Raw genomic sequence first — 51,197 nt, 5'->3', positions numbered from 1 at the left:
CAATTTACTCTGTCCCATGTTATATTGTTCTTACTAGGTTTAAGTCTATAGTATCAGTGAACTCAGAGTCAATTAGCTGGAACCATTGTCTCTGCACAATGGATATCTCTGTTTTCTCTTCTTTCAAATATGTGTGGGACTGTTTTCCCTCTATGATCTCTGAAAATAAGTAATTACAGGGATAACAACAAACTTATTACAATCCCCCTTCACTAATATTAATAAATTTTCAAGGTTCACTATTATCCCTGGCTGCACTTTGATTATTATCCACCTAAGGTGGGAGTGTTGCTATTGTCTGTTCAAATTTCAAAGATTTGGGACGCCATTGAATGGAATACTAATCTCTCTCCAGTCTATTTATTTCTACACCAGTTTCATTAGTTTCAGCCACTGCCCCTGAGGGTCGGATCCCTCCCTTAAATATTGCCTACGTGGCAGTTCCTGTATATTCACCGCAGGGCTATGGCTGAAACAAAAGTGGGTTCGTCATCTTCCTCTGAAATGTTACCTTTTATACCACTCAATATGAGTTATAAGTTACATTTGTTATTTTTATTAGTTTGGTATCGGTTATACTTTCTTCCACCTCTGCCGTTCGCTTCTCTTTCTTTTGCATTTCTACCTTCTGCCGCGCATGCTCTCTCATGCAAAACATTCTTTTCCTATTGCCACGGTTATATTTACCTCTGACCTGCGCCTTGTCTCGTCTCTGGTAACCACCTCTCACTCCTGTCTACAAAACCTCTCCTGTGCTGCTCCCCACTTATGAAATTCCCTACCACGCTCAATTAGAGTTTCCCACAGCCTTCAAATGTTTAAAAGCTTTCTGAAAACCCATCTCTTTATTAGAGCTTACCTTACTCCCGCCAATACTACCCACACTAATGCACCCTCACAACTGTCCCAATCTACTGTCCCAATCTTCACTCTGAGCCCCACACGCTCCGTTGGTTTCAGCTGTGCCCTCTTCCAATTAATGTAAGCTCTCTCATGAGCAGGACCCTCTGTACGTTATTTTCAAGTCTGCATTTATTTTGTCTTCCTTGTATGTCCTATTTTCCCTACTGCTTTGCACTGCGGAGCAATGTAACATCTTAAAAATCGGCAATAATAACAATTGTACCTTGTCCACCTGATTGTAGCTTTTCCTGAACTAAGATCGCAAAACAGAAACCGCATGTACACAGCAGTACTATACATTTTCTTATAGGTTGCATGCACTTTTTTGTAGGACTTAATCTTAGTGATGCAGTCAGCAGTTTTCAGGCTGGAGGGGGTTAAAATAACATCTCACACCTCTTTAATAATGCAGGCTTGCTGAGTCGTTGCTTTCTGGCTCAGCGGAAAACAGATGAAAGGACGATCAAAAGATTAACCCTTTCAAAGCAAACCCAGTATCGCAGAGATATATTCTGAGTGGAGTTTATTGGGCCTATTTATTAATTAACAGCTTTTGCCTCCTTAATTATCATCTGTCATCACAACAATGACTGACGATTTTATTAATGTATTAATCCTGGGATCATGCATTCGATAGGAGGCTGCCCCGGCGATAACTTACTTATTACTTACTTTAAAACCGCGCTAGTCTGTCTTTCCTCTCTGGTTACTGTCGCAAAGTGGCTTTGAGGAGAGAGCAGGTAAGCTGTGGTGAGGGATCCCTCTACTGCAACGCTTTCCCCACAGAGAGCAACTGAGCCAATCTTTAGATGCCATTAGCCAACAGGCTCAAGCTTAGGTGTTTTTGGAGCTTGTTAAAAAGCCTCCGACCATTGAGCATTATGGGGACTGTGGTTTAATGCGGTAATTTGCCTAATGCGGAAGATATCTCTTGATTTTTTTTATTTTTTTCAATGAAGATTTTATTTAAAAATTCTGAAACCACACTGGGAAAAAGCCGTTTCCGCATAGTTTAGGCCCCTATAGCTTTTAAGCTCACAGTGCACAGAAGAGAGTTCCTGAAAGAGGACAACTGTGAAGCCAGGCCTTTGCAATGTCTTTTTTAAATCGGGCCTTGTGTTATTGGGAAAAAAAAAAAAAGCATTAGATTATATGGGACGAGTTATAGAAAATTTTATTTGGGAAAGTACAGGATTGCTGAAGTGGCTTCCATCATCATTTATTTATTTAGTGTCACTAATTCCACAGCGCTGAACAGAGAACTCGCTCACATCAGTCCCTGCCCCATTGGGGCTTACAGTCTAAATTCCCTAACATACACACAGACAGAGAGAGAGAGACTAGGGTCAATTTGATAGCAGCCAATTAACCTACCAGTATGTTTTTGGAGTGTGGAAAGAACCCGTAGCACCGGGAGGAAACCCACGCAAACACCGGGAGAACATACAAACTCCTCACAGATAAGCCCATGGTCGGGAATCAAACTCATGACCCCAGTGCTGTGAGGCAGAAGTGCTAACCACTAAGCCACCGTGCTGCCCAATGCTTCCACATGACGATATAGATTTAATCAAACATTAAGTTAATTTTGGCCCCTCCCCCATGGAGCAATGGCATAATTGCGTCATTTCACAACAGGTGGAAGGGCCAAGAAAAAATGATTTGTGGCTACTCCCCCTGCATTTGCAAGTATCACGTGATAAAACAGCATTGTAACGTCCATAAGGTAAGTGCAATCCTGTAGCACAAATGCTGCTTTGAGACGTCACGCACCTACCGCTACCGCACCCATTTTTAAGGGGGAGGTGCATGGATTGGCGGTCCAAGATTGTGGCATCTGCAGTGAAGAAATGTTTGTAACGTCATCTGTGATTTTTAATCTCATTCCTACAGCAGCAGTCTTTTTTTCCCTATGTCTCACTCTCCCTCTTGCTACATTTTTCTTTGTTTTTTTTCTTCCGAGAGCTGTGCCCTGGAGGAATTATTACTCACCGGCCTATTAAACACGCTTTCCATTAGGAGCTTAGATTGAATCATTTGCAGATCGACACCTGACGCCCAACAGCAGGCTGACCTGAAACACGACTGCAGAGCATTATCACATTTAGGTGCCCACGTCTAGGACTTGGCTCAGAGATTTGGGCCTTAATATAGTTAAAACGAGCAAAACAGTTCAGCACGTTTTGTTGCTAATCCGATTTGGGCTGTGTGTAGCAGAAGCAGGCAACCTCTGACTCGCTAGCTGTAGGAGGACTACAAGTCCCAGCCAGACACATAAACGTAGCTAAAGAAGGGAAATGCGGGATTATCTTGTACGCTTTATTTACCATTGAAAGGCATTGTATAAAAGCCAAAGTCTAGGTGTAGAAGGATAAATAGCATGTTTACACATAAAGGGTACCTCCACCCAAAATATATACTTTGATAATTAGAGATGTTCAGGCTCTGTTTCCTGAGAACCGAACATACCCAAACTTAGCAGATCCGAGTACCAAGCCGAGCCGGCTCAGTACTTCCGCGCTTTTTCGGATTTGAAAGCGAGGCAAAACGTCATTGTTATGTCGTCGGATCTCGTATCTCGTGATTTTTGGATTCCTTTTTAAGATCCAACATAACAGTGGGTGGGTGGGAGGTTTGGGAGGGCCTAAGGACACCGCCCCATCTTGCACCATTTTTCTTTTCTGCCACTGCTGTGTGCCAATGTGTCCTAGATGTGCTAGGAACTGCCATGTGTTTGTGTCATTGCTCTGTCTCTTACCATCCAGCCAGGTCGCTGCAGCATTTGTCCGAACGTGTATGAAAATAATAGTGTGACCTGTGAGGTGGTCAAAATTGACTGCAAATGACTTGAAATTCGTGTTATTGATATTAATAATAATGTAGAAGCTAAAAAAAGAGCAAAATGATGTGATTTTAGCATATTTTAGTATTTTTCTAAAAAATCCCAAACCAAAACAAAAACACACAATGCTTTTTAAGTGCCCCCAGCTTAATGGCTTCGCTTAACATTAGTATCATTTGTTGTGTGCTCTCCCCTAGTCACAGTGCACATACATGTCATGCACACAGCTCTGATGCTCTGGGATGAGTTGAATATATATTGGTGAACATTACAAAACTCCAATCGGATCAACTTTTGTTTTTGGGATAGCGGTGAGCTTATTGCAAAAAACCCCAAACTTACCAAAACCAAATATGCCGTATGAATATATCCGCATATGGATAAATATTATAATTAACTAAAGTAATGTTAAGCGAAGCCATTAAGCTGAGGGCACTTAAAAAGCATTGGTTTATGTGTTTCAGGCACTTACCCATTCGGGGTTAAAGTTTTGCTGATATCCAGCCAATAGGAGCCATGGGGAGTGGCATAGTCTCTTCAGTATTAACTCCCATGGATTGCTGGGTCTTTTCTTCCCGCACTTTCACGGAAGCCTTCCCTCCCGCCCAGCTAGTTGTTTTGGTTTGTTTTAACAATTTTTATTTACAGAGGCGGCGCAGTTGGTGGGAGAGTAGTGCAGTCAGTGACTAGTCACAACGGTGGTTATGATATTTGGCCGCACGTCACTGCCCCTTTCAAGTAACATCACTCTTGATTCTTCTGAGTGGAGGATCCCTTGGCGGGCTTTACGTGGCCGTCAATGATGAGTCCAGGAGGGAGCAGTCATGCCGACACCTGTTTTTAACACCGGCCAATGTTAAGGGATTATTCCTTGGTTAGTTTGAATGCCATCTTGGCATTGCAATATTTGGTTAGATAATTGGTTGTTTAGTTGACTGCATTTTGCTCTCGCCACCACCAGGTGAATTTCATTGAATTGGTTTATTATTAATAAAACTGCGACCTTTTTGCCAAAGAAGCTATACGAGTCCGTGTCTATATTTGGTTTAGTTTAAGTCACTTATAAGGTACGAAGGTTGGTAAGGTGCGTGAAGGAAAGGACATTAACCATATGCATTTTATAGAAAATGATTAAACTATCTATGTGCTAAGCTGAGTATGTTTATCAACTAATTGCAGTTATGACAACCTATCATTTCTAATATCGAGGGATTAGGTGCAAGAATTTGTTTTCCATATAAATTTGACTCTACTGATGTCAGACATTGGCCTTCGGGCACTTCATGGTCCATACACGGTCCCCATTTTTATTTTGATGCAAAGAGTTAAGCTCTTTAGACATTCCTTGTAGTCGAAGACTGGAGACCAGCTGGGCCCAGCTATAATCCAGACATTTGGTGGCAGAGCCGCTGGTGTTTGCTGCAGCCCGCACTAATGCAGCCCAATGCTCAATTCATGTGTGTTATCAAACTAGATTACATTTGATGAAAGCTGACATGTTTTATTCTGTGCAGACCGGCTAGAAATTCCCTTAGTCTTTACATCCCTCTGGCATGATGAAGGAGAGGCGTAACTTGTCCACTCATGTGAGTGGGTGAGGACAGGGCTGCATGTGACAGGGGCAGTGACATGATGTGAGGAGGGGAATGGAAGCAGCAGGTAGTCACAGATAGAGTTATATAGTGGAAGGAGCAGGGTCCCCAGCAGCACAGAGTATATCAGGAGATGAGTGATGTGTCAGTGAGGACAGGGCTGCAGATGACAGAGGCATAATGTTTTTGTTTGTGTTTTAGATGATAAGCCTTAAATGGGTTCTAGATTTGGTAGTGAAAAAGGCTTTATAATTTCCTGCCGTCGGCCTGGACCAGTATGAAATACAAATGATTGAAGGTGCAGCAATATTTAGTGCAAATCCAGCTGTGCAACAGAACAGGCCATTTAGCGGAAGTGCAAAGTTCCGTTGAAATAATCTTCGAGTTCCACTTTTGTGTCGTCGTTCCATGAAATTCTATTCTGCACTACGTTTGTAGACTTTGAATAGAGGTTGTAAGACGATGGTCAAATCATTCTGCTGTGCGGTGGGGAATGGAGGCAAATGGAAACCCGAAGACAAAAACTCAACACACAACTGTCCTAATATTGCAGCATGGGAGGGCCCTAAAACCACATTGATGCCCAATAGTAATCCAATCAAAATTGATTGGGTCGTTGTTCTCTTGGGAGCTGAAGAACATGAACGTAATGATAATTCAATGCTCTGCACTGTGCTGCAGACTGTTACCTCTCTCCCTGCCTAACTACATGTATATTTGGGATAACTTGTTTCTTATCTCTAAGAAGGAGAAGGCTGGTAGACGTGTGTGTGATTTAATAATGTGAAACTCTCAAGAAGTTTCCCTGTAATAGGAGTATTTTATAATTAGTTGCTAAACACTGTCATTCGGAGAAGACGTAGTTGGTTTGCTGCGCAGGAAGTCGCTCTGACATCACAAGTTAGAAGACGCTTTATGTCTCTTCTTAGTGCTCTGCATGCAATTAAAAATAAACATCTTTGAGCATCCTTAAAACTGGAATGTCATCATGACAGTGCAACGCTTGCAGACAGGAGGAGGTCTCTTTAGCCCCTAAAACCACGGACACAAACCCAGCCAGATAGGCAGCACAGACAACTATGTCCCGAGTGGGGTAGGAAGTAGGTTGGCATCCTTGAAACTAGGGTTGCAACTAGAGCTGTGCGAGAGCGGCACCCACCCTGGGCGTAATGCTGAGTGGGGAGCCCAATTTATGAATATTTTAGGTTCATTTGGTGACGATTGAGCGCTAGGGATGTTTTTCTTCTTGTCCCAGGCGCTAAAATTTTAAGCTATGTCTCTGCTTGAAGCAAGCAGGCAGTTATGGTAGTACAGGAGTTTGCTTTACCCCATGATACACTCTGGCCGTGGACCTCACTTTGATATGAACTGCGTAGCTTCCACACCCAGACCTAAGTGCTAGGGGACTTCTGACTAAACTAAGCTAGTGCGATGCTACAGTTTTACTGTAATTACCATAGGCAAACCAAGGGGGGGGGGGATCCTAGTGCCTGGAAACCCCCCATCCCAGCCTGGGGTACTGTATGCTTGAGGTGGCTGGACCCTGCCCCAGGACCAGCCACTTTGCAGCTTGAGTGTAGATCGTTTCTGTCTGCACTGTTCACAGCCATCTCTCCCCAACAAGTAGTGAAAGCAGCAAGAACAGGTAGGAGAGAGCAGGACAGTCTGCCATTTGTTCTGACACACTCAGTCAGGACTTTGTCCTGATTGTAGGGACAGTTGGGAGGTATTTCCCGCTTCACACAGCTCTGCTCGAAAAGGGAGAGCTGTGTGCCCCTAACAGTACTGCACGCGGCATTGCCTGTGTATATGATGGGGCAGGGGCGGATCTAGACTTTATGTTTAGGGGGGGGCAATTTTGCATAATCACGCCCCTCCTTTGCTCTGATTGGCTGGCCCCGTTAAACCCTGCCTTCCGCCCGCGATTGGCCCCGCCCCCTCCCGTTGTGATCGCCGGCTGGGACCACTCTGATTGGCTGGCCCACCTTTGGCCCCGCCCCACGCTCGTGCTTAGCCCCGCCCCTCCCGTTTTGATTGGCGGCTGGGACCTAGCTTTTTGCTGCTAGGGGGGGCGAATGCCCCGATCGCCCCCCCCCCTGGATCCGCCACTGTGATGGGGATAGGAAGAGTTAAAGAGCAGCCAAGTACTGTCTAAAATTATAGCCACACCCCGATGCATGCTGGTCACACCCACTGGGGGTGTGGCGTGGAAACCACTCTCTTCAATCCTGCGTTTGCCCCTGATTACCTCTCCCAAAGTTAATAATCAAAGGCAAAATATAGCATTAACTAAGCCGCCCCAAGATCAACGACATGAAATCGTGGCTATTTATGAGGCAATCTTAATGCCTTTTTTCCAGGCCTAGTTAATTGCACATAAACTACATCCACACAACAGGAAAAAGAGGAGCAAGTTGCTGATTTGTGCCGTTACTCTATGTACTACACTAAAATAATCCTCTGGGACCTCAGATTCGGACACAGATAAATACATTGTAAGTCATCCATGAATCTCAGCAAGGACCTGAGAAAGGTTTTATCAGTTAGCTGCAGCCGTACTAGACAGACAGGAAGCCGTAAACCCAGCTCTGTGTTTGCTCTGCAACCGGCACAAAACAAACTATAAACCAAGACAACGAATCGGAACAGGCCGCCAGGCACCTGTAATCACTGTGGTAAAACCATCCATTAGCTAATGTCTACAGACACAAATAAATAGTTCTGACTACTAAAAAATCTATACAAGATTTTGGGAAAAATTCTTTATTCCATTTTTTTCAATGGTCAATTTTTTTATTTTTTTTTTACATATTTTGATCTAATTTTTATTTTTAAAATTTTATTTGTTTGTTCACTAAGCCCAAATCTGAACTTACAGTTCCACAGTGCATGCATGTACGGGCTAGCTGGGTCACATGTGTGCATATCCCCCTTACCAGTATGGTATGCCTCAGCGAGATTTTAATAGTAAATTGCTGCGCTAGGTGATTTTATATCTGTGGTATAGATTATAAAATCAACCTTACTGCCGCATTTTAATATACAGACCCCGCGCTGTTGAGGTGCCAAGGGCTGCTCTGTTTTCTGAGGACAGTAAAAGCCCAGCAGGATGCATTATATAGGGGGTATAGCAACAAGTCCTTCAGTAAGGGTGGCACAGGGGTTAGCATTGCTGCCTCACATCGCTGGGGTCCGTAGGCCACATGGCAGAGCATTGATTTGTTAAGGCCTGAAGGTGGCTCAGTCTCTTAACTACACCAGTGAAAGCAGATCAGACTCCTGACACTGAAACAAGAGCCTGTGGTACCCAAGGCCGGATTAACCTGAGGTCTAACTGGGCTACAGCCCAGGTGCCTCAGGCTTCCAGGGGGCCCTTGAAAGTGCTCAGCAGCATATTTGATCGGTGCAGGGGTGCCCCCGACCCGATCAATGGTGCTGAGCCTGACACTGTAGTCCTTCCCTGGCGCATACTGAGGAGATTACTGAGCGCCGCGGAATGACTACAGTGACAGGAAAATAGAGAGGTAACCACTTGGGGGGGGGGGGGCTCATGGGGGAATGGAGGCCCCCTTAGCCCAGGGGCCTCCATTCCCTTAATACGGCCCTGGTGGTACCCAACCAGGCAATTGGGGCGGCAGATGGGTGTGGTCACATGTTGGGGGCGTGGTCAACACAGGGCGTGGCTGCACTTCTTTAGATACAATATATTGAGGGAGATTCAATTGCTGGCGATGTGGGCGAGGGTTAATCTGAAACAAATAATATGAGGGGTGGTACTGAGAAGAGCTCTAGTTGTCAATCTGAGACCCTGGCCCAGAGCTGGATTAAGGCTCTGGGGGGCCTGGGGCACTTTAGACAGGGGGCCTCTATAACATGGTTATCATTTTAGACAAATACACAGACAATACTGGGTGCACTGTTAAGTGCACGCAGTTCTGGGTGATGAAGGCACAGTTTGGTGATGAAGAAGAGGGGGAAAGCAGCATGGCACAGGGTGATGGTCAACTGAAGGGGGGAAAAGCAGCATGGAAGGCGCAGTGTGATCATAAGGGGGCACAGCGTGGTGATGATGAAGGGACACAATAATGTGTGCGTGATGTCACAGGGAGCTTTTGGCAATGTAGTGTGTGTGAGGTAGGTGGTGGCTAATTAATGGGTGATATTTTGTTTGTGGGGTGATGGTGGGGCAATGCAATAGTGGGGACTATTAATTTAAGATAGGGTAGTTTGGGGGCTATTGAATCTGGGGGTGAGTTTGGGGAGAATGAGGTCTCTTTATTAAATGTGAGTATGAATTATAAAATACTATTTACTGCTGGGACTGTATGTAAGGAGGGAAATGGGTGTATTTATTAAATGGGAATACTATTATTTTAATGTTGGGGCTGGAGGAAGGCCTAATTATTACTCATGGGTGCTAATCATTTATCGCCGGGGCTGTTTGGAATTTTCTAAATGTACCCATTTTTTTTTCCAAATAGGGCCCCCAACATTCCAGGACCCAGACAAGCAGCAACTTAAGAAACCTGCAGCCACAGGTGGTGAAAGTGAGAAGAACAGGTAGGAGAGAGCAGGAGAGTCTGTGAAATGTTGTTATTCTAGAAGGGACAATCCCAATTTTTGGTGAGTGTTCTGCCCAATGTAAGGTGCAGGCAAAGACTGTGTACTCATTCTGTGCACACTGCATTCTTTATATACTACACTGTGGAGCTAGATGTCCTGAGATATGTCACACTCTGGCGAATTCAGGGCCTAGCGATTTTGACCTGCTAACTATGCCCCAATGATCATAGCCACGCCCCCAATTGTTTGACCACACCCACTATCAATTTTTAACATGCTCAACTATAAGGGGGCCCCATGAAGTTGTTGTACTGGGGCCCTGAATTCCTCTTGGCAGCCCTGTTTACGAACTGTATACACGGTGAAGCAGGACATACCTGTCAACTGTCCTTGCAGTCAGACCAAATCCTGACTAAGCGAGACAGTCGCTTAAATTCGGGACTGTCCCATCAGATTCAGGACAGTTGGCAGTCTGTCCTGCCTTGTCCTACCTGTCTTGTCCAGCAGCCACCAGTGGCTGCTGGTTTCTTTAGCTCAGTTCCTGCTTGTCTGGATATCATGCATTTTCAGATCCTTCCCCATATACTCAATCTAAAGAAAAAACAGCCAAAAGTTGCAGCGCGCTGTGGGCCTGATTCATTAAGGATCTTAAATGAAGAGGATCCTTATTTCAGTCTCCTGGACAAAACCATGTTACAATGCAAGGGGTGCATACTTGATAGCTTATTTGTATTTAAAGTTGATATTTGTGTGCTACATGAAAACACAGTCAGTATTTAACTTATGTGCAAAACAGAAAACTAGTTTGCACCCTTTGCATTGTAACATGGTTTTGTCCAGGAGACTGAAATAAGGATCCTCTTCATTTAAGATCCTTAATGAATCAGGCCCTGTGTTCTTAAATCGGGGCAAAAGAGAAAAATAGTCGGAAATAAAACAGTCTGTGTTCATTGTTGCTTCCATTATTATTATTATTATTATTATTATTATTATTATTATCATTTATTTGTTAGGCGCCACAAGGTATCCGCAGCGCCGCACACAGTGCTAACAGTAGACTATACATACAGGGTGAAACCATACAGAACAATGAACAAAAAGTACCAATACTTCAGAAACTCCGGCCAGTCATATGCAGTAAAGACGGAGCAGAAGAACAGGTGAGGAGACAGGAGGGGAGGGGGCCCTGCTCATACGAGCTTACATCCTAAGGGAGGGTAAACAGACCAGGCACAAGAGGAACCAGTTGAGGCAAGAGGAGAGAAGGGAGGACGAGCAAACGGAGGAGATGGGGGTTAAGCGGATGGTTGGTAGGCTTTGAGGAAGAGGTGAGTTTTGAGTGCACGTTTGAAGGAGCACAGAGTAGGAGAGAGACGGATGGAACGAGGGAGGTCGTTCCAGAGAAGGGAGGCTGCACGGGAAAAGTCTTGGATTCTGGAGTGGGAAGAGGTGATAAGGGTGGAGGAGAGGCGGCGGTCGTTGGCCGAGCGCAGGGAGCGGGCAGGAGTGTGAATGGAGAGGAGGTTAGAGATAAAAGGGGCAGTAGAGTTAGAGAGAGCCTTGTAAGTGGTATAGAATAACATTTTCTGCACACAGGTCCATAGAGAGTATAGGTAAAAGCTTTTATCTTCTCTCTAAGATGCATAAGGCCGCTACATGTGCATGATTTAATAATGTGAACCTGTCAGGAAGTTGCTTTTGAGTAGAAGAAGCATTTTATAATTGCTATTTGCTGTCATTCATAGAAGATGCTAAATGTTTTCTTCTCAATAGAAACATGCGCTTTGAGGACCACACCAACAGGACATGTTAATGAATGACGTAGGAAAATTACGGATCTTGTCCTACATATATATACGGTAAATTTCCAACGGTGAATTAACAGGCCCTAGAGATGTACCGAATGGCCAGACCTCATCCAATTCGTTCTTTGCATCCTATTTGTTTTTTAACTGCATTAGATTTTGCCCAATAGGACATGTCATGCTTAAAGTAGAGCTAATTAGGGAACTTGTTAATTATACAGGTGCCACTGCGTGTCACTATGAACCGTTGTTTCAAATCTCATGATGCTGAGGCATCAGATTTGACATGTTAAAGTGCAACATATTCCATTTGTTTTGGGTTTTATTTATAGTGGGCTTTCCACGACTTGTAGGGGCTCACTATTCAGCTGTATCACACCAAAGCTAACGTGATTTACTGTGGGAAGCCGAGAGCTGGTATAACCAGCAAAGCTGTTTTCCAATCTTCCGTGGCCAGGCTGACGTGATCATTTATTTGCTGACTTGTAGATGTCGTCGTTAACTCTGGTGACTTACAGTGCCCATATAATTAACAAGTGCCCTAATTACAAAACAATGATTGGAGTTTCTGTAGAAAATGATGATTTTGTCTTGTCTTGTCATCACCTGAATCAGTGGTCGAATTTGAAATTTAGAAGTGGCGGTATGGAAAATGTAACGGGAATGTAAGTAAATGGAATTGGGTATGGTTTATCAGACAATTAATGAGTGGTAGCAATCTACATTAATACAGCTCTGTGTAAATACATATTTTTAAAGGATAAGTCCATGTTTAGGAGTTACATGTACAGGGTCCATTTTACTAATATAACTCCTATCCCGTTTCTAACAGTTGATTTTATGTGATATCGGGCTTGTAGTGTGGCTATGGGGGCAGGGTGTAGATGCCAAAGCTGCTTCGGAGAAGAAGAATCTGCACTAAAATCTCATTTCACAAACGGTAGAATTATCTTCTTTTTTTCATTTTTTTTTTTTAGCTATATGTCGAACCAATATTAAAAAGCATATTTAAAGTTTTTAAACAGTCACAAACACAATGCAGACTGCAAGATATTTCTCATTGTGGGGGTCATGCAGATTCGGATGCAAAAAGCCCCTTTTCTTACTGCATACCGTGTAAACATTTTTTTTTATTATTTAGTGGTGTTGTTGCTGGCCATTTAAGCACATCTAATGAAAATGTACGCATTTTGCATACTTTTCCATTTTGCACATATCTGTCACTGCATGTGGCTCTGAATATTTACTATTCTGTAGAATAAAGTCGATTTCTGGATCTATTCCATCATTTTTCTTGACAATGAGGCCACTAGAGGGCGCTGCGTCAGCCAAGCAATTGCTATTGCAGCTTCCTCCCATATGCAGACACATAGGATCAATGGTAAACAGATGATGGTTCACCACCTGTTGTGTACTTACCAGACCTGCTTCTGAGATGTCTGGGCATACTTGGACTTGTAGTTCCACAACAGCTGGATTGACACATAGACTAAACCTGCCTCTTATTATCTAAGCAAAATTCCTTACCCCCAAAGCTTTGGATGGATGTTTATAGAAAGACTAAATTCTCTTTTAGAATGACATTAAGCTGCAAATGAATTATATATCTTTTGTATGATTTTTCTTGTAATGCAAAACAATGTTATTTGTACATCTATTTCTAAATGTTCCTGGGTTCAAAAACTACAGTTTGTAAATAGTGTATAGTATTTTTTCATAGTAATTCATCCACTAGGTGTCACTCTCTTACTGCAATCTATTTTACTTTATCTATGCAGTTCCACTGAATCTTAATGGAGATCCAAAGATCAATACGGCCATCTGTACAGAGCTTATGTACACAGGATGATATGAATTATGATTTTAAATGGAGTATAGTCCTAGATCAAAATGACCCATGCAATTCAGTGAAAGTGACCGCTAACCTTGTAACATATATTTATCATCATCAATTCCGCAGCGCTGTACAGAGAACTCACTCACATCAGTCCCTGCCCCATTGGAGCTTACAGTCTAAATTCCCTAATATAGACACACACACAGAGAGGGAGAGACTAGGGTCAATTTTGATAGCAGCCAATTAACCTACCAGTATGTTTTTGGAGTGTGGGAGGAAACCGGAGCACCCGGAGGAAACCCACGCAAACACGGGGAGAACATACAAACTCCTCACAGATAAGCCCATGGTCGGGAATTGAACTCATGACCCCAGTGCTGTGAGGCAGAAGTGCTAACCACTAGGCCACTGTGCTGCCCGATATTATGCTTTTATTCTCTTAAAGCGATGCAAAATGAGTGCAAAGATCCTAGCATTAATTTCTGGTTTATATAACATGGTACAGGATAGTATCCCATAATAGTTTTATGACTCATTACTCATCTAGCTGCTTCAAATCTATGTGTGGTATTTTATTTACAGTATTTAAGCACTGCCCTAAGATAGTGTATGTGATACACAGCTAAACAGACTCTGCTCACACTGTGCAATGTGTGTATGGGTCCAGCAGCTCATTACACGCAGCAACGCACATGAAAGCAGATAACGTATAGATCCGAGCAGGTTGTGTTCTGCAAGCAGTGCAAAGCTAAATCTATGGGGAGAGGGATCATATTACTGGTACCTCCGTCTATGGGTTTGTAACATACGTAAGCTAGCATACAGGACAAGTATACAAGCTGCATAAAACGTACGTAAGCTAGCACTCTATACGCGTGCACTGCAGTGTATAAATATGCCTTGCACTAATACTCCCATCAGGGGTCGTGACACTGAGACGGCAGTGAGGGAGAGAATCATTCAGTACTGCACCCAGTGTGGATGCACTAAACAGATCAGCACCACGGCCAGTACCTGCACTGCATACAAATGTGTAGAGTGCAGCGATGCAAGGAGAGCCCAGCACTCCAACTGCACCCAGCCTGCCACCCCTCTCTCTTTTGTGAGGTATGCTAATTGGGGGACACCATCACCCACACCCCCACTCTATCACCCTGTCTCATCACTGCAGCAGTGAGAGTCAGAGGGGAGGGGCCGAGCACAGTCAGAGAATGGGAGATGTGACAGTGATAAAGCAGAGAAGAGGAGAGAGAAAGTGACAGGGGGAGGGAAGAGAGAGAGAGAGAGAGGCAGGGAAGGAGAGGACCGGACAGGGTGGGAGAAAGGCAAGACAGGCGGATGGGGGGGATGGGAGGGAGAGAACAGGACAACTAGGGATATAGGGAGAGAGACGCATGCAGGGCTGTTGTCTCCCAGGGAAATAGCAGGGATTACTCCGCAGTGCGTTGCCTGGACAAATCACAGCTACCCTAGGAAATCCCTTCCTGAGAGACGGTTACCTGGCACAGGTCCCTGGCTGCCAGTCGTCTGCACCTGAGATCACCCAGCATCACTAGACCGGCAGTCTGCAGAGACCGGAGAGGAGGCAAGTATCACCTATCCTTAAATCCTGCGATGATCCACAGTCTGCCGCATACACCGAGGATGAGAGGGGGAGATACTGCAGAGACACAGAGAAGGGGGGTGGATGAGAGGCCAGAGAGAAGCAGATCTAGACACAGGGATGTGGGGAAGTGATGCAGAGAGGACAGAAGGATGGGATGATGGAGAGATGGTAATGGCTGTGTCAGCAGCAGCGTAATCCTATTGTGGTCCACTGTAAGTGCCATAGGAGAGTGGGAGAAGGAGGTCACAGGTCACCGGCCAAGTCACAAGGTCATCGAAGCGGCTTGGCAGACGCTTTCGCTGATCGATATGTGCAGGTTGGATAAGTGTCTCAGTACAGCGGCCAACTGCAGTGCTCAGGAAGTAACCTCAGCGTCTGTGAATAAAACGCAACTCTGATTAGTAGATAGTGTAAGACGATCCCATCCTGGGACACAGCACTCGATTTCCAGCGTTACACACAGACTCAGAATGAAAATGCAGCAGGAATAAACATCTGCAACCAAAAAAACGATAGACATAGAGCAGCGCCAACATAGTCTGCAGCGTTGTATAATAGCAGGGTGGATCGTATATAATACAGATACCTGCAGGAAGCATGCTATGTGCTCTTCTGCCGAGATATGCTATGTATTACATATTGTTACCCACACATTGACTGGGGAACTCTAACCACTAGATGTGAAGAAAGTGTCGCCTTATATAAAAGTTACTGCTAATGTTCGGATATATATTTATAAAAGTTTGAAGGGTCCTTTGAAAGTGAAGATATGTCAGAGCTGTAATCATAGAAGGGGGGTCCTTTCTTATGCAGGAGACTTTCTGTGTTTTAGTCTATTGAAGGGTCCTTATAGAAAACACCTTTAAGGACTTGCACTCACCAATGTTGAGGAGCTCTTGTTTATTGTCTTTTTTAGATCCTTAAGTCTCTTCTGTGCATGCTTCAATTCCCAATAGGCCCCCAATCTTTGCAAAGCCCAGAAAGTGCCTTGGGGTAAAAAAATCTAGGCCTTGGAAAGGAGGAGGGTGAGTCTGTATTGCATAGCTACCCTCACTTTTGGGAGCCTGCTAGTTTTGGATTTCCTCATTTTCCTGTCCAGGAGGCTTAGGGCTAGATTTACTAAACAGTAGGTTTGAAAAAGTGGAGATGTTGCCTATGGCAACCAATCAGATTCTAGCTAGCAATTATTTAGTGCATTCTACAAAATGACAGCTAGAATCTGATTGGTTGCCATAGGCAACATCTCCACTTTTTCAAACCCACAGTTTAGTAAATATACCCCTTAGTGTAGATATAACACAAACTCTTGACATGACAATACATTGTGATAGTTTGGCCAGTGTCACTAGCTTCCTCGCTAGCCATAGACAGTGGTGAGATGTGGTTTACAGTGTATTATCAAGGGGTTATTTCTGTTACCACACCACTCTGGACCAAAGAAACAGGAACAAGACATTGAAATTAAGGAAAACAAGGAAATCTGAAGTTTTGTGACTCTACCCAGTGTTGCCTTTTAAAAGCTTAGACAAAACACTGTACTTTGTCCTCGCTTTTAACAGAGCGTTCAAAGCATGCTCTCGAATCCTCCCTGCAGCCCAGTGTACAATGTAGTTTGAGAGTGCTCCCAAAGAACTATATTATGTTACACATGTGAGCGCTGCAGGCAATGTTTAAACTGAAAGCAAAGAGAGCACTTGGGTGTGTATAAGTTCATTCTCTTACATTGTTTTTATTTTGGGGCGGCTATGAGTGTAAAAACATATTTGCCCATAAATGCCTACTTTACATACCTCCTTTCCGGAGGTGCAGAGGGGAGGTACGTAAAGAAGAGATGGACGTGACTTCATGTTGCCATTTTTGCTATCGAGTGGGCGGGGCGAGGTGTATGATAAAGCGCGCTTGCGGGATAGTGGTCCGCTCCCTTGGAAGTTCTGGGGGTCTCTCCCTCTAATTCAGGAGTGGGGATCAGTGTGTAAGACACAAAATGGAAATGTGGATCAGTGTAAAAGATACAGTTTAGTATTGTGAATCAGTGTATAAGATACAGGATGTAAATGTGGATCAGTGTGTAAGATACAGGATGAAAATGTGGATCAGTGAATAAGATACAGTTTAGTATTGTGAATCAGTGTATAAGATACAGGATGAAAATGTGGATCAGTGTGTAAGATACAGGATGAAAATGTGGATCAGTGAATAAGATACAGTTTAGTATTGTGAATCAGTGTATAAGATACAGGATGTAAATGGGGATCAGTGTATAAAATACAGGATGGAAATGTTGATCAGTGTATAAGATACAGTAAAAGAATGTGTATTAGTGTATAAGATACAATTTATAAATGTGTATAAGATACAATTGAGGAATGTGGATCAGTCAACGCGATCCTGGATGGAAATGTGAATAAGTGTATAATATACTTTTAGGAGTTGTGGCTCAGTGTATAAGACAGAAGGAATTGATATGACTCAGTCTATAAAGTACAGGAAAGGACAATGGATCAGTGTATAAAATACAGAAATCAGTTAAAGTTCAAAAAATATTGTTGCTGAGTGCACAAGACAGAAATGATTGTGGCTCAGTGTGTAAAAACACAGGTGGGCTGACAACATTCAGCGATGAGGACACAATAATTAAAAGTGAGGTTGTTGCTGGAGAGGACTTACTACCAGGACTGAAACGCAGCAGGAGTCTAGTGTGCTAGAGCACTGTCATTAATTAATATTCAGATTCATTATGGAAAAGATGATTAAAGAGTGTGTCTTAATTAGTTGAACTATCCCCAGAGAGAGGGAGAAAGACAGAATAAGTTAAAAATAAAAAGGACCAGCAAACATTGAAAGAGAGTGAGAATTACTTTATCTAACATAAGTCCATTAGATTATATAGAAACTACATTACATGTGCACAAGAGCTTACAATCTCACAAAATATCACCAGGTTATCGTTCAAATCACTTAACGTATTATTTGGGTGCAAACTGTAAATGTATTGAGATACTGATCCAAAGGCTGATGGATAATAACGGTGAAACAAAAGATTGTAGGTGAAACTCCATGGGGCCCTAGGCACTGGTTTGGGGCCCCTTCCCCTCTATCCATTTTTCACAAATATGTTTATTGCTGATGACAGTTAATAGACTGCAGGTTTGTGTATATTCTAATGCTGTGATTGGCTACAGGTTAATTAAGCACCAATAATGTAATGCTGTGATTGGCTACAGGTTCACTAAGCTCCAATAATGTAATGATGTGATTGGCTACCGGTTCACTAAGCTCCATTAATGTAATGCTGTGATTGGCTACAGGTTCACTAAGCTTCAATAATGTAATGCTGTGATTGGCTACCGGTTCACTAAGCTCCAATAATGTAATGCTGTGATTGGCTACCGGTTCACTAAGCTCCAATAATGTAATTCTGTGATTGGCTACAGGTTCACTAAGCTCCAATAATGTAATGCTGTGATTGGCTACAGGTTTGTTAAGCTCCAATAAAGTAATGCTGTGATTGGCTACCGGTTCACTAAGCTCCAATAATGTAATGCTGTGATTGGCTACAGGTTGATCTATCTGTGAACGTTCTAGTTCTCTGATTGACTTCCAGTTCGTCTAGCCATATGTTAGTACTAATAACAGGTTGATTAAGTTTTGAAGCACTGATTGACAGATCGGTTTTAAACCCGCTCACTTCTATTGGTTACATACAGACATCACTGAGGGAAACAGCAAATACGATAGGCAGCCACAATGATGTGAAACGCGCTTGAAAACTAGTACCTGTACCCGTAAGCCAAGGTTCTGGGGCGAAAAGCCAGATATTGACAATTCTGAGGAGATTTACAGAAGACGGGAGCATAAAGACTGAAAAACTTAGTCTGAGCAGGGGAAATCCTTCCCAGTGAGAAATATAAATAGTGATTGCTGCAGACCTTGTGTGCAAAGCTCAGAAACGAGGGGGCGAGTAAATGAAAACACCAGAATGAATATTCGGATAGACAGGACAGCCGTACAAGGCAGTGGCTGGGAACTGATGGAATGAAAATGGCATTAAAAGGAAAACAGTGAACTAATGGTACTTTTAGCAGCGAATATTATGAGAGGCAAATGGCAGTGCGGTGAACATTTCTTAAAACATTATCTGCAAATATAATCTGGTGTTAAAAGCAAATCAAAGAAACATCCCTTAGAGTACCTTTATTGTACACATAAACAGATTCTTCTAATTACCATATTTTTTTGTATTGGAAAGGATAGTCCCTTTCACGTCTGTACAATCTCAGCAGCACTTTAAACACAAACAGTCGCGTTCTATATGGGCAAAATGGGGAGAATTTGTGAATCGGGCAGTTTCTGAGCTGGTAAGAACTTGGCGTTGTTAGATAGGGAGCATCCTTGAAATAATTACACGACCTCTAATGTCCAGATTATTGTGAAGAATGGTGGATTACTTATCCAGCTTAGCAAACAATAACTTTTTCATTAAAATAAAACTCTGTTGAAAACTCTAAAATCATACTTGCCTACTCTTCCGCAATGTGAGTTTGTCTTGCGGATTTTGGGGATTCCTGCCAGATCCCAATTCTCTTTCTTGCTAAGTGGGTGGGGCTTTGATAGAGTGATTTGCGTCTTCTGGCTCCGCCTCAGGTGCCCGTGGGCAGGGCCTGATGGTGCGAAACGCATCATTCACAGTCCCACCCCTGTTGCACCATGGCGCGTTTCTCAATATTAGGCAACGGGGCGAGGTTGTGATGATTTCCAATGCAGGTCCAAAAGCTAGACAAGTATATCTAAAATAAACACATTGAAAGTAGTTTGCAAAGCTCTAAAAATGTGCTCATTAGTGCAAACAATGTTTTGTGATGTCACACTCCTAAGTTTATATTGTGTTGTCTGGATGACCGCTACATCTGAACAAATGACCTTCAATTATTTTTTCATGCAGATATCCACTACCTCTAAATTACTTTACATCCACCCAGTTGAAAACTGCATCGTGCGCTAGCAAAAGGAATTTTCAGCTAGTTAAACCAGATACTTCTCTGGGCAGAAGGTCATTTCCATCACAGCCGCATAGCACAGGGATATGACTGTGACTCCAGTAAGATATAAGTCATCTCGGTGACAGAATGACTTTGCTAAGCTTGTTCCTTGGCTCTAACTGCTGCAGTGTCCTTTTTGGCTAGTCTTTCAAATTCAATTAAAATGTGTTTTCTTTTTTCTCTTTCTTTACAGATTACTGCCTCTAATTAAAAAGAAGAACCTCGATTACCCCCTGCCCCCTCCTGATTGCTGATATATTCAGCTGAGCAACGTGTTGGGAAGGGTGCGTGGGGGGGGGGTGTCTGCATCCATCTCAATCTAAAATTAGCCCCCCTGGAATGGTCAGCTAGGGGATCGAGTAACATCTTCTAGAAGAGCAATAAGAGAAGGGGGAAGGGGGGGCTGGAAGGAGACCAGGACACAACAGGGGAGCAAAGAACATTAGGGGGGAGAGTAACCAGGGACGGTGTGTAGAGGAACAGAAGCAGGAGAGTCACTTTTATAGACATTACTCCTAAAGAGACTCAGAAAAGAAAGAAAAGATCATAAAAAGAAGATTGGAAATGTGATTCTAGAAGGCTGGCAAGAAAAGGGAGTGAAAAATAAAACCCATTACGTGACCTTATAAACTGGGAGAGAATTTGGAGTCTCTCGTGGGTGCTCGAGACTTTTTTGTTGGCTCAGAGACTAATACCCATGGACTACTGGTTGACGATGTTTCTCTGCCTCTTGGCAGGTAAGTGACGTAACAAAGAGAAATACATTAATCTAGTGAGAAAAGTTATAGAGTAAAATACACACGTAGAAAACAGGGGAGGTCTTTAGGACCCCCCTTTTTTTTTTAATAGTTACTCAATGGAAGTGGCAGCAGGTGAGAAACTGGACCCCCTTTAGGATGTTTTAAATTGTATTCACTTCTGTTGCCTAGGTGATTGTTATTGTCCTCTGTCTTCTTACTGAGGTGATCCATACGATGAGGGGTGGTAAACTAGAGGCGATAGTGGTAGTATTATAGAATATGGAATATTATCTCCACTGTTCTAGAATTCCCAGGTGTTAGGCTCAACGATGCTTCCTGACTGTCGTTAGTTGGCCACATATGTTGTTTTAGATCAGCATTGTCCAAAAATGTCTCCGCTCACGATTGTTGCCCAAATAAAATATAAACCGAGGGGTTGGATAGATTACAGAACTGACTATAAATACAACCCAACAACCATTGCCGCTGAATGTGGATGGTAGAGTCGTTAAAGATCACTGCATGATTGTTACTCGGCCATCAGACCACTGATTGGGCACGTACATGGTGGCATGTTTGCCCAACAGGATGTGCCCAGGATAGTCAGCAATATAGATACATATAGAGAAGTGGAAGCTGCTCAATCAATTTATAGGCTATAGCAGGTGATTGAAAGGGTGGGGGGGGGGGGGGGGGGGGGGGGGGGTTATCCTAAAAGGAACAAACAGACAGAAATTTTCCCCCAGCACACTGCTATAACCAGCAACAGATCTGCCATTTCTACTGTAGATAAAAATGCAAAAGTCTTAGTTGCACACATTTGCAAATGTATGTTAAAGCCGCCCGCCACTCCACTGCGCTTTTGCTAATAGGGTGGTCCTAACTCTAAACAATGAGAGTCACTGAATACAGATACATGGTCTGATATAGAGATTGTACAAGGTTTTCATTTCAACACGTTTGTAATAACATCGTTGCATAAATGTTTCTTAATATTATTATGAGCTTTTTTATGTAGACAAACTTTAGTATTTTAGACCTTATGGGCCTTTGGAGGGTTTATCCACCATCAGCCGGCTTTATAGTTATTTGATGACCTCTTGCAACCATTGCTAAAGGTCTTTCTAGATTCCTTCTGTGGTTTTCAGCCATCTCTTTGCATCATCAAGTCGTTTGATTGAAGAGACGACAGAAAGATGCTGTTTGGATACGATGGTAGGCAGTGAGATCACAGTGGGTCTGTGCCATGTCTGGGACGAACAAAATAAACAGATCTGCCTGATTATATAAATGCATGCCTGAAAAGCACAGAACCGGGGAAGAGAGCTAAAGCAAAGGATTTAGTTGCAGGGAGGCACGTATAAACAAATACATGATAGGGATCTGGAGGTGGAAAGGATCTTTAAACATGAGTTTGGGAAGAATGTGGATATATAAGAAGAATCCAAACTTCCAGCACTGCACATATGATGGGATATCCTGGTATATTGTATAAAGCTAGTATGGAGGGTGTGTATCTGTGTGAGCGCTACATAGAGACCAGGGGGTAAATGTATCAAGGTGAGAGTTTTCCGATGGGCTTGATAAACCAATCAGATTCTAGCTATCATTTCTTTAGTACATTCTACAAAATGATAGCTAGAATCTGATTGGTTGCTATAGGCAACATCTCCAGTTTTCAAACCCGCTGAAAAACTCTCAGCTTGATACATTTACCCCCAGGATGTTTCATTTCTTTCAGCAGGTTCATCTTATATTCAGTTGACAGGTGCTCCAATCGTTTGTATTCTTCCTTTTGGCCGACAGAGTTCTCTGCAGGGAGGAAGAAAATATTAAGTTACATTGGATTACTGAGTGGGAGGGTGTCCCAATACGGTACACAACTCTGTGGCATTTCGGAATGTCTGGGAAAGTGAATATAAACACGTAGAGATTTTACTACAGTTAGTAATGGGAGCAGTTTTTATGCTTGTTATATTGGGGTGTAAGAGTCCAAGGGCTAGATTTACTAAACTGCAGGTTTGGAAAAGTGGAGATGTTGCCTATAGCAACCAATCAGATTATAGCTTTCCTTTATTTAGCGCATTTTACAAAATGACAGCTAGAATCTGATTGGTTGCTAGAGGCAATATCTCCACTTTTCCAAACCCTCAGTTTAACAAATATACTCCCAACGGTTAAAACATGTGAAAAGGGACAAAAATGTGATTATCATGATATCAGCAAGACCTGGGAGTTTGGGCGTAGCAGCTGACCAGGCCTGCCAGGGGCCCTCAGCGGCCCCCATGTTGCTCCAGGCTTAATGAGCTCCCTGCTGTGGTACCGCTGACACCACAAGGCATTTGAAGGCCCAGAATGCAGTACGCAGTGCATCCCACCATAGAAACTTTGTGGGTCCCTTTAAAATTTTGCAGTGGAGCCCACAAAATTCTAGTTACGTCTTTTATTGGGAGTTACGTCCGTTCTGACCATCGGGTGCGCCCCTGATTGGTGGGACTCGGGTATCAGAATGTTGAGAATGGCCAGTTGAGTTGTGAGTGAGGAGACAGTCAGGGTAGGATGCTACTTACTTGTCCTGCATGAGTGGAGTGTGAGTGCTCTCTCTGAGGCTTCTGGTAGGTTCCAAACTGCACTCACTGGAGTATATTAATATACGTGTTGAAAAATTCACTGGTGTGATTTGTCCAATGTGGGTGTGGTTTGTTCAGTGTGGGTGTGGATGAAAGATGTGTAATATGATGTGTAATATTATGTCAAAGAGCTAATAATCAGTAGTATTCAATGTAGAGGGTAATCAAGGGATCTATATATGTAGTACAATACAGAGAGCACCCTAGTGACATACAGTATATACAATATAGAGAGCATCCTAGTGACCGATGTACAAGACAGAGCGCATTCTAGTGACCACTATACAATATAGAGAGCATTCTAGTGACCAATATACAATACAGAGCACATTATAGTGACCACTATACAATACAGAGAGCATTCTCATGACCAATATAGAATATAAAGAGCATCCTAGTCACTGAGATACAATACAGAGAGCATCCTAGTTACCATTATACGATACAGAGGACATTCTAGTGACCAATATACATTAGAGAGAGCATTTTAGGGACCACTATACGATACAGAGAACATCCTAATAATTTATTTACAATAGAGAAAACATTTTAGTGACCTTTATATCATAAAAAGTAGGGGAGGCACAAGCTCCAGGGGCACCCTTACCAGAACCCCTTCACTTGGAAGTGGTGCCCCTCACCTTGGGTGTTGGTCTCTTTCCTCCTCTGCTTCTTAGCAGGCAGAAGGTGGGACCGGCATCTTAGTGACCGATATACAATACAGAGAGCATTCTTGTTAGCATTAGGCAAAACATAATGTATACTAGTGACCACTATACAATATATAGAGCATTCTAGTGACCACTATACAATATAGAGAGCATTCTAGTGACCAATATACATTACAGAGAGCATTTTAGGGACCACAATACAATACAGAGAACATCCTATGCATAAGGTATACTAGTGACTACTATTCACTAGTGACTACTAACTTGTTCTAGAGATCAATATAAGAGGCAGACCCCCAAATATGTTGTTGCTTTACCACGCAAGCCCCCCAAATCTCTAATTGTGTTACAGTGCAGACCTCTACAATCTCTGTTGGATGAATAATGCAAACCACCCCAAATCTCTGTAGGCATTACTGTACATACACCCACCAATCATGCTTGGAGACCTCCAGACACTCTGATTGGTGAACGGGTGTGGAGCATCCTCTGCCTGCCAGAAATGGTATCAAACTCTTTCAAGCCTCCTCGTACCCGCAGGAATATCAACGCTATTGATTTTCAACAGTTTTCCACCTCTCTCCAACACCTTCTCTCCCCAATTTCTACATTCTCCTCCCCTGATCGGGCAGTACCCCATTTTCATCAAACCCTAGCAACTGCTCTGGATCAAGTGGCTCCAGCGACACTACATACTTTGCGTAGAATTCGTTGCCAACCATGGAACACTACAGTAACACGAACTCTACAAAAACTTTCTCGTAAAGCAGAACGTCAATGGCGCAAATCTTGTGCCTCTAATGATTTCATTGCATATACTGATATCTACCACTCCTACAGAAATGCTCTGGACACTGCTAAACAAGCATACTACCAATCTCTCATCTATGCTCAGGCTTCTAACCCCCAAACACCTCTTTAACACATTTAACTCTCTTCTGAATCCTCCTGCCCCAAATCCTCCAACTAACATCAGTGCACAGGATCTTGCTTTCTATTTCAAGGACAAAATTGATAAGATCAGGCTTGAAATGGTATCTCCCTTGACAAGCAATCTGCTCAATTCCTTTGTAGCACCCTCTGACACTCTCTCTTAATTTGATCCCACAAATGAAGAGGAAGTTTCTACTCTCTTCTCATCTTCCTACTCTACCTCCTGTCCTCTTGATCCCATTCCCTCACAAATTGGTATGTCCCTGTCTCCTGTGCTCATTCCCCCTCTAACTAAAATCTGTAATCTATCTCTTTCTACTGGTATTTTTCCATCACTATTCAAGCATGCAGTGATTACTCCCATTTTAAAAAAACAGAATTCTGACCCTAACTCTCTCATAAATTACCGCCCCATCTCCCAGCTCCCATGCCCCTCCAAGCTTCTCGAGAGAATTGCCTACACACGCCTCACACACTTTCTTACAGCAAACAACCTATTGGATCCTCTTCAGTCAGGCTTTCGCTCTCAACACTCCACAGAGACTGCGCTGACCAAAGTTGTCAATGATTTGATCACAGCAAAAAATAATAACCAATACTCTCTTCTAATTCTCCTGGATCTCTCTGCTGCATTTGACACTGTTGACCACTCTCTCCTCATACAAACGCTACAATCCCTAGGTTTTGAAGGCACTGTCCTATCCTGGTTCTCATCCTACCTATCTAATCGCTCTTTCAGTGTTAATTTCTCTGGATCCACCTCTGCTCCGCTTCCTTTATCAGTTGGAGTACCACAAGGCTCAGTCCTAGGTCCTCTGCTATTCTCTATCTACACCACTTCTCTTGGAAAACTAATAAGCTCCTTTGGATTTCAGTATCATCTCTATGCGGATGATACACAAATTTATTTATCCTCTCCTGATCTTTCACCATCTGTGTTGTCTCGCGTTACTGACTGTATTTCTGCCATTTCATCTTGGATGTCTTCTCGCCAACTCAAACTCAATCTTTCAAAAACTGAATTAATAATATTCCCACCCAAAAACAGAAGCTTCCTGCCTGACATTTCTATTTCTGTTGATAACATGACCATAAATCCCACCCCGCAAGCACGTTGCCTAGGTGTAATCCTTGATTCACAACTGTCGTTTATTCCCCACATCAACTCTATATCTAAATCATGTTACATACACCTAAAGAACATTTCCAGAATACGCACATATCTGACACAAGACACCGCAAAAACATTAATTCATGCACTCATCATCTCCCGCATCGACTATTGCAATTCCCTTCTTACTGGTCTTCCCAAAGTCAGATTTGAACCCCTACAATCTATTTTGCACGCAGCGGCTAGATTGATTTTCCTTGCAAACCATTATTCCTCTGCTGAGCCACTCTGTCAGTCTCTACATTGGCTGCCTGTATTTCAACGAATCCAAAATAAAATTCTTCTACTAATATACAAGGCCATCAACAAAATTGCACCGACATACATTTCCTCACTTGTCTCGAAATATCTCTCTACTCGACACCTCCGTTCTGCACAAGATCTACGTCTCTCCTCCACTCTCATCACATCCTCCCATTCTCGGTTACAGGATTTTTTCCGGGCTGCACCTACTTTGTGGAATTCCCTCCCACGCACAGTAAGACATTCCTCTAGTCTTCAAACCTTCAAGCGTTCACTGAAAACCCACCTCTTCAGACAAGGTTATGATATTCCTCAACCATTATCTTAATTTCCCTAGATTACCCTATTACCACCCTCTACACAGCTAACGCAAGACAACAACCCTCTGACCAACATTGCAACACACACAGCCCACTCAGTACTTTTACCATTGCAGTCTGGCTGGTCCATTGTGCAATATGATGTAGCACATGCCCTTGTGTTTCTAGCTCCCATTGTCCCATAGATTGTAAGCTTTGGAGCAGGGTTCTCTTACCTCTCTGTCTGTATGTATTACCCAGTATTGTCTTACTAATGTTTGTTCCCAATTGTAAAGCGCTACGGAATTTGCTGGCGCTATATAAATAAATGATGATGATGATGATGATGAATGGTAACGCAATTGTGCAGGGGCAGAGGAGAGAGAGAGATCAAGTAGCAGTCGCAGTATGACAGAGTGTCAGCTCTTATGCCAAGTGGAAGTACTGTCTGTTTTTAGTGAACCGTGCTGGAGAGTGAAGTTATAAAATGTAAATAAAAATTGACTTTATCAAATTTATTTTCGACAAATGAGGTGGCCGGGTGTCTATTCGTTTCATCACCGGTCACTCTACAGCGCTACACCTCCTGTTTCTCCACTGTACACGTATAGAAAGGTAGAAGTACACTGCCACCCACCAGCAAAACATATTACTGTGCACGTATGTTTGTGTACATGTTTTATGCTCTTTGGTTTAACTCCAGGGAGCGCAGTAAACTGCAGGTTGGTGAAGACATTTTTAGGTCAATGAAATACACGTCTCTATTAAAGAAAGAGGTTAAATATAGCTGTCATCTAGAAGCGGTTCTCAAAACAAACTGTTTCCAAGTACAGTTATTTATGAGTGGGAAAAATAAAGAGACAAAAAGCCATTTATATGAGATGCTGAGTTACACATCTCTGTGGTACAAAATGAATTAAACCTGTAAGTGGGAGATGGATATTTGTTTAGTGCATAAGGATGAGGCGAGCACGTTACACACTAACAGTGTACAAATGTATACCTGCCAGTCGGTTATTTGTTATCGTCACTTTAATAGCATTCGATACACACCTCCCAAATGTCCCGAGTCTCGGATCTTAAAAGAGCAAAGATAACATGAAATTGAGCGTTTGGGGGTCGATCATGTCCAGTGGTCAGGTCATGTTGGAGGTGTAGTGTCCTATGTCTGTAGAGAGTGTAATAGGATTGTATTATGATCATGTCCAGTGGTCAGGTCATGTTGGAGGTGTAGTGTCCTATGTCTGTATACAGTGTAATAGAATTGTATTATGATCATGTCCAGTGGTCAGGTCATGTTGGGGGTGTAGTGTCCTATGTCTGTATACAGTGTAATAGAATTGTATTATGATCATGTCCAGTGATCAGGTCATGTTGGGGGTGTAGTGTCCTATGTCTGTATAGAGTGTAATAGAATTGTATTATGATCATGTCCAGTGGTCAGGTCATGCTGGGGGTGTAATGTCCTATGTCTGTATAGAGTGTAATAGAATTGTATTATGATCATGTCCAGTGGTCAGGTCATGTTGGGGGTGTAGTGTCCTATGTCTGTATAGAGTGTAATAGAATTGTATTATGATCATGTCCAGTGATCAGGTCATGTTGGGGGTGTAGTGTCCTATGTCTGTATAGAGTGTAATAGAATTGTATTATGATCATGTCCAGTGGACAGGTCATGCTGGGGGTGTAGTGTCCTATGTCTGTATAGAGTGTAATAGAATTGTATTATGATCATGCCCAGTGGTCAGGTCATGTTGGGGGTGTAGTGTCATATGTCTGTATACAGTGTAATAGAATTGTATTATGATCATGTCCAGTGGTCAGGTCATGTTGGGGGTGTAGTGTCCTATGTCTGTATAGAGTGTAATAGAATTGTATTATGATCATGTCCAGTGGTCAGGTCATGTTGGAGGTGTAGTGTCCTATGTCTGTATAGAGTGTAATAGAATTGTATTATGATCATGTCCAGTGGTCAGGTCATGTTGGGGGTGTAGTGTCCTATGTCTGTATACAGTATAATAGAATTGTATTATGATCATGTCCAGTGGTCAGGTCATGTTGGGGGTGTAGTGTCCTATGTCTGTATAGAGTGTAATAGAATTGTATTATGATCATTCATGTCCAGTCGTCAGGTCATGTTGGGGATGTAGTGTCCTATGTCTGTATAGAGTGTAATAGAACTGTATTATGGTCATGTCCAGTGGTCAGGTCATGGTCAGGGTTAATTGGAAAGAATTGCATCATTTTAAAAAGCAATTATGTTTTTTATTGTGTGTCACGAAATTGCTCTCAGCTGCCGTGACTTTGGGGTGTTTGTTGTATGAGCTTACACATGATTCCAGCCCGCAGTCTCTCTCTACCTATCACCTAGGAAATAGACCTACTGAATCACCCCCAAACAGTGCTCACACCCCCAGACACTTCAGGTTTGCCACCACCTGTTGAATACGGGCAATAGGACCCCAATACCCTGTCCCACACTGGCACACAAGGCTCCCACCAGCAAACACTAAGCTTGTTAATCAAATGTATCAACAAATCCCACACCGGCATTCAAAGGGTTAACTTGGTCGAGAAATATTCTTCTTAACAGGCTAATGGATTAGTTAGAGTATCAAGGATGCCTCATATTAAATTATAGATTTTAATAAACAAAAGTACAGGGCATTCAGATATAAAAAAAAACAATAAAAGTAATAAGTTGACAAAACATACACAAGCTAAACAGTTTAAAATAAAAAGGATTTGATTCAGAGTATAACTTACATCAAAGTGGTATATTCTGAGCCAAGAGAAATTGGCTTGAAGATGAACAGCTTATCAATGAATGATTGATTTCCCAAAAGACTGACCATTTGTTGTAACTGGTCTCAGCTTTTTAAAGACACCTTTACACCCTGCCCCACCCCCTGGGGTTGTGGTCTGTGATACTTTTTTCAATCACCATTTGCATGTTGTCTGATTTACTACCCAATTCTACTATGTGACCTAACTTTTCTGTGGCGTGTCACACAGACCCAATTTTATTAATAATAAATCCCCTATGAATTTGTTCATCTTTTGATACCAAACACGCCTAAATACAGTGTATTCGTAGAGCTTACACTCATTTCCTTAACTACTCTCTGGGGCAGAATTCTTAATTTGACATATGAGCTGCCCTTCATCATACTATTGAGGAATATGTGGTTGATCACTACTTTTATTCATTTTAAGTTGCATATTTTAAAACTTAACTATTTTTGTCCATCTCACATAAAGCCAAGTAAGCTCATGGGCTCTGTGAGCCAGACACCGTGCTAAGCGGTTCCTAAAAGTCTATTTAGGTGTCAAAATTGAAATCCCAGGCCAGGATATATCTTACAACAGGGGCTATTTGAAGCTGCCACAGGTGACACTCCTATCTTCTCACATTGGAATGTGCAGAGCCTTCAACTGATCAATGGATTCATTTGATATAACATATTTACACTGCAGTTAGGATTTAGACCTTATTCCCCACAATTATGTGATGGGTTAACCCTTATAAATAACTGTAAGTTCTCTATGTTCACGACATTGTGCAATAACAAAATATTTATTTTAAAAAAATCAACAGATATGCATTAATTGCATGACTTTAATTGCATGTGTCTTACGAGAGCTTTTAATGCAAGCACAAGGCATTTGAATGGGTCTAAAAAATATAACTCACTGTGATTAATGACCTCAAACCCACTCACGTTTATATTAGTGATAGGCTGTGTTTCACTTGTGTTGCATTGTTCCAAATGCATCTTGTTGCAATAACTTTACCGCATGTCAACGCATTGGTTAAGCCTATTCATAATGAATACTGTGGAAAACAGCGTCAGAGTATTATTATATATTTAAATCAGAGTTCCATGTTTAAATGTCAGGATGTATTTTCTTATTATCTTTAATATTGAACCACAGAAATATGATGGGTGAAACAGTTTCCTGTGTCTCTGTTACTTCTGCAGTACAACAGAATTGCTGATCTTGCAGATCTGTTGAAGGGGAAGAGAGGAGAACTGACAGAAGGGGGGGGGCAGTATCGGAGGGGGGGGGGGAGTAATACACAAAACACAAAGCTCACGGTACCGAAACACTGCTTTTATGCACAGCAGGCCCGACACTCAAATTGCAATTTCCCACCAGATGAAAACTTCCCTCTCCTCCGCCAGTGGAATGAGAGACAGGGTAAATGCAGCTACACTACAATAGAGGCGTTTGCTAAATTCTGCAGCAGTTTGTTCTGTGTGCGATCTGACTGTTTCACTGAACAACAGGCCCTGTACTTATGTCAGGAGATAATTAGAGGGCTAATAAAAGGAAAAGAGTAAATAACAATGCAATAATTAGGTAATTGATTTCCTTCTTTTTAATGCCATAATCAGTAATTACTGAGCAAATGTCACCTCTGCTATGATAGACTTTATAATGTTCTTTGACAAAGGGATATTTAGTTAATAGTATGTAGTCTTTTTCCTGTGGTTTATAAAAATGGCTTGTATAACCAAAGGTACTCGTCCATGTTATTTTCTATTATGTTCTTTTGGGGTGGAGGTGGGGGGTGGGAAAGAGTTTAAATAGCTCCCACTCCCTGGTTAAAAGATGAGGGGGTTTCCATCACCTAAAATGTCATTTTATGCATACAGTATGCAATCAAATAAGTTTTCACTGCACCAGGTACTAATAGTTGCATTCAGTTTGACAGTATATAAAATAATTTAATTCAGAGAGCTTTTGAAACTTACTCTGCTGTAGAATATATGCATTATTCCAGGGTGAACCACGACTTTAAAATAGTAAAAATGAATCGCTTTCTTCCAAACGTCAACATTGATAGCTTTGTCCTTGAATATGGATATACCCATCTTTACAGAGTATTAATGTTAACTAGGAGACTGCAAGTCCTTTAAGGATTCTGGCTCATCAAAAAAATAAACTATAGAAGCTACACCCACTTAAAAAACTGTGCTACACAAAGTGTCCTGGACAGATTGAATTAACAGTTTAGTGATTTTCAAATATACCATTTAAATATGTAATATACAGTCATATATTCATTATGTCTTGTGGTGGGTTTATTTGCTGTTGAAGAAAGATGGCCTGTCAATTTTGTAGCACTGTCAGACAAGCCTACCAGTCAATCATTAATTCTTATTCCTGGAAGCCTTTAAAGATATGTCAATATTCCTGCTATGAATGTTCCTCAATTTCCCCCGATCAATGATGATGGTAATGATCCCTTACTATGGGGGCAAATAAAGCACCATTATATTATAAACATAACATTTTACTAAAAAAAAACAAGTAAGTGCTGTCTCCTGATAAGTCCTTCTAGTAGAATTCAGCATATATAAGAGATCCCGTTATACTGACATGTCTATCACTTGGACTGACTTTTATCTTCTGCACGTAGATTGAATTTCTATTGATCAACATCTGTTTGCCTTTTGTTTTGGATGATGTCTTATCGATTGCTTCGCTTTATCCCACTAGTCCAGTGACGGCTAACCTGTGACACTCCAGGTGTTGTGAAACTACAAGCCCCAGCATGCTTTGCCAGCTATCAGCTAGTTATCTACTGGCAAAGCATGCTGGGGCTTGTAGTTTCACAACACCTGGAGTGTCACAGGTTAGCCATCACTGCACTAGTCTCAATCCCCCTTCGCTCTCCCCTTTCCCCTTTCTGAATTTCATTTTGTATTGGTAGGACTTTGCAGATAAGGATAAAACAATTCGTTTTGTTAGATGTCCATCCCCTTCATGTAGTTTTTCTACTAATTTTCTGCTTGGTTTAGCTTAATTTATCTCTTAAATTAATCATGAGCGTGAACGGACCTCGTGGCTGTCTGTAATGCAAGCATTTCTCTTTGGTGTTTAAATGTTATTATTGCATTGATATAAGTGCCCCTAGAACTGTGGTTTCAAGTGAAGTCCTTACGTGGGAGAAAAAAGGCTGTATGCCCTAACGCAGATCTGTGAATGGCTGTCTCCATCCCTTTGTCTTGTGTAAATAATCTCGTCCCACGAAAGAAATATCATTTTTGCATGAGGGTGCAAATGTAGACGTCGTCCACACTCAGCTAGGAAAGATCCCCGTTTCCCAATTGCTTCTATCAAAAACCGGCTTATGCGGCTCCACAGATATGGCAATATTGATCTGTGTCTTGCGGGAAAGGAAGCATAGAGAGAGAGAAAAATAAAATGTATTTAATTAGCTTTCTGTACAAAGACGGCTCACAATCGTAGCAATGTTACAGTTCAATCTCTGCTACATGAATTCTGGATGGAGCTCCAAAATTCTTCTGGGCTCAAGAAGAAAATAATTGGGGCAGCACGGTGGCTCAGTGGTTAGCACTTCTGCCTTACAGCACCGACCATGGCCTTAACTGTGTGGAGTTTGTATGTTCTCCCTGTGTGTGCGTGGGTTTCCTCCCACACTCTAAAAACATACTGGTAGGTTAATTGGCTACTATTAAATTGACCTTAGTCTCTCTCGGTCTATGTGTGTATGTTAGGGAATTTAGACTGTAAGCTCCAACGGGGCAGGGACTGATGCGAGTGAGCTCTCTGTACAGCGCTGCGGAATTAGTGGCGCTATATAAATAGCTGATGATGAAGAAGACATTAGGGAATGTGATTTTATATTGCCGGGCACGAAGTTTGCTCGACAGATTTCATGTCTGAAGTTGTAATTACACAAAGGACCGTAGTGATATTTATTATATTAATCCTGGCTGTGCAAACCCCAAATCCTGCCCTTTTGTTGCAGTAGAATTAGACTGGATGCATGAATGGTTAAATTGTTGTATATATATATATATATATATATATATATATATATTTTTATGGGTTGTTTCTTAATGGAGACTATCCATTGCATTATGCTATTATGTGCTATATGGTACAGTGCTAGTTGGTCAAAACGTGTCAAGCCAGTTGCTATACACTAGTGTTTCATAGATTAAATTTAGATTATACTATCCTAATACCGGTAGTTTTGCAGTCACTGTTTCACATAACATATACTCGTTTTCCTCTGTTAAAATCACATTAAAATATAGTCTGCAAATTTATAAGCTTACCCGAGAAAACAGATGCATTTGCACAAAAGTAACTGTGGGTTTAGCCAAAATGAATCATCTTTTCGAAATCATAGTGCAGGAGACTTCAGGTAGGGTCTGTGCAGTGCTACCACCTTAATTAACTAGAACTTCTTGCATTATACACTTCAAATTGGGAGACAGTCAGATGAAATGTATATGCTAATTGGGGTCTTTAAAACAATGTGTCCGCCTTGTTAATTTGGGATCAAAGATTTAAATCCAATGTTCTCATGTTATGCAAAGCAGCAAATCCTTTCAAGTCGTGTGTGGTATTTTCGGTGAAATGATTTGAAGCGCAGTGATTGGACAATAAGCTAGGACCCATAAACCTTTGCCAAGCAAAACAGAGTTTAACTTCAGAATTCTGAAACATTCACACTTTTGGAGACATAACTATCATAAAACCCTAACATACAATTCTCTGCTACAAACACCACAAAGCAATTGATGGATGCTACTATAAATTTAGGCATCAGACACTTTGTGGGCAAGGAATTCATTTATCCAAAAAAGTGTATACATCTGGTACAAAGTACCCTGCAAAATATCAGACGAGGGGTTGGGTAAAATGTATTCCTAGCCAGCAAATAAAATCAAGACTAGATAAACTTTATTTCTAGTTTAGAAAAAGAGACAAGAGTTATAAAAAAAAAAAGATTAATTATTGATTATAAGTAATCCTGAATAATTCATGGGAGCAGCCAAATAGCGGAAGTGCGATGGAAGAACCAAACACTTATTTTTATTATATAAACTGAAATATGCTCCCGGGTACAATGCCACATTGCACGTACAGAATGCATGTTGTTACAGCATCAATATGGATTGTAAACTCTGTAGGAGACAGATGACAGAATATGTCTTCTAAGGAATATCAGGAGATTTGCAGGGCACAGTGGATTAGTATTATTTTAAGTCTCATATGTTGTTCGTTCAACACAGGATAATACACATTTATTAGATTTTGCACGTTTCTGAGATTGCCGGGTTTAATGTCATTGGTAGGTGATATTTAGAAAGAACATTGTGTTTTATATTAGTATTGTTATATTCCTGATGTCTTCATGTTGGTCCCGGAGCTGGATGCCTGATTCTGTAGTTAAAAGCTGGGTACACATAGATGGCATTATCGTGCAGATCACACGACAAACGGCCGTTTGGTTACATATTGCAAGAGTGTGTATGCTTCCGTGATCATGTTTTATCATACCAAAGCACATCGCATCTACTGGTTTAGTTTTATAAACTTCCTAAAAATCTCGATCGACGAAGGAACGATGTCAGGCAAATATGGAAGTGTGTACGCACTCGCCACCAGCAGTATCTATAAAGCGTACAGTCACAATCTTTTCAGCAGATGGTTACGAGAGATGAAGATCACAGATCTGCAGGTACATCGTGTAGGTGTGTACACATGAATCTGCTGCTCATCTGAACTTTCAGTCGTTGGTGAAATAGTTACAGAAATCGCATCTGAAGTAACTTTCTATTGTGTGTACCCAGCTTGAGAAACCTACTGCTAGATATTTGGTAACACACATTAAGGTAGATTTCTGAGAAACAACATTTTTCTACTCCTCAGATTTTCCCCATATCTTACATCTCTGTAATCTGTGTGATCTCAATCCTCCAGCAATTAGTTTTTGCTCTCAAAGGATCATTTCTGAACATGGAAGAACAGCGCAAATGTCTTTTTTTCTTATTCCTTTGTTATTTTATTCTGCTGTTTTGTTCAGTGTATTTCTGGTTCACGAGCGTGACTTAGAAAGTGAAAAGGGTGGTAAGGGAATCGGTGAAACTGGTTGCTGAGAGAAGATTTGTAGATTGGGATGTTCAGATTGAACAGTGCAAAAATCCCAAAACAAGATATCATTTAGAGGGAGATCTTCTAATGAACTTTAAGGGGTCTATTTATCATTTGGTCCAGAAGGCTGATGGTAACTATTATTATACATGGTTTAGTAGCTGAAGTGGAAATTGAGAAGTGACGGTGCATAAAATGCAAGTGACGGAATGTGATAGTGTTACAACGAAGGCAGTAGGAAAAGTGGCGGTATGACATACCACCGTATACCCCCCACTTCCACCACTGTGTGTGTGTGTGTATGTGTATATATATATATATATATATATATCTAATATATAAATGCTTAGTGGCGTCTGTCTGTCTGTGTGTGTGTGTGAAAAAAAAAAAACAAGATGCAGCGCCACCTGCTGGGCGGAGTTATACACTGACCTACTAAATTCTTAGTGTGTGTGGGAAAAAAAATTCAAAAAGGGCTGAAATTTGGTAGGGCTCAAACTCATTTTTTGTGAGGTAATTTTACCTCATGAACACACATGTGTAGAGGCGTGTGTTAGTGTGTGTGTGGAAAAAACTATTTTCTCAGAAAGGGCTCATCCAATTGACCTGAAATTTGGTATACTGACAGTATTTGACAAAAAAATTAGAATAGTCAAGTCAGTTAACTTCCATCATCCCCCCTTCCCCCCGTGGGAGGGGTAGTAAAGGCTAAATTTACGAGTTGAGGGGTCAAACTCATTTTCGTAAGGTAATTTTACCTCATGAACACACATTAAAAAGGGCGCTTGCGTCGGGAAGTAACGCTCTTCCCCTGAGGAGGCCTGGGCTAGGCCCAAATGCATGACAAGAACCTTTTTAAGACCTTAAGTAGCTTGATTTGACTAGAATGCATGAGTATCATGCACGGGTTAACTTGTGTGTGTATATATATATATATATATATATATATATATATATATGTATATATATTGTAAGTGACAGAATGTGATAGCATTACAATGTAGCAGTAGGAGAAGTGGCGGTATGACAATCCCCGTATACCTCCCACTTCCATCACTGTGTGTGTGGGTATATGTGTGTGTGTGTATATATATATATATATATATATATATATATATATATATATAAAATGTAAGTGACAGAATGTGATAGTGTTACAATGTAGCAGTAGAAGAAGTGACAGTATGACATACCCTGTATACCTCCCACTTTGATCACTGATATGGCTACATATCGCAACAATACAGAATGCCGTGACTTTGCTGTAAAAGCTTTGCAGCTTGACAATTTTACCGATACCGCTGTGCCTATAGAGATCTATGGATATCACTGTGACCGCCAGAAGTCTCTGAATTCTTCTGAGTTAACACTTTGTTAAATAAGAAATAGTCGCCGTCGTTTTTACCCACCTTCCCGAGATTCCTCTGGAAGGTCGTTTTCTGACACCTGATAATTCTTATTAGAAAACTGCTTTGTATAATTACATTACGTCTTACGCCTAATTCCCAGGTGATTTCTGTGCAGTATGAAGCATCTATTTTTTAGTGAGGATATTGCAGAGACACAAAGGGGTTAACATTTAAGAGGTTCCATTAACAAACACTGTAACCGGTAAAATGAGAATCGTCAGCCAAGCAAAAGTTGCATTAAAAGCCTACTGCGCACAAAGAGCTCCTGAGGGCCAGGACGCTGCCTCAGCACACAGCGCCCTTTCACAGACGCAGGGTTTTATGTTTTTTAATGCTGAGAATAAATCTTCTCTTCCTTAGCCGTACACATGTAGCACCTAGTGTAGTCCACTTAAAGCTCGACCTCCATGACTTATACTGTACCTGTGACCTACACAGGGTGGAATCAGCCATTGTAGAGGCTGAACCAATACACAGTCCATCCATCACTAGGAATATATCATTCACTGAGGTGGGTGCGGTTGGATGGACGCAATTTGTGTAATCACTATGTCCCACCCACTTTGCAGACGAGTCAAACGTCCTTGTCTGCTCTTTCGGCAGTTTGGGAGATATCCCCCTAATACCGAGTCTCCCAGACATTCTGTGATATTCCCTTCTCCGTCAGCGATAAGAATCGCCAGGTCTCGCAGACAATAGCTTCCCTATGTAATGCTGCCATCCTTATTCTGTGATTGCTATCTTAGGATGGTGATAACATGGGAAAATAAATGAAAATACACTTTATTACTTGAAATAATCATTTTTTTTCATTGGACAACATGTTAAACATTTTATTATTTTTTTTTATATATTTTTATAATTTTCTGTAAAACAGTATATATATATATATATATATATATATATATATATACTGAAAAACTCCGGCTAAATCCCCTGAGACTGGCATGGCAAAGCAGTAAGTTAACCCTTGCCACTCCAGGACAGATTTTATCCATAAATTACGCTAATAACATATTAACTAATTAGCGATAAATGGCAATAAAAAATTCATAGTTAACGCCGTTTGCTAAAAAACGGGCCCCTATACCCCACTGCAAGTAGTTGACAGTTGCACGCTATCAGTATCTTGAGCAGTAGCCGGTTATGATTGCATTAGCCCTCTTAGGAAGAACAGAAGTGAACCAGGTTTTATACCTAGCCTTGACATCTAGAGATTAACGTGTCCCACAACATTGACTTTCTAATGCACACTCGTCAATTATTAAGTAGCTTGTGAAATGGAAGAGGGAGGCTGTACACGTTCTATGGAACCCATGATAGAAAGAAGAACATAAGATAGACAGTTGTAAGGAGAAATGGGGGTAAATTTACTTGAAGGGGTCATTTACGAGGGGCAAATCGTTCACTGCGCATGTGTGAAAGTAGCTTTGGACGTGTCCCTTGATTTACGCCGACAATCCTAGGTATAGCCGCCGGGTCCGGCGTTTGTACCCCAGAACCAGTGGCATTGGTCTTTTAATGTCAGCATTGTGATTGTTGGCATTGTGAATGTCGCCAATCATACTGACTACATTGTCCACCTGTCTACACATTGCAAGTGTCGGCATTTAGTCTGCCGACATTTTCATATTGGCAGGTTGGGTGTAGTACGAGTGATCTGTGCTGTAAACACGACACTCTTTAATCCTCCACAATTATTCCTATACTGAACAGAGCGACGAAGAAAAAATAACTACTTACAAGTAAAAAGACCGAGAATAAATCCGAAGACAGGAGATCGCGATTGTTGTAAATGACGTCACTTACAGCTGCGACTTGCAAAGTTCCGAATTTAAAGCGGCAAGGGTAGGGGTCTTAACCCTAAGTCCTAACCCCTACCCCTAACTGGTCATGTCAACCTAATACTTACCGGGTTCCATGCGTTGCCGCTTTAAATTCGGAACTTATAGGAATAATTGTGGAGGATTAAAGCGTGTCGGTGTTTACCGATCACTCGATTATCACCGGGCAGGTTAGGTGCAGACATTTACAGGGTCGGAATAATGTGCCCTACCGGCCTAGATGAGGTTTATGGTGTTGCAAAGCAGGCGTTTGCGTGGAGCAGCAGTTTGCACAGGCAGAGAGGAGGAGATGGGAGGAGTGAATGTGTTCATACAGAAGTACGGCCTAGGCGCATTGGTCTGCCTTGTTTTACGGAAGGAGATTCTTTAAATGAGATATACGGGAGGAGAGGGACTGGACTTATTTTGTATACGTTTTGATAATCCTTTTGCGCCTAGAATTTCACCTTTTTGAAGACCCTGAACATGTTCACGGTACACTTGTCTGTAGACTCTGATTCAAAATTGCAGTTCGAAATTTGCAGCTCATTCCATCCACAACTCAAACCCGAGTAAACCAAGAGACATAGTACTTTGCAGTTGTACCGGCATGCAGAATCAAAACAGATACTGAGAATAATAACATGCATACAAGACACAAAAAGTGGTACTGTGCAGTTATCCATATGCAAAGAATGAGAATAGATAGTGTACATTGCTTCCAGCCTGCAGGATGAGGGGGAGAGAGAAGTGGTACCGTGAAAATATCATGAAACCATGGTGTCATGATCTCATCTGAAATGCGGCTCGTTATTTTCCTCGGCAGCTTGTGTGCATTATTGAGTACATAGGCTGGTTCATACTGTATGTCACTTTCTAATTGCTGGCTGGCGATTATTATGTACACATTTTGCATTTGGGAGTCCAAGTCTTGGCCTTGTTATCGGTCTATGATAGATTTACGTCCATCTTGCCTGGTTTTCTCTTTGTGTGTATCTCACTTCCTGTGTCTGAACTCAGCTTTGACCCATGACCATTAAACACCTGAAATTTGACTATGCTTCTGAGGATTTGTAATTTTAACTCCTCTGCCTGTACTCTTGTGACCCAGGAATGTCTGCGTTTGCTCATTAATGGTGGTATCCCTTCCTTTAGAACTCCCTGCCACGTTTGTCCAAATTCACCCTCAATATCTAATCTTTCAAGCACTCCCTCAAAACTCAGCCCTTCACGCCTGCCTACCCCATCCCATGCTAAGACAACTCCACCTCATGATCCACCTGCCCGTTCCATTCTTTTCCCACTAACTACATTGTCTCTGTTTTTTTCCTCGCACCTCTAGATTGTTAGTTCTCACGAGCAGGGTCCTCTCTACCTCCCATCTCCTGTCCTCACCCACCTGGTTTCTTTATGTTCAAAGTTTTGTCTTCTACTATCGTTTAGTCTCTTGCTCCAATATATATTTTGTGCCTCATAAATGATGATGATGATAATTGGATAGTGGATCATTATATTAGCAGCAAGTAGCTGTTGCTAAGGTCTAACTACAGATGAGATGTTTGACTGTAGGACCAGGGCTGCTTAAGGCATCTAGCCCCCATGGAGTATATTTACAAATCTGCCTGTTTGAAGTGGAGGTGTTGCCTATAGCAACCAATCAGATTCTAGTTGTCATATATTTAGTACATGCTAGAAAATGATAGCTAGAATCTGATTGGTTGCTATAGGCAACATCTCCACTTTTTCAAACCCGCAGTTTAGTAAATATACCCCTGGGTGTTTGTGAACAGGTACGGCAGCACCCAATAGACAGATGGTGTTTCCCTCAGCATATCGAGTGAATGAGCTCTTAGTTAGTAACTGTGTTCCCCTTAGGCTCATGCACTTCTATCCAACAACCACTCGTACAAAATTGAAGTAAAATTTGGTGGTAGAGACCAAGGAGGACAAAACGTAAACAATATTAAAATAAAACCATTTCTATGTTGCTCCCCAACCATTGCTGCCCTAACAATAAGACTAGGTTGCCCGTCTGGCTAATACAACCACGAGGATCAGACGTAAGGTATGGCAGAAAATTTTATTGGCTGGCACAATGATTATAGGGGGGTTCTGAACAATGAATGAACACTGTGAAAGATGATAACTTATGGTACAAAACTCACATATTTAAACAAAACCGACAAGTATGAAATGATACAACGAACAATCACTAGTCCGCTCCTGTGTGTCTCTGTTCTGCAGGGACCCCTTGCTGGTCAGGCTGCGTGGAGGTGGAATCGGAAACCGAAGCCGTCGTTGGACACACGTTTAAGATCCGCTGTATTTCATGCAAGAAGCGGGGCGAGACGTCGGCCAAAACCTTCACAGAGTGGTTCTTTAAAGGAGAAGGCTTGGATAAATTTGAACCGGTGAGTTTGTCTGTGGTGCTGCACGAAACTAAACAAGCTCTTATATGTGCTTCAGATAATATATGGTGATTCCAGGGGAGATAAAGACTGCAGAAAACATCCCCTTCTGCAACAGGAAGGCGTCTCTGCAATAAAAGATTGAAATAATTGCAGCATAAAGAGTAGGGTATGAAATAAGAAAAAATAATTGTACACTATAAACTTTGGTATTCAACTGCACTGCAGGATACAAGTGTAAATAAATGATGATGATGATGTTCTCTATCCTGACGGGGAGCCAGGTGCTCCATTAAATAGATTCTACATCAATCATTGCATTCCAGAACGGAATCTACATGTAGTGAGGTGATCTGGCCACTCACCTCCCTTAAGTTGCTTATGTAACACTCTCAGGTCATTAATTATGCAGCTATGGATACTGTGTTCTTAACATTGTTTTATAATTTCTCATTTAATCTGTTCTTCAATTTTAATTTTTTTGTTATTTAGTTATTTTTTTATTTTTAGTGTTGTATGTATATGGTTAGTTCATGAGATACTCTGTTATAACTAATTATTAATAAATTATTGTTTTCACATGCAGTTGGGAGCCCTATTCTGCTATATATATATATATATATTTATATTATGTTAGTCTACATTGCATTTGGTCTTGAATCAGGCCCTTTATGTATCTAGTAACTGCCAACATTCAAATTATTATATGCTAGAAAAGAAACACTCACTTTGTAGATCTAAAAATGTTGGTGGCACATTAAAGGCGCTCACCAGCTTCGTGTGCTCAGTTACATCCCGCCGGCAGCGATTTAAAACTTCAAAAGAGATTTATTTTGTAGCTTTGGAATCTTTTGACAGATTATTAGACGTGCGTGAAAGTTATAAATATTCAAGTATTCATTTGACTTATATTTAGAATGTGATCTGTTCGTATTGTAAAAATACGCCTAAAAAAACCTATGTAACCTGGTAAACTGAGTTTTCTAAATACTTTAATTGTAGGTTTAAATCAAGTGACGATGCACATCAGAAAACCTATATCAGGGACTTTATATCGTACTTGCCAACTCTCCCAGAATGTCCGGGAGACTCCCGGAGTCCGGATAGGTCTCTGGGGCTCCCGGGAGAGTATGGAATCCTCCCGCATCTGCCCATTTCACTAAGTAGTGGGCAGAATTAGAGCCAAAATGCTGTGATTCTCAGGAAATTGCTGCCTTCCCCTCCCCGCTGTAAAATGACACGGTTGGTTCATTGTGTCGAGGCGGCGGGGCCAGAATGACACGATTTGCATAGCCTCGCCCCAAATTACCCACCGTCCTAAGGCAGCTCCCGGACCCCGTCCTCAGAAAGACGGAAAATATGCTTTATATTAATACGTATGACCTATGCTTAGCAGTTGTTTCAGAAACCGATTGGAGTACATATTTGTCTAATTATACGACTTATACATTAAAGGGTTACTGTAGTAAAATTAGACCACTTTCGCCGGCAAAAGCTTCCCGGGTACTAATTATCCAATAGGCTGCAGCCTATGGCACTGGCTTTTGTGACACTTGTACTTGTACTTTGCAGTGGCGTCTCCTGAGAGTGGGCAGCAGGCGTGACACCCCGTTGTTCATCGGTTCAAAATCAATACGTACTGTGGGGTGCATCAATAAGTGTGGGCAAATTGTTTAATTTAATAAACAAAATTTGGCTTAAGCTACTGTGTATTCTCTGATTCCAATGCCATTCTATATAAATATTATCATCATGCAGATATATATTGTGCATAATGTAATCCCTATTTTATTTCCTGTATTGTGCTTCAGAATTAATGGCTTGTTCCCCCTTCCTTGTGAGACAGATACTTATGTACCAGTATCGAAGGCCGGAAATAATGGACGAGCGTTTTAAGGGACGCCTGAGATGGGACGGCAGTAATCATTCTGAAGATCTGCAGGACATGTCCGTACTCATTACCAATGTCACCTATGACCACCAGGGGGAGTATATGTGTCGAGTCAACCGCACCCTCACCTTTGAAAGCCATGAGTACAATACCAACGTTACCAAATTCATTCAGGTGACAGTAGTGGCCAAAGGTGAGTAACAGATAAGACAATGGTACAGTAACTTGGTACATACACAAATCTGCCGTGTTAGTTTTGTATTCTCATCCACTCTGATATAAACAGAACAAGATTTATATCTTAAAAGGGGTTTCCACATTTAGCTAATGTTAAAAGATGTCGTCCTTTTGTGAATATTTTTTTTTTAATTAATCAACGTAACCGACTCGTATCATATCATTTGATTTGTTTTCTTTTTTTGCAAATAAACTTGTCTGTCCAACATTCACCATTGGTTAGATACACTATCTGGCATAGGTATCCGGCACTACTTTCTATCTTCAGGGGGTGTAGACATGCTTACATGACCAGCCTAATACCCCTGCACCTGTTACCACCAGTAGGTTTGAACCAATTGAGAAACCATTTGGGCAGCTGAATTATTCAGTGAGAAGCCATTCTCGGCCCCCAAAGACCCCCCCATGCACTGACCGTATCTAGTGTGTGACCAGCTCCCAAAACTAGATAGGCCTGAGTCATTAAAGAGAGCAAAGCAAAAAAAAGGAGTATGTTTGCTCCTGGACAAACCATGTTACAATACAAGGGGTGCAAATTAGTTTATTATTTTGCATGTAAGTTAAATACTGGCTGTTTTTTCATGTAGCGCACAAATACATAATTGATTACTTTACTTTTACACTGAAATTTAAAGTTGATCTAGGACATGCCCTACCCCAACTATAAATCTGTACCCACAGTTTAAATTTATCTCCCCCTCCAATGCAACATGGTTTTGCACAGGTACAAAGTTACTCTTTTTTTATGCTTTGCTCTCTTTAATGACTCAGACCCGATATGTTTAGTAGTTTAATGTTTTGGGAAAGTTGTGTTTCAAGTTATGTCTGTGGTAGAGCTGGATTAAGGCAGCGAGCGGAGAACAGAAAGAAAAGGAGAGATTATGGCCGCAGTAATGTACTAACAATTCCTGATGACTCATACATTCATCAGTTCCCTTATTTTCTATCACCTCTGAAAGTATAATCTCCACAACTGCAGGAGACTATCCACAGTTCTGTTCCACACACATCCCATACAGGTCTGTTAACTCGTTCGCTCTCATGTCTAACAAAACATAAAATCCAAATGTGGCAGCAGCACATCTCAACGACAGGAATCAGGGGGGCAAAGAGATAATGAGAGAGTGACAGAAAGAGAATGAGAGAATGATAAAGAATTAGAGACTGGGGGTGAATGAGAGAATGACAGACAGAAAAAGGATGAGAGAATGATGGAGAAAGAATAATAGACTGACAGTGAATCAGAGAATAAAAGAGAGAGAGAGAGAGAGAACCAGAGAACAAGGAGAATGAGTGTGACAGAGAGAGAATGACAGAGAAAGAATTAGAGACTGGGGGTGAATGAGAGAATGATAGACAGAAAAAGGATGAGAGAATGATAGAGAAAGAATAATAGACTGACAGTGAGTCAGAGAATAAAAGAGAGAGAGAGAGAGAGAGAGAACCAGAGAACAAGGAGAATGAGTGTGACAGAGAGAGAATGACAGAGAAAGAATTAGAGACTGGGGGTGAATGAGAGAATGATAGACAGAAAAAGGATGAGAGAATGATAGAGAAAGAATAATAGACTGACAGTGAATCAGAGAATAAAAGAGAGAGAGAGAGAGAGAGAGAACCAGAGAACAAGGAGAATGAGTGTGACAGAGAGAGAATGACAGAGAAAGAATTAGAGACTGGGGGTGAATGAGAGAATGACAGACAGAAAGAATGAAAGGATAACAGAGAGAGAATATCAAGAGACACAATGAAAGTGACCCAGGGCCCTCTTAAGAACATCTTGGGCCCCCGGGCACAGCAGTGCACCGGGGCCCCTATATATACAAAAAAAATTAAAAATGATTATATATATGGGCCCTGCAGCCCAGGGGGGCCCGTCGGAGGCAGCAAAAAAAAACAAAAACCTGGAAAAAAAAAAAAGACAATACTTACCTTGCGGTCAGCTGGCGATCTGGCTCCCTCCATGGTCTCCTCCTCCGTCGCGCTCCGCAATGGATGTCGGGCGGGCGTGATGATGTCACGCCCGACATGCACTGCGAGCGCCGCACGGAGGAGGAGACCATGGAGGGAGCCGGATCGCCAGCTGACCGCAAGGTAAGTATTGTCTTTTTTTTTTTTGCTGCCTCCGACAGGCCCCCCTGGGCTGCAGGGCCCCCGGGCACCTGCCCATTGTGCCCAATGGAAAAGAGGGCCCTGAAGTGACAGAGAGAGATAATGAGGGAATGAAAGAGAGAATGTATGACAGAGAGAGAATGACAGAAATAAAATGAGAGAGTGACAGAGAATTGGATATTATTAGGTGGTTGTACCCAGCAGCGTTATTTGTCCTGAATACCTTTGTGACAATCTAAGAGCTGGGGCCCCGGGGAACATGTGTCCCCTGGGGCCCGCCTCCTTTAATCTAGGGCTGACTTTAATCAAATGTAATCAACAGGTTTAAAAAACACTCCCCTTTCCAATAATATATGTACTCAGACATCCCCACCGTTTAGGCTGGAAACTAACAATTATCACATATTCAATTAAAATCGCAATTGTCACGAAGAGGTTAAGTCTGCACAGTTTGAATATGTCCTGTAACCGGGATTTAAAAACAGTGTATATTTTATCATATCTAACACCAATGGTACGTTATATATTTTAGTTTAACTCACGATTGTATCACCTACAGTTATGTAACTAATACATGTAATGCTGTATTTTCATGAGTGAAATTATCCTAATTTTAAAGGGCCCACAATGGTGCAGATTTCTAACTCAGAATTGTAATTAAAAAATATTTTAAATGAAATTACGAACGGGGGTGTTCATGCCGATTCAAATACCCCTCATTTTAGTGTCAAATCTCCCTTGACAATGGTCTACATGGTCCAGTGGTCAAACCTTCCTTACTGTAAAGTGATTTGCTGTTCCATTTACCAGGCACGTGAGACAGCCAATCAAATGATAGAAAGGAAGAGGCGGAGCTGACAACTGGACCTTGAGATAATTGTCAGTGGACAGTTGAGCTTGAGTTCAGGGATAGCCGAAGCACTGTGACCAAAGAAACACTTACAACAACTTTATGGGGCATATTCAATTGTTTTTTTTCCACGCTGCGGAAAACTATTACCGTTAATACGGTAATAATTAGCTGGATTTCAGGTAATAACCGCAATCGCGCGCGGACCGCAAGATTTTCGCCGTTTCCGCCGACAATTGAATATGCCCCTATAATTCTTATTATGGGTGCTTTATTCTCATAACCCTTCATTTCCATTGAAACAGAACCACTATTTCTTTGCTGACGGCTGATAACATTTTAAGAGTTTGCCAGAGATGAACGTAGTTCTCAAAATGAAAACAAAGGGAGAATTGTACAGTCAGAACTTTGCACTTCTGTGAAATGGCCAATTATCTAGTAACGTGCTTTGCTGCAATTTACAGGATACAGCTGAATAATTTATATTTCTGTTTTTCCATCCAGGAAACCGAGATATTGCTTCGATAGTGTCGGAGATCATGATGTATGTCCTCATCGTGGTGCTCACAATATGGCTGGTGGTAGAAATGATCTATTGTTATCGCAAGATCGCCGCTGCCGGGGAGGAGACAGCACTGGAAAATGCGTAAGTACAGTGTGGGAAATGGACGTGTACAGTGTGGGAAATGGACGTGTACAGTGTGGGAAATGGACGTGTACAGTGTGGGAAATGGACCTGTACCGTGTGGGGAATGGGTGAGTACCGTGTGGGGAATGGGTGAGTACCGTGTGGGAAATGGGTGAGTACCCTGTGGGAAATGGATGAGTACCGTGTACAGTCATGGTTATTACTGGCCTTTGCAGTAGTTGAGGCCACACATTCAATGTCTTCGATGCCTTTTTAAAAAAACAAAAAAGAACCGAAATTTTTTTTATGTAAAAATCCAACGAAGCTGCAATTTTCTACGTGTTTTTATTTATATTTACAATACATAAAATACTCCACCATAATAAAATCCAGCAAACATGACATGATGGGGAGTGTAGTCTGCCGGGTCAGTATTGTGAGCGACGAGTTTATAGGCAGCAGCAGAGAGTGAGGAAATGTCTTGAAGTTTGAAATCCGTTTATAAATGGATTTTATAGAGAAAGTATAACGCTGTCGTCCACTTTGTTTCTTGTGCAGTTCAGACTATCTAGCAATAACGGCAGAGACTAAAGACAATTGCCTGGGAGTGCAGCCACAGGAATAGTGCATCGTGGGCAATCGCTCAGGACAGCCAGGTGAGTGGTCCTAGCTAGGTCATACTACATAAATCACTCTCATTATCTGTGGACAATCTTATGCTACATGGATGATTAGATCTTTATCAGTAGTATGGATAATGTTTGTGTGGCTCTGATACAAATTTTGGGCCTGCGTCTACTCTACACCCCACCCCTAGTCACCACAAGTTTTAATTTTGTAATTTTTCAGCATCAGGGTTCATCTTTCTTTCTTTAAACTACTAGATAATTGATGATTCTGTCTCCTCCCTCTCATTTGCATACTGAAGCCACTGGCAATGGTCAGAGATAACAGGAGGAAAGAGAGGAGGCGGGTTAAACAGAGGCGTCAAAAGACAATATTCTAAAATTAATAACAAGTTGAGATAGTAACGAGTTACAACATGTTATTTTTTTTTTTAATTTTAGTTTTTCCTTAATTTTATCTACAGCTGGAAGAACGAACGGAGTCAAGAGCCTAGCGAAGGAGACTTTGCTGGGTGGACCTAAACCAAACGGGTCATAGTGGAGCCCGAACTCACCGCCTAACCCTCTCACCCACAGAAGCACGTCAGGAATTATGTCATTTTAAGTTGCTTTGTAGCCTAAATCTCCCGCCAGAACGAGGCAATGTCTCTGTCCGCTACATTTGGTCTATGTGGGTCACAAGTATAGGCAACTTTCCTTGGCCTTTTCATTGCCATTACCTGGTAATTAAGAGGTTAATGATGTTTACCCACAATGCTTCCATGAAAGTTTGACCTTTCCTATAATGAGAATTACTTGCTCTATTTTATTTTATATATGGGGGGGAGGGAGTTTATGGGGCATAAATAATCTTTTTCACACCAAGTATTCTCTTTGAACTGCAAAGGAAAATCAAACGTTTTTCATTTTAAATAGTTTTGGCAATGCAATGAACAATCCAAGGGGCATGTTTAATATTCTTTGCATGTCGCTCTTTCCAAAAGCATATTTTTTTTCCTCTTTTTTTGTTTTTTTTTCTGCTGCAAACAATGCACATAGCCTGGTATTCTCCTAAATCGTGCAGGGGTTGTTCTCATAGAGTCGATGAACAAGCTGTGCAGCTTTCTGGCACCCAATGAGATACAAACCTTGCACATTTGAAGCTTTAATGGGATTGGTTCTGCTTACAACGGCAATAAGGCATCGCGGGAGACGTTGACCTCCCGCCGCGGCTAAGTCCGACATTGTGAATGTGAACTAAATACCAGATTGCGGTTCAAGTCCTGAATCCTGCCGAGTGTTGGGTCCGTCAAGCTTGGGGTGAAGGGGGTTAAAGAACTTTTTAACAAAGCATGTTATTTATTTTGTAATACAGAATAAAACAGAATTTAATTAGATTATATTATGTATGATGGAAAGAGGAAGATTTGATCCGGCCTCCTCTCTCTATGAGGTTTTCCCATCCGGCAGAAAGACCCTTCCTTTCAGTAGCTGCAGATAGTTTTCAATAAAGTAAGTAGTATTCTAGTGTTAAAAACAACCCACAAAGGCTTATTTATTAACATGCATTGATCAATTTTGTTCAGTCTACAACCAATTTAGTCTTCACAAATTACAGGGGGCACATGGCGATTGACAGCTGCAGTCACCAGCCAATCCGGTTTCTGAATATGCCCCATGTGCTTAACGATGGGGGTCCGGGGGTTATGGTTCTCGATTTCCCCCGAGGCCCCATCTCGGCTCTCAAAAGAGTAGAGTAGAGACCACCTCCAAGCAGAACAGGCTCAATGGACCGCACATGCCCCCTCTCTGCTCTGTTGAGCGACAACTTCACTGTTCTGACTCAGATACGCCCGACTGAATTTTTGAAAGGAAAACAGATCATTTTGGACCTAGACACACAACAATATTTAAGCTTCCAAAGTGGACAGAAGGAACCACCATGGTCAACAGATCTGACGGCTTGGCCTGATCAGGAGTGGGACTGGATCTATTGACCACACACGGTCAGATCTTGGCCACTGTCCAACCTCATTCACCGATGGATCCCAATCCAAGGTTGATTGTGATTGGCAGTCGTTTTGGGCTATACTTGTGGCGATCAATGGCCAAGCTGGCCATCTGAATTGCTGTGTGTATAGATAGGTTTAGGAAATTTGACTTCTGATTGGTTCCTAGGGGAACCAATCAGAAACCAGAGCCCAATTGTCAAATCTTTGCTGTGTTACTATAGAAGCCTTTTCTTGTCTCTCTCAAATTTTAGTAGAGATGGAATTTAGGGTAAGAAGGACCATCTAGGTTTGTCTAGCAAGGACACAGTTCGAAACCAGAAGAGCACTCAAAAAATCTTTCGATCTCTAATATTAATGCTGAAAAAATATTCATAATATTACCAACAGGTAGATGTTTCCCCTATCACTGCATCACATTGGTACCGATTATTTGCACCCAAAATATTTTAACCTCTTAAAATGCAGAGCGGGGAGAGGGGGGGGGGGTAATGCTTAGCTTACCAGACTGCTGCCCCCTTATGGTGCTTAACTGAATTATCCATAGCTCTCAGCTCAAAGCCTCATAGAGACGGTGGCATGCCGAAACAAACTTCCTCAGTAGCATATGACCTAGTAGGGCTACTGAGTAGCCGAAAATTAAGTATGATGCATGCTGAATTTTACTGTAACCATCAGGCTGCAGCCTTGCAAAGCAAGCTTCTACCGTATTATTGTGCCTGCTTCTTAACCCTTCCTGAACCAGCCGGCGCCTGCGCAGGTTCTGCGTTGGGGAGGGGGGGCGTTGAACATGTCTGTCTGTATGTTATCTCCTGCTGTCGCCCTCTGTGGTAATCCCTGCTGTAAAATGCCATATTATTATTTTTTATCTTCTTCCTATCTTATCTTATTCTGTTTATATTTTTTTATACACATTTGCATTTTTCATGTTGTTTTAAGGGAGGAGGGGGGGGGGGGTATTTGCAGGCTGTGTGGCATTTTTCTGTTTTTTTTTCTTCTTTTCTTTTTTTAAATAAAATATTCTATTTATTTGATTGGAAAAACAATAAATAAATCTGACAATATAAACATATAAAATAACTTTATACAGTCTATATTGTGTGTTTTATTTATACATTGACTTTAGAAAGTGTTTAGAGTCTGTTGATCGAATGCAATATGCAGAACTAAGTAGTTCTCTCTTTTGTGTAAAACAGATACACCCACATGGGCGTAGCTATCAGTGGTAGCACCTGCGATGAGGCCTGGCACTGCGGGCACGGTGTAGCCGCCCCCAGAGGAGAATATTGCAATGTCTGTTGTCGGCACATGATCCCCCAGAATGCTGTGCACACAAACCGGCATTCTAAGGCTCCAAAATTTAATTTTGCTCGCAGTGCAAGAATTCCATTCCTCTATGAACGTAAGGTGCACAGATGAACGGAACTGGGTA

At 41.8% G+C, this 51,197-nt stretch overlaps 1 protein-coding gene across 1 annotated transcript; it reads left to right on the top strand.

Moving 5' to 3' along the window:
- The first annotated feature begins 14,888 nt into the window (after positions 1-14,888).
- SCN1B (sodium voltage-gated channel beta subunit 1) lies at positions 14,889-50,850 on the top strand. Its single transcript, XM_075189580.1, has 7 exons — positions 14,889-15,127; positions 20,381-20,924; positions 41,273-41,439; positions 43,283-43,520; positions 47,028-47,169; positions 47,710-47,807; positions 48,242-50,850. The coding sequence occupies exons 2-6, from the start codon at positions 20,885-20,887 to the stop codon at positions 47,774-47,776; spliced, it is 654 nt and encodes a 217-aa protein (XP_075045681.1). The 5' UTR covers positions 14,889-15,127; positions 20,381-20,884; the 3' UTR covers positions 47,777-47,807; positions 48,242-50,850.
- Positions 50,851-51,197: the final 347 nt, after the last annotated feature.

Source organism: Mixophyes fleayi, chromosome 11 (genome assembly GCF_038048845.1).
Source record: "Mixophyes fleayi isolate aMixFle1 chromosome 11, aMixFle1.hap1, whole genome shotgun sequence".
Lineage (NCBI taxonomy): Eukaryota > Metazoa > Chordata > Amphibia > Anura > Limnodynastidae > Mixophyes > Mixophyes fleayi.
Note: the sequence above shows the minus strand (reverse complement) of the source record. Positions and strands in the feature narration are given on the sequence as shown.

Bases quoted from the DNA above. Each gene is read 5' to 3' on its own strand.
- SCN1B (XM_075189580.1), top strand. From the start codon at position 20,885: ATGGACTACTGGTTGACGATGTTTCTCTGCCTCTTGGCAG. The intron at 20,925-41,272 runs GTAAGTGACGTA...TCTGTTCTGCAG, and splicing joins GTTTCTCTGCCTCTTGGCAG to GGACCCCTTGCTGGTCAGGC. The intron at 43,521-47,027 runs GTGAGTAACAGA...TTTTCCATCCAG, and splicing joins GGTGACAGTAGTGGCCAAAG to GAAACCGAGATATTGCTTCG.